Genomic DNA, 71,505 nt, shown 5'->3' with positions numbered 1-71,505 from the left:
GATACCTCTCCGTTTACACGGAGTGACAAATCCCAGTCTCGATTCGTGCCAACCCAACAGACACTTTCGGAGATACCTGTAGTGTACCTTTATAGCCACCCAGTTATGTTGTGACGTTTGGCACACCCAAAGCACTCCTACGGTATCCGGGAGTTGCACGATCTCATGGTCTAAGGAAATGATACTTGACATTAGAAAAGCTTTAGCATACGAACTACATGATCTTGTGCTAGGCTTAGGATTGGGTCTTGTCCATCACATCATTCTCCTAATGATGTGATCCCGTTATCAATGACATCCAATGTCCATGGTCAGGAAACCGTAACCATCTATTGATCAACGAGCTAGTCAACTAGAGGCTTACTAGGGACATGGTGTTGTCTATGTATCCACACATGTATCTGAGTTTCCTATCAATACAATTCTAGCATGGATAATAAACGATTATCATGAACAAGGAAATATAATAATAACTAATTTATTATTGCCTCTAGGGCATATTTCCAACATCATGTTCACCGTCCGCACTTGTGGGGGGAACCTCTTCTGTCCTCCGGTGTTCGGCTGCCGGCGCTCTTCCTCGTCATCGCTATGTGGCCCCTTATCTTTGTTTTCGGCGTTTAACTTGCTGGCCCGCTTGAATACCCAACAATCCCTATTGGTGTGGTTGGCTGGCTTGTCGGGGGTGTCGTGTATTTGACACGAGCGGTCGAGTATGCAGTCCAAACTGGATGGGCCCAGAGTGCTTCTTTTAAATGGCTTTTTCCGCTGACCGGGTTTAGAGCCTTTGAATCCGGCATTGACTGTCGTATCCTCGGTATTGTTGCTGTTAATGCGGCGCTTATGTTTGTTGCGTCTTGACCTGCCATTGTCGTCCTTGGTATCCGAAGTACCACGGTTCTTTGATATGTTATTGCTGCGAGCCAGCCAGCTGTCTTCTCCCGCACAAAAGCGGGTCATGAGTGTCGTGAGGGCTGCCATAGATTTCGGCTTTTCCTGTCTAAGGTGCCGGGCTAGCCACTCGTCGCGGATGTTGTGTTTAAAAGCTGCTAGGGCCTCTGCATCCGGACAGTCGACGATTTGATTTTTCTTTGTTAGGAATCGTGTCCAGAATTGCCTGGCCGATTCCTCTGGCTGCTGAATTATATGGCTCAGGTCATCGGCGTCTGGTGGTCGTACATAAGTGCCCTGAAAGTTGTTGAGGAATGCGGCTTCCAGATCTTCCCAACAGCCAATGGACTCTGCTGGCAAGCTGTTGAGCCAATGCCGAGCTGGTCCTTTAAGTTTGAGTGGGAGGTATTTGATTGCGTGTAGGTCATCACCGCGGGCCATGTGGATGTGCAGGAGGAAATCCTCGATCCATACCGCAGGATCTGTCGTGCCGTCGTATGATTCTATGTTTACGGGTTTGAAACCCTCTGGGATTTGATGATCCATTACTTCATCTGTGAAGCATAAGGGGTGTGCGACACCTCTCTACTGGGCTATATCGCGACACAGCTCCAATGAGTCTTGCCCGCTGTGTTCGGCCCGGCCGGATTTACTTTTACTGTATCCGGCGTGACGTTTATCGTCTCGCATAGTGGCGCGCCCTCGTGATCCGTAGATCGATCTTGCATGTTTTGCTTTGTCCTCCAATACGTCTCGCAGGTCTAGCGTATTTCCCCATGCCTTTTTATTTGAATGGTGTCGGGGTGCAGGCTGAGCTTTTGGCTGGAATGCCTCTCTATCGTGGCCACAAGGTGGCCGATCAGCCACGTCATACGCTTCTTCCTCCAATCGGGGTAGCAACCTGTATTTTGGGTAACTCTTGGAGGGACGTTCGATTTTATATTCCTCGGCCGTGAGGACTTCAGTCCATCTGTCAGCTAGCAGATCTTGATCAGCTTGAAGCTGCTGCTGCTTTTTCTTAAGGCTATTTGTCGTGGCTATAAGCCGGCGCTTGAAGCGCCCTTGTTCGACGGGATCCTCTGGTACGACGAATTTGTCATCGTCGAGGCTTGCCTCGTCTTCGGAGGGGGGCATGTAATTATCATCCTCCACCTCTCCATCTGCTGCTCTCTTTGGAGGGTTGGCCTCTCCATCCTCCTGTCCTAGATCATGCTGGAGGGGATTGTTGCCATCTTCGGCACTATCCGGAGTGTTATTATCTCCTGTGCCGGTATCACCACTTTTTCTTTGGCGGGACTTAGAGCGGCGCCGCTGACGTCGGCGCTTGGGTTGCTTCTTGGAGGGGTCATCCTCCATTGTCTCGTCGCCATTGCCTTCTTTGGGTGTGTCCACAATGTATATATCGTATGATGAGGTGGTTGTCCAGTGCCCTGTGGGCAGTGGTTCCTCTTCGTCTCCCGCATCGTCGTCCATACCGTCGATGCCTTCAGAGTCGAAGTCGAGCATGTCAATTAAGTCGTCGACAGTGGCTACTAAGTGGGTGGTGGGTGGGCAGTGAATTTCTTCGTCATCCGCATCCCAATCCTGCCGAACATAGTTCAGCCAGGATCCTCCTAACAAGGAGAGAGACCTTAATGAGTTTAGTATGTCGCCAAAGGGCGAGTGCTGAAAAATATCCGTGGAGGTAAACTCCATGATCGGCGCCCAATCGGATTCGCTAGGAGCGGGCGCAGGCGGTTCGGAGTCCGTGGCCGCAGAAGGATCCGGCAGTCTAACAACACGGCTCTCGTACAGGGTAAGGTCGATGTTCAGCTCGATCGCCGCTGAGGGTAAGGCCTCCGTGGTGGGGTCCATCCACCCATCCATGGACGGTGCAACTGGCTCCGAATTGAGGGTCGGAGCGGCTGCCGGTGCGACCTCCTAAACACTGCCTGATGGTAGAGCTAAATCGTACTCATCGTGACCGCGTGACGCACCAGGCAGAGGCTCGAATCCGTCGAAGATCAAGTCTCTATGGATATCGACCGTGTAGTTTAAGCTTCCAAACCTGACCTAGTGGCCAGGGGCGTAACTTTCGATCTGCTCCAGATGGCCAAGCAAGTTGGCCCATAGTGCGAAGCCGCCGAACACAAAGATCTGTCCGGGGAGAAAAGTCTCACCCTGGACTGCATCGCTATCGATGATAGAAGGAGCCATCAAGCCTAACGGCGACGACACAGAGGAACTCTCAATGAAAGCACCAATGTCGGTGTCAAAACCGGCGGATCTCGGGTAGGGGGTCCCGAACTGTGCGTCTAGGCGGATGGTAACAGTAGGCAGGGGACACGATGTTTTACCCAGGTTCGGGCCCTCTTGATGGAGGTAAAACCCTACGTCCTGCTTGATTTATTCTTGATGATATGGGTATCACAAGAGTTGATCTACCACAAGATCGGAGAGGCTAAACCCTAGAAGCTAGCCTATGGTATGATTGTATATTGTCCTACGGACTAAACCCTCCGGTTTATATAGACACCGGAGAGGGTTAGGGTTACACAAGGTCGGTTACAAAGGAGGAAATATCCATATCCATATTGCCTAGCTTGCCTTCCACGCCAAGTAGAGTCCCATCCGGACACGAGACGAAGTCTTCAATTTAGTATCTTCATAGTCCAATAGTCCGGGCGAAGGATAGAGTTCGGCTGTCCAGAGACCCCCTAATCCCGGACTCCCTCAGGGGGGGCCTAGAGGGATGGCCGGGGCAGCGGCGGACCGGCGGTGGGGAGTGTTTTCGGGGCGGGCAAGGCGGCGCACCGCCGGCCGCGGGCGGTGGGGGGCTGCTGTTTGGCCGGTGGTGGCCGGCGGCTCAGGGGGTGGAGGTTGAAGATGAACCGCGGGCCCTTGATTTTTTATCCAACGGCTGCAAAATCGACTGACCAGAGATGAAAAAGTCAGTCGACCGAGGTGTAGGCTCACCTTGCTAGTGCGCTCAGTTTTGACAACAAAATTCAGTTTCGACAGCAAAGTTCAGTTTCAACAGTTAAGTTTAGTTTCGACGGTTAAGTTCAGAGATGAGCGGCTGGTGTATTTTACATCTATCACTTTGTGGTTATGTATTTTATGTCATGTATTGGAGATGCTATTAGAATTCCACTCAGGTTAACGTTGTTCGTTGTCTCTCTTGTCCTGCTTTAGCCTCGGCGTCGTACAACTCACCGGAGCTACTCCAACAACGAAACCCTCCATCACAGCGGAGGAGTACCTCGGGCTCCATCTCCAGACGCCTAAGATCTTCTTCCCCTCCTCCGACAGCAAAGTCAGTCGGAGCATCCTCACCGGCCAACCCAATCACGCTGAGATCGACATGGCTTCACAAAAGAGGTTGTACACTTGTTGCATCTCTTTTTTACTCTACATGTTATATATATTGTCCACTGAGCACACGGATTTGTTCCTTTAGTGTCTCCTTGAAAGAAAAAACATAGGAATTTTAATTTTCACTTGTCCTCCTTTTCAAATTCCTATTCATGAAGCACAAGACTAAGAGATAGTAGCATAATAGCATTATAACCATACATTTTCTTGTGGTTTGACTTAATCTCACCATGCTTCTTTGCATCCTGTGATCTTCCAATTGTTGTGAATCAAACACCCAGATTGGCAGAAATCATGTGTTTTTAAATTCTCTGTTTTGCATGTGCATTCCTATTCTATTCCTGTCTATTTCCTATCCCTGCATTGTTGGAATCCTCCAATTCAAACGAGCCCTTACAGAATTACTTCTCTTACAGATAGTTGTCAAAGAAAACCTTGCGTGGTTTGTCCCGCTCCTGCTGCGCCGTCGTCCACCCTAGCTCAGCTGCTCTAATGACAGAAGGGTCCAGCACAGCAGGATCCGGCCTTCAGACTGTCTTTCGCTGCCTCGGATCTTCTTCCCCGCCGCTGGCAGCCATGAAAACTGCATTACCATCATCAACCAAGCAGATGACCTCGAGGACTACACGGGTCCGCAAGAGAGGTCACACTCTTTCGTGTCTGCTTACATTATGCATCGCTTAATATTACATGCTACTTTATCATCCTGTTCACCGATTAGACTCTGAGTCGGCTCCAAACTAATGGTCAAACTTGAGTTTTTAAATGGTTGTGGGGTACATATTGGGGCCACTATCAATAGTATCTATCTACTATCTGGTTAATCTCCGGTGTCTACTATGAGTTTCATGTTGGGTGGGAAACAAACAGTAAAGAAGCCATTATCTGTATTTTTTGACTGAAGCCATTATCTGCCTGCTATTATTGGTTTTGGGTCTATCCATAGGTTGCTACCATCACTCTGGATTTCTGCATGCACTCCTTACATAATCTCACTATGTTTTATTCCTATGCATGACAGTTATTGTAAACAATGGAACTGAACATGTAGAGCAAAAGAGACAAGCCTTGCGTGGCAATAAAATTTCATGCAGACGTCGCTCCATGGTAGGCGCAAAGGCAGCCCCCCCTCCACGCATTTCGGATTGTAATTGAGAGGAAGATATCTGTTCTGAGGGGGATTCAGAAGGAGAAGACAACTCCTATTTACCCCCTAAGGTCTTCGCTGTAACTTGGCATGCTGATGTTGGTTATATCATGCATATGGTGTCTTGCATTGCTTACTTTATACATCAAATATGTCATCTGCTTAGTTCAGACATCCTTTGTGTGAATGCCATCTGTTTAGTTTATTCATCGTTTGTGTGAATTATGCAACGCCATCTTGTTTAGCCAGGCATCATATATGTGAATTTTGCAATGCCATCCTGCTTAGCCAGTCATCTTATATGTAAATTATATCAGGCCATCCTTTTTTTGGTTACATATTACATTTGTCAACAATGTTAGTACATTCAACTGCTCTTCGTGTGCATCAGCCATTTGACACGGAGAAGGCAAATTCTGGAGTGAAAACAAGGTCTTTAGAGCAGACTATGCTATCTGACGAAGCGCATATCTCGCTGGTTATAGATAGCTCCTCAGAGGAGGATTCATAGACAAATGACCAGTCCTATCCCCCCCCCCGAGGTGTATGCTCTAACTTAGCAGGGTTATGTTGCTCATATCGTGCATATGGTGTCTCGCATTGCTATGTCATTTGATTAGTTTAGACATGCTTTGTGTGAATGCCACCTGTTCAGTGTCTAATTACCATATATGTGAATTATGCATTGCCATCTTGTTGCAAGACATTATATATGTGAATTATACAATGCTATCTTGTTGCAAAGGCATTATATATGTGAATTATGCAATGCCATGCTGTTTAGCCAATCATCATGTATGTGGATTATATCATGCTATCATTTTTTTGTATTACGTGTTCCATTTTTCGACAACGTTTGTATATTCAACTACTCTTCCTGTGCATCAGCCATTTGAAGTGGTGATGGAAGTATCTGGAGTGAAAACAAGGTATTCAGAGCAGACAATGCTACCTGCTGAAGCAGACATCTTGCTGGTTATAGAGAGCTCCTCAGAGGAGGATTCAGAGACTGATAACCAATCCTATTTCCCCCCTGAGGTCTATGCTCAAACTTGGCAGGGTTATATTACGCATGTCATGCATGTTGTCTTGCATTGCTTAGTTTTTACATCATATATGGATTGCCATCTACTTACTTGCTTACTATATAAATCATATATTTGAATTATATCATGCCATCATGTTTACATAGTACATACATGTCATCTATCTGAATTATGGGATGGCAACCCATTTAATAAAGACATCATATAGTTATATCATCTCATCATGTTTAGTGTTTACAGTCATCATATTTTGAATTATGGCATTCTATCCGTGAATGTATGTGAATTATGGCATGCCAACCTATTTAATAAACACATTATATAGTTATGTCATGTCATCCTATTTACATAGTCTCATATTTTGAACTATGTCTTTCCATCTTTTTTAGTTAGCCATCATAATGTGAAATTGTGTCATGCTATCATGTTTAGTTAGCCATCATATATGTGAAATTGAGTCATGCTATCATGTTTGGTTAGACAATATAAATATGAATTATTTCATGCCCTCTTTTATTCCCCACTATCCATTGCACCTGTCTATCATACAATGTCTATACTTTCAATTACTTTTCTTGTTTATCAACCATTTGAATTGGAGAGCGTGATGGCAGTATCTAAGGGAGTAACAACACGGTCTTCAGAAAAGATAGTGCTACCAGTTGATGCAGATAGAACCACGGTTGTACTTGCCCATGGACCAGATCCACCACACATAACCCAGACTCTCGCAGATTATACCCCTACCTAGTTGGATAGAGAACCAGCTACACCCCTTCTAACCCCAACCTCGGCAGATAGTAACCCAGTTCTAGTTGACACAGCACTGTCTCCACCACAGAGCACCCAAACACGAGCAGTTAGTAAGGGAACTTCAGTGCCCAAAGCACGAGGACCACCACTCCGAATCCCAACTCAACACTTAAAGGAGAAGAAGATTTGTTCTTAGGTCAGGTTCTGTAGCTATGGTTCATACTCCTTTGCTCTTGCATTACTGTATTTACTCATACCAACTATTTTCAAATCTGAAGGATGGAATTGAAACTCCAATGGCGCAACAGGTATGTTTTAAACCTGTTTCTTTAACTGGTTTGTTGTTGTAACCTGCTCTATGTTGATTTCGGTTTCAATTGAATAAACAGCTATGTTCTCATGTCATGCACATTACAAGTGTTGTTATTGCTCTATAGTTACCACACTTATATTCTGTCTATTCTGCTTTGTCTTGAACAAATATTATTTGAACTGTGTCTCTATCTTGATTTGGCAACAAAAACTAGAATGATATAGACCATAAAGTGACCATGGTACATAGATATATGTTTGTTTCATGTTGTTATCCTGTCCACTTTACTACTGAACTCATTTACCAAAATGAGTTTCATATACAACGTGGTAAACATGTGATGTGTCTGCTTGTTTCTCTTTTAGAATGCGGACAAAATATTGGAGAGCAGTACCGCATTATCCAATGGTAAAAGAAGTAATGCAGATAAGGTTGAGACATCCCTGTTGGTCTCCAAGAAAGCTGATAAAAACTATCTTGACGACAGTGAGGGAACCCAAAAGTCCTGTCTTGATGTAGTGTTCGAGTTACTGGCCACTACTGCTGGCACAAGCTCTTCGAACTCGCTGCCTGAATCAGTTTGTCGTCTTGAGTCTCAACTTCAAGTTGAAAGACATCGATCAGATGTGCTGCGACAGGAAGTTGAAGGACTAAGGAAGTCCCTGCAGAATTCAGATGCATATTTTCTAGTGCAACAGCAAGCTCTAGAGGATTTAAGCGCCGAACAAGAGAAAGTTAATAAGCTTGCTAAGCATCTTGCCAGCATTATGGGTACCCATTATATTGTTTCTTGAGATCTTCTGAAGTGGTTTCAGTTCTGGATTTGTTTTGCTGTGGCGTTTATTTGCGCTGGTCGCCAACTTTGGCAACCAGTGTATATGATATGCTGTTTTGTTCCCTATATTTGCACTGGTGGCGAACTTTGATGCCCAGTGGATGTAATATGTGTAATAGCCGTGATAGCCTAGCGTTAGTTGCTTGCTTATTTATTTCCTTGTTGTCTTGTTTATTTGTTTGCTTGTAGTCATTGCAGTTCTTTTTCCGCGGTTAGCTAGTGGCTGCAATAACCTATTTTTTAAAACTAGGCCACAATAACCATGGGCTAATATTTACTGTAGTGACACTGGGCCTCCTACTGGCCGTAGAAACAATGGGCCTTCTACGGGCCGTAGAAACAATGGGCCTTCTGCGGGTCGTATCATCAATGGGCCTTATACGGGCCGTATGATCGATTGGCCAAACATGGGCCAAACAGACCGCATTATGGCCGTAAACGGGCTAGAGTTGGAATTGTCCGTTCATGGGCCGACCATAACGGGCCATCGTTAATAGGCCGTATTTGATGATGCTATGAAAACGGCCCAACGTATTAACGGACCACAAACGGGCCGACTGTAACCACGGGCTGAATTTGGCCCACAAGCAGAAAATGACAGTGACGGGTCGTAAGTAAACAAATGCTGGAAATGAGCCCAAGAATAAATGGGCTCTGAGAAGGCCGAAAGATAACATGGGTTGGAAACAGCCCAACGGAATAACGGGCCGTTAATGGGTATAAAGTGATACACTGTATTACGGGCCAGTTTCACCACGGGCCGTTAACGGGTGTAAAGTGATACACTATTCATTACAGGCCAGTTTCACCACGGACCGTTAATAGTCCAAGAGTTACATAGGGCCTCATATGGGCCGAAAGACGTCATGGGCCATACATGGGCCAGAAGTGAAAACAAGCTGGAATCATATTGGGTGGCCCAGATGACGCTACTGGGCCTAATTCGGATAGGGCGTAACGGGCCTTGGGTAGCGGGCTGTAAATGGGCTATATGCGAACAGGCCGTTAACAGGCTTTACATGGGCCGGCCCGCCACCTTTTGACCAAGTCAAACGGGCCGGCCTTTTCATAAGAATGGGCCTTTGTTGGGCCGTGCCACGTGTCGACGTATCATAGGCGCCTTCTGTCCAATGAGTGGATGACATCTGTCCCAACGATGAGCCGACACATGTTTCCTCCAGCCAATGATGATTTTACACGTGGAAAATCCCCATTGGTCGGGGCTGTTAACAGGTTATCGGATCCAAAACCGACCCGATATCTTAACGTCGTTCCGTTACAGTGGATGCCACGTGTCGGTCACCCTTGACGAAAGCACTTCTGTGACGCGCGATTTATCGTCATGGAAGTGGACACTTCCGTGATGATAATTTTGGTAATGTCATGGAACACTTCTACGATAGCACAGGTATGACTATCTTGATTCTTTCATAAAATCGTCATGGATGTACATGCATGACAGAAAATGCGGCCTACTGTGACAAACATGTATCATCACGGAAGTGTATTTTTTTGTAGTGCTCGAGACCCCAGCCTTCGTCGTCAATGTAGAGCTTGCCGCGACGACTCTTGGTCATCTGGCCCACAACGTATCCCTTGAGCCCTTCGAAGCTGTCCTTCAAGAACTCAAATCCACCGTGCGCTGGCCCCACGGTGGGCGCCAACTGTCGTGGAATTGTCACGGCAGATGTCCTAGAAGAAGGACTTAGTCGTAGGGCCATCGCAACTAGGAAGCTTAAAGGGGTTAATCGGGACAAAGGACACGAGAGGTTTTATACTAGTTCGACCCCTTCGATGAAGGTAAAAGCCTATGTCTAGTTGTGTTGATATTGCTGGGGGTTTCGATCACCAAGAGGCTAGTTCGCCGGCTTGGTTATCGATCTCTTGTTTCTTGCTCTAAGCCGCCATCGGGTCGTCCCCTTATATACACGGGTTAACGCCTGGCGGCCTACAGAGTCCCGGCCGGCTCATAAAGCGTGTCCGGCTCGGTGACTTATTTTACATGTCTTTCCTTACAAGTCTTTCTTTACATATGGCGTTTTATAACATTGGGCCTTAAGCCGCCTCTGGGCTTATGCCTTCTATAATCCTTAATAAACTATCACCTTGAATGTTTATTGGGCCTCCCTTGTGACCCGTTATTGGGACTGACCCTGCCCCTCCTGGGCGGGTCATAACTAATAGCTATATCCCCAACAACTCTCTTATCTGATCATGAGAAACTTTCTTATGAATTTCTTCAAAGAAAGCAAGATCTTGAGCAGCTAAGGGTGAGTTATGAAGATCTTCAGAAGGAATGTTATTCATTGCTTGCTCAACGGATCAGTTCCACTCAGGTTGAATTCATTCCACCATGTTTGAAATGCATTGAACGAGAATCTGCTAATTCTTCACCTGAAAGTTCAAATGCTTCTATTACTGCAAATTCTTCAACTGTCTCTGCTATCACAAATTCCTCATCTGAGGATACCACTAGTATCACTAACAATGCAGGGTTGAAGGAATTGTATGTGACAGGCATGTACAAAAGCCTCAAAGGGCATCAAGCTCTTTGTGATGTGCTTAAAAAGCAGATCCTCAATAGGAACCCTAGGAAAGAGGGTATTACCTTTGAGAGGAAACTCAATGCTGATGGGACCTACTGGAAACCTGAGCAGTATCTCAAAACCTCATGGGTTGCTGCAAAAGCACCTCCCGTAGATCCATCCACTTTATTTGGCTTTACATGTGAATCTTCATATTCTTCTGATGAGTCATTTGACTCCAACTATAAACTGTTCAAAAATTAGAATGGTGAAGTATTTGCTCGATATGTTGGAACTAACTGTAGGAATGGTCCCCCTATGAAGAAAATCTGGGTTCCCAAAAGGTGCCTTGAAAGTCTTCAGGTGAATGTCATCATGACACCACCTGTGAAGAATAGGAACCCTAAACCAAATTCTTCATATGGACCAAAGTCTTCATATGGATCCAAGTCCTCATATGGACCAAATTCCTCACATATCAAATTCCTCATATGGATCCAGATCCTCATATGAACATCATCGTGCTAACACTTCTGTTTCACAGGGAAAGCCTAAGGGCTATGAATATGTGCATTATTCTTCAAATCACTATGTTCATAAGTCCTCGAAGAATTTCTCTGCTTATTCATATGCTTACTCTAACCCCTCTTATGTGAAATGAAGTGGACTGGCTTCTATGCCACCTTTCTCTTATGGAGCTCGCAGAATGATGAATTCTTTGCCACCCCTCCAGATGTGGGTGGTGAAGAAAAAGAACTAATCTCTTATGCAGGGTCAGGTCTCCAGATGAACTTAAACGTCTAAAGAATTTGCTGGAGACCTGAATATGCTTGAAAGGACGCAAGCTAATCACGAATAAATGAATTTTCATTTCTCACGTCCTCCTACTGCTATATATACTGTATTGTTTGATGAAATTGATCTAATGAATTTGGTGTCATATTCTTCACTGATGAAGTATATGAGTTCATAAGATGCACTAATTCATCTGCAGGATGATCAACCCAAAGCCACTGAGTGGGTCCTCAACAGTGGATGTACAAATCACATGACCGGTGACAAGAACCTATTGATGGACACTGCTTTATCTCCATCGCATCTGAAGCATATCACCTACACTGAAAAAGGCAAAAGCAAGGTATTGGGTCTGAACTAAATATGTGAGGGAGTCCTGGATTAGGGGGTCCTCAGATGGTCGGGCTATGTGACATGGGCCAGACTAATGGGCCGTGAAGATACAAGATAGAAGGCCTTCCCCGTGTCTGGACGGGACTCCCCTTTGCGTGGATGGCAAGCTTGGTGTTCAGATATGAAGATTCCTTTCTTTGTAAACCGGCTTTGTACAACCCTAGGCCCCTCCGGTGTCTATATAAATCGAAGGGTTTAGTCCATAGAGGCGATCATAATCATATAGGCTAGACATCTAGGGTTTTAGCCATTACGATCTCGAGGTAGATCAACTCTTGTAACCCCTATACTCATCAAAGTCAATCAAGAAGGAAGTAGGGTATTACCTCCATTAAGAGTGCCCAAACCTGGGTAAACATCGTGTCCCTTGTCTCCTGTTACCTTCGATCCACACACGCACAGTTCGGGACCCCCTACCCGAGATCGGCCAGTTTTGACACCGACATTGGTGCTTTCATTGAGAGTTCCTCTGTGCCGTCAATAGAAGGATCGATGGTTCGCCTTGTCATCAATGACAAAATCACCTCTAGAAGGGCCCTAGCTCCTGGGCAGATCCTCCAGCTTGGCAGTTTTTCCATGGGCGCCTGCTCGGCCGTTAAGCCAAAGCCGATCCCCCAAACCACCAAAAATCATCTCCGCATTGGCCTCGGACACTCCAATAAGATGGATCCGGCAGATGTTTCGTCTTTGAACGAACTGCTAGATCGCATCGCCGCCCTAGGGGTCGCGCAGACTACGATCGGATCGGGCTTGAACCCGATCAGAGGGAAATTAAGTCTCCGCCGATCACCCATCTGGTTGCGGTTGTGGAGGAGCAAGCCAACGATAACTCTCCCCCTATGCTGAGAACAAGCTATGTTCAGATTTCCGAGCCCTGCGAGCCCGATACCCATCTTTGGGAAGAGACTCCCTATCTTCCAAACATAGAACAAGGCGTCGAGCCTAAAAACCCCCAAGACACTTTGGATCCTGGGCTAGTGACCTCAGAAATTCTTAAAACTCCGGATCCCACAGTGAGTCAGGGTTCAGATTTAAACCCACCCACCCACCACAAGCAATATTCCCCAAGCAATTTCGGTCCTCCGAACATATGCGACCTAATGTATGTGCGACAGCAACCCTAGGAAACAGTCCATCACTTTTGTGCCAGATTCCTCCTTGTTAAAAACAAGATCAAAGATTGCTGCGACGACGACGCGGTTTTAGTATTTTGCCGCAACTGTACGGACGAGGGTATCCTTAATGCCCTCAACCGATGCCGCATACTGCACTTTGTAGATTTGGCACACATAGTACATAAATATTGAGCCAAGGAAAGCGCCTGGAAAGCCCAGATAGCTCGGTGGGAACCGCCTGCCTTTAAGCCACCCACGGACGGGCAAAAAGGATGCACCCTCACGGGGCACCTGATCATTACTCTACGGACAAGAAAATTAAACCCTCAACGGGACACAGAACTGTACTTGATGAATGGCTCGACACGCCCTGTCGGATACACATGATGCCGAATTCCGAACCAACTCACAGCCTTCGGGCATGTTGGGTGCTCCGGCAGGTAGCCAAGAGCGGTGAAGCTATCCTCACCAATACGATCTCCGAGAAGTACCGCCCAGCAAGACCCAACGACTAGACACCACACTGCTAGCTCAAAAAGAAGGAAAAAAACAAAAGCAAGAAGAGGGAACCAAAACACAACAACGAGAACACTAGCGAGAGGACAAGAAACACACACCTCTTCAAGAGAGGGCGGTGGCCGAGGCCACCTATGTATGAGTCAAGAGGTATGGTGCCACGAAGATTTTAACCTTGGGCCCATGACCAAAACTCGTCTTTGAAGCATAAGTACCATCAAAATGGCTAATGTGAAAGAATTGATCAATTTATGCATAATGGGGGGAGGGAGAGTTCATTGAGAGAACAACACTCCCCCTATGTCCATGCCTACACCTAAACAAGACAACAAGTTGAGTATGGTGGGGTGTGCAAGGGTTCAAGTCACATTGCTCGAATCAATGATATTTATCTCATGCCTTAACTCGCGAAATCTTGCTTCATCCAAAGGCTTTGTGAAAATATATGCAAGGTTATCATGAGTGTTGACATAGTTGAGCTCGATCTCCCCTCGCCTAATGTGATCCCGGATGAAGTGATACCGAATCTCAATATGCTTTGTCTTAAAATGTTGAACTGGGTTGAGAGAAATCTTGATGGCACTTTCATTGTCACACCAAAGAGGCACTTTGTCACAAATGACACCGTAATCCTTTAAAGTTTGCCTCATCAAAAGAAGTTGTGCACAACAACTACCGGCGGCCACGTACTCCGCCTCGATGGACGAGAGAGACACATAACTTTGCTTCTTGGAATACCAACACACCAAAGAGCAACCAAGAAATTGGCATCCTCCGGAAGTGTACTTCCTATCCACTTTGTCTCCCGCCGAATCGAAGTTCGAATAACCTACAAGCTTGAAGTTTTCTCCTCTTGGGTACCATAAGCCAAAGTTTGGGGTATGAGCCAAATATCGAAAGATTCGCTTGACTGCCACAAAGTGGCTTTCCTTAGGTGCGGCTTGAAACCATGCACAAATTCCCACACTCAACATGATATCTGGTCTAGATGCACAAAGGTAAAGCAAGGAGCCAATCATGGAGCGATATACCTTTTGATCCACCGCTTTACCATTGGGATCTAAGTCAAGTTGGCATTTGACAGGCATTGGAGTGGAACCCGGCTTGACATCATTGAGCTTGAATCTCTTGAGCATGTCTTGAGTGTATTTGGATTGGTTGATGAAGGTTCCTTCTCTCCGTTGCTTGACTTCGAACCCGAGAAAGAACTTCAATTCTCCCATCATGGACATCTTAAACTTGGAGGTCATGAGTGCGGCAAATTCCTCATTGAAAGCTTTGTTAGGGGAACCAAAGATAATATCATCAACATATAGTTGACACACAAACGACTCCCCTTTGACCTTCTTGGTAAAAAGAGTGGGGTCGATTTTCCCAATTTCAAAACCGCGATCTTGCAACAACTCGGTAGGTGGTCATACCACGCACGTGGGGCTTGCTTAAGGCCATAGAGTGCCTTATCGAGTTGGTACACATGATCGGGAAAATAGGGATCCTCGAACCCGGGGGGTGCTTGACATACATCAATTCATTAATGGGACCATTAAGAAAAGCACTCTTCACATCCATTTGTTGCAACTTAAAGTTATGATGAGAAGCATAAGCAATCAACATGCAAATGGATTAAAGGCGAGCAACGGGAGCAAAGGTTTCACCGTAGTCGATACCCGCAACTTGGGAGTAGCCTTGTGCTACCAACCGGGCCTTGTTGCGAATGATAATTCCATGAGCGTCTTGCTTGTTCTTGAATATCCACTTGGTTCCAATGACATTGTGGTTCCCCATTGGCCTTGGAACCAACCTCCACACCTTGTTGTACTCGAAGTTGTTGAGTTCTTCATGCATGGCATTGAGCCAACCCAGATCTTCGAGCGCCTCATAGATCTTTTGGGGTTCAACACAAGAGACAAACATGTGATGTTCGCAATAGTTTGCCAATTGTCTACGAGTGCTTGCCCCCTTTCGAATGCTTCCAAGCACATTTGTCATGAGATGGCCCTTGGTTGAGAGCTTGGAAACGATCTTGGCGGCACGATGCTCCAATTCCTCCTTAGGGGTGAGTTGAGGAGCGGTGACTTGATCATCTTGGGCGTCGTCTTGAGCTTGTTCTTGATCTTGAGCTTGCTCTTGATCTTGAACTTGCTGGGAGGAGAGAACTTGACCTTGGGCATCACTTGGTGATTCAACACCGTCTTGAGATTGATCTTGCCCTTGGTCTTGTTCATGATGTTGAGGGCCTTCACTTTGTTCTTCGGAAGCGTGTGGGCCTTGGGTTGGTGATGGCTCCACTTGAGTGGAGCATTGTCCTTCTCCTTCGGCCACACGGGGTTCCTCAATGGGTAGGATAAAGCCAACTCCCATTCTTCTTATGGCTTGGGGAGGAATTTCATCACCTACATCACAAGTGCCACTTTGCTCCACTTGGGAGCCGTTATTCTCATCAAACTCCACGTTACACGTCTCCTCAATGAGTCCCATGGACTTATTGAGGACACGGTAAGCATGAGAGTTGGTAGCATAATCAACAAATATGCCCTCATGAGCTCTAGCCTCAAACTTAGACAAACGAACACCTTTCTTGAGAATTAAACACTTACACCCGAACACCCGGAAGTACTTGAGGTTGGGCATGTTACTGGTGAGTATCTCACAAGGAGTCTTGTTCAAGCCCTTGCGGAGGTAGAGCCGATTGGATGCATGACAAGTGGTGTTGATGGCTTCGGCCCAAAAGTTGTATGGAGACTTGAACTCCGCCATCATGGTCCTTGCCGCATCCATCAACGTCCGGTTCTTCCTCTCCGCTACGCCATTTTGTTGAGGGGTGTATGGTGCGGAATATTGATGCTTGATCCCCTCATCACTAAGGAACTCATCCAAGGTGTATTTCTTGAACTCGGTGCCATTGTCGCTTCTTATTGTCAAGATCTTTGCATTGTGTTGTCGTTGGGCTTCATTTGCAAAGTCAATGACGGTTTGTTGGGTCTTGCTCTTCCTCTTAAAGAAGTATATCCAAGTGTATCTTGAATAGTCATCCACAATCACCAAGCAATACTTTCTACCCCCAAGACTATCAAAGGATGGAGGCCCAAAGAGATCCAAGTGAAGGAGCTCCAAAGGCCTCTTCGAGTAGATGATAGTCATGGGAGGGTGAGCCTTTTCATGAAGCTTTCCTTCGATACAAGCACTGCAAGCATGATCTTTAGCAAAACTAACATTTGCTAGTCCACGTACATGGTCCCCCTTGAGAAGACTTTGAAAATATCTCATATTGACATGGGCTAAACGGCGATGCCAAAGCCATCCCATGTCAACTTTAGCCATTAGGCATGTCACGGTCTTAGTGGGTCGCTCCGAAAAGTTAATCACATCGATACCGTTCTCGACATGCCCAACAAAGTCTACTTTAAGATTCTTGCTCCACAAGAGGGCCACGGTATCAACATCAAAGAAAGTGGCAAAGCCCATGAGTGCAAGTTGACGAACGGAAAGTAAATTGTATGCAAGGGACTCAACAAGCATGACCTTCTCGATCGTGAGATCATGAGAAATGACAACCTTGCCAAGCCCCAATACCTTGGAGGACGAGGCATCACCCCACTCGACATTGGTGGGCATAGATGGAATCTTGTGAACATCCACCACCAAATCCTTGCTTCCGGACATATGATTAGTGGCTCCACTATCGAGCAACCATGATCCCCCACCGGAAGCAAACACCTACAAGAGATCAATGCTTGGTTTTAGTTACCCATTTAGTGATGGGTCCTTTGATGTTAGTAACAAGGGTCTTAGGAACCCAAATAGACCATTCAATGTACTCATAAGGAGAGCCAACAAATTTGGCATAAACATGTCCATCACTAGCACGACACAACACATAAGAAGGGTTAAAGTCGCCGGCTTGGTTGGGAAGGGAAGTGTTGCCCTTCTTGGCATCACCACCCTTCACGGTGTTCTTCTTCTTCTCCTTAGTAGCACCCTCTCCCTCCTTCACAAAGGTTTGCTTGAGAGGGGGAGGTCGTTTGGCCTTGTCATTCTTCTTCTTGTTCTTAGACTTGGGTGCGTACCCAATCCCTTCCTTGGCCACAACTCCCTTTTGATTGCTCAAAAGGTCGTTGAGGTTTTTCTCGCCTTGTATGCAAGAAACAAGGCCTTTCTCAAGTCGCTCCTTCAACTTAGTATTCTCCTCAACAAGATGCACATGCTCACAACATGGGTTAGTAGCATTTGCATTATCAATTAACACCATATGAGGAAATGTGGATTTCTCCTTGGTTAGCTTTACTTGAAGTTGATCATGAGACTCTTTGAGGCTAGCATGAGTACCCTTCAAGACCTTGTGATCCTTGCCAAGTCGGCCAAACTCCTCTTTGAGTCTAGCAAGATCAACCCCAAGCTTGGCCTTCTCAGAGTTTAGCACACGAGAAACAACAATAGCATGATCAAGATCTTTCTTTAACTTAGTGTGATCATCATTGTGTGACTCCTCAAGAGCCAAATGGAGACCACGCTCTTTCCCAAGAGCATTGGAAAGATCCAAAATCTCATCGGCATAGTCACGACTACGCCCCTCCATCTTAGAGATGGCATCTTCATGAGCCTCGATCATGTCATTGGCTTCACCAAGTTGTTCCAAGAGAGCAACGAAGTGCTTCTTGGATCTACCCTTGAGTTTGCCCATAAAGGACTCAAACTCATTCTCCTCCACATTAGATCCATCATGTCCATCAATGCAATCCGTCAAGGAAGGATTATTAATGATGGTAGTTTTGATGTTGGGGGTTACCTTGTTGGTGGCTTTAGCCATGAGGCACTTGTCGGTGATGCTCTCATTGGGTGAATCGAAGAGTGACACTCGTGGAGTTGTCGCAATGGCAACGGAGGCCATGGCAACCAACCCACCATCCTCCTCATCATCATCGTCCTCATTGTACTCTTCTTGTACCACCAACGCCTTGGGAGGAATCTTCTTGGTGAAGTTGATCTTGTTTGGGAAAGACTTGGCTTTGTCCTTTCGGATGAGCTTGCCACCATTGTCTTCCCTCTTATCATACGGGCACTCCACAACAAAATGGCTCACATTGCCACAATTATAGCAAGTCCTCACACGTTTCTTGCCCTTCGTGCCACTTGAGTTGTTCTTGTTGAAGTTGGGCCTTGAGTTTTTCTTGCTCCAAAATTGCCATGAAGCAAGAGCCATGTGTTCATGATAGGCATACTTTGTATCTTCGAGGTTGCTCTCCTCTTCTTCTTCTTCGTCCTCTTCTTCCACAGTAACCTTGGCTTTTAATGCAAGGTTGGGCTTCTTTGCTCTTTGAGAACGTAGCACCTCATTGTCGGCGATCTTGTCCAAGATGCTCATGGCCACAAACTCATCCAACACTTCACTTGAGGACAAGGTGTGGAAGTCCGGCCTTTGACGAATGACAGAGGACATGGTCTTGTGGTAAGGAATCATTGCCTTTAGGAATTTGCGCTTGATCCAATTGTCATCTGTGTCCTTGCTCCCATGATCTTGGAGTGAGACCGCGAGTTTGGTTACTCTCCGATAAAGCTCACGAGGTTCTTCATCTTCTTTCATTGCAAACTCATCGGCTTCATCTTGCACCACTTCATAGTTGGAGCGTTGAATGCTTGCGCTTCCCTTGGAGAGGGGAACAACTTGATGCCATGTATCTTTGGCCATGGCGAAGGGCTGGAGATGAGGAAGATCTTTGGGTGGAACTAGATCTTGGATGATGAAGAGAGCATTCTCGTTGAATTGATTATCCACGGCTTCTCTAGGAGTGAAGTTGCTTCGGTCATGCGGATAGAAACCTTCTTCAATGATTCTCCAAAGATTAGTGTTCACATGATTTAAATGACGCTTAAAGCGATAGACCCAAGAATCAAAGTCCTCATTTTTCACAATCTTGGGGGGAGGACTGGCATGATTCAAATGAGTGGAAGGAATTGGTCCACCATAAACAAGTGGAGGTTCCACATGGGCAAAGATGTCGGTGCCATTTTTACCACTAGAAGAAAGAACTTGATCACTAGTAGCTTCCCCCTTGTTGGAGTTAGCATCCGTCACCTTGTTAGTGGGGTCACCCACTCTCAACGGTGCAGTGGATAGTTTAAGCCCTTCTATGAATTTATTAAACATGCTTTCAACCTCGATCATCATGGAGGTTTTCAATGTGTCCAAGGCCACATTTAATTCCTCACGAGAGACCGTGGTTCCCCCATCGGCCGTAGACGAGATTGGATTCACACCGGAGTGCTTCTCCGCACCGTCTATAGTGTCAACCATACTCTTTGGATGGCAAAGTCCTTAGTAAAGAGACGAGGCTCTGATACCAATTGAAAGGATCGATATAGTTGACTAGAGGGGGGTGAATAGGCAACTAACAATTTTTAACTTTTCTTTACCAATTTAACTTTGCATCAAAGTAGGTTGTCTAGATATGCAACGAGGTGAGCAACCTATATGATGCAACAACAAAAAGTACACAAGCAAGCTAAGGATACAACACAAAAATCTTGCACAAGTAAAGGCACGAGATAACCAAGAGTGGAGCCGGTGAAGATGAGGATGTGTTACCGAAGTTCCTTACTTTTGAGGGGAAGTACGTCTCCATTGGAGCGGTGTGGAGGCACGATGCTCCCCAAGAATCCACTAGGGCCACCGTATTCTCCTCACGCCCTCACACGATGCGAGATGCCGTGATTCCACTATTGGTGCCCTTGGAGGCGGCGACCGGACCTTTACAAACAAGGTTGGGGCTCTCTCCACAACCGAATTGGAGGCTCCCAACGAAACCATGGAGCTTCACCACAATGGAATATGGCTCCTGGGTGACCTCAACCATCTAGGGTGCTCAAACACCCAAGAGTAACAAGATCCGTAATGGATGAGTGGGGGAATAAAATTTCTCTTGGTGGAAGTGTAGATCTGGGCCTTCTCAACCAATCCCTAGAAAATCAACAAGTTTGATTGGGTAGGGAGAGAGATCGGGCGAACATGAGCTTTGGAGCAACAATGGAGCTTGGGGGAAAAGAGGTAGGTCAACTTGGAGAAGAAGACCTCCTTTTATAAGGGGGAAAGACAAACCAACCGTTATCCTTGCTCAGCCCCGCACAGGGCGGTACTACCGTAGGGGTGGACGTTCCACCTCACGGTATTGCCGCGCAGAAGGACGGGAGCAGGAAGCAGAGCAGGACCTGGACCCAGGGCGGTACTACCGCAGTGGTAAGAACGGTACTACCGCCCCTACTGCCGCAACTAGTGCCGCAAAACCCGACACGAAAGGAGAAACCTCGAGTCGAGGCAGTAGGAGCACGGAGCCGCAACGGTACTACGGCTAAGAGCTCCAAGCGGTACTACCGCTCGGGTTCGTGGTACTGTCACTTGTAGCTCTCGAGCGGTACTACCGTTGGGGTTCGCGGTACTACCGCTGGGATCAGACCACAGGGAGAAGGCAGCAAGGGAGCCTTTAATGAAACGGAAAAGCTCAGAGGGTGCACAAGGGATGTGTACGTGTTGATTCCGCCCTAGCCTAACCAATGCGGGGCCCCTCTTAATACGGCTTTCCTACGACTCAAAACCACCGAAAAGAAACGTAGACAAACGTCGTCTTCAATAGTCTTCGAGGGGGACACAAACCGTCTTGTGCCTAGTGATGAAACATCTGAAATACTGAAGGCACACGATTAGTCCGCAAAAGCATTGTCATCAATCATCAAAACACCTTAGGGATAAATATGCCCTTACACTTAAGTCCTATGGTGGTCTGATACTTTTTCTCTGTTGTTCTGCATGCTATTTCCTCAAGTATGTTGATGCACTCATGCTGAATTACATCAGTCACCATATTTCATCATGCATTTCAAATTCTTCATACCATATGTTAAATGCGTGTATGAATTACAAGATATAGGGGGGTATCTCCATGATTCTACTCTACAATCTGCATTTGCTATTCATAGCAAATTCCTCAAATATGCACATCTTCAGGGAGAGTTCTTCTATATCTTGCAATAAAATTCCTCAATATCAGTATTTACAGTTCATATGTTTATCCCCGTTGAAAACTTAACCTATATTGTCATCAATCGCCACAAAGGGGGAGATTGTAAGTGCATCTAGTGCCCCTTAGTGATTTTGGTGTATTGAAGACTTATAGGCTAAGGGACTAATGAGTTTGCGAGTGTACACAGGTCTATAAGTCTATGAGGAGTTTGATATTTAAGATGAAAGTCGACCCTTAAAAATGAATGTCTTCAGCTGAAGACTTTGGTTTTCTAAAGACTATGAAAGTGAAGAAATTGGTGTGACCGTGAAGACTTGACATCCATGCAAGGATTATGAAGCGTGAAGACTTTTGTTTTTGTAGTTTCATTTTCTCTTTCTTAAGTCATAGGAAACATCGTACTGTTAAAGGGGGTCGAGGTAAAACTAATGAAAAGTTTCCAAGTGATGCCCATCTCAAAATCCTATGTCGGCGTTCTGGGAACGGGGGTGCGCCGGAATTCGTCTTCCACCACCCCGTTCTCCTCCGACCATCGCGTCCATGTCTGACGCTCGTCGGGCCCGCGCCGAGCGCCGGGCCGCTCTCGCTTCCCGCGTCGCCCAGACGGCTCCTGTCGGCGGGCGTCCTCGCCGTTCCCCATCACCTGCCGTCAACGCTGCCACCGGCCCGGCGGGGAACGAGCAGCAAGCGTCGTCTCAGCATCCGTCCGTGCGGCAAGACGGCCGCACCGCTACTCCCTCGCTCACCCCAGCTGGTTCTTCGTCCCGCGCGCTCCGCGCACCCATGGAGGCTCGAGCTGTGCTCATCACGGCAAACGAGCTCCTGTGCTACCGTCCCGTCGACGATGTCTACGAAGAATGGCTCGACCGCGTCGCCGAGCTCGTCCGCGCCGCAGGGGGCTCTCCTGCGCCGTCCGTTCCGCTGCACCGCACCCCGCCCCGCACGGGCGACGAAGCTCCGGGGGCGCCCCAGCCGCCTCCTCCTCAAGAAGGCACCATGGCTCCAAGGCGCGTGGCCCCTGGGCGGAACCCGCTCTGTCAGGTGCCAGCGCGGCAAGAGCAGAACTGCCAAGAAGTCCCTCGCCCGCAAGAAGCTGCCCGGGCGCTCCCTGCTCCAGCACGTCGCGACCATGCTCCTGCTCCCGCACGTCAAGACCCCGCGCTGCTCCCAGCTGCAGCACGTGGGGACATGCAAGACCAAGCTCTCCGCCACCCAAGGCCTCCCGTGGCCACAGCAGGCTGCCGTGCCTTCACCACCGAGCTACGCAGCGTCGCGTGGCCCGGCAAGTTCAAGCCAGACCTGCCTCCTCGTTACGACGGCACGGCCGACCCTGCGGAGTTCCTCCAGCTCTATGAGCTGGGCATCGAAGCTGCCAACGGAGATGAGAAGGTCATGGCGAACTGGTTTCCCATGGCACTCAAGGACAGGGCCCGCACCTGGCTCCTGAACCTGGCTCCAGGCACGATCTCCTCCTGGGATGAGATGCGCACCCGCTTCATCGCCAACTTCCAAGGTACTCGCGACCGGCCACCCGCCGTGAGCGACATGCGCCGCATCAAGCAACAACCCGGAGAGACCCTTCAGAAGTATATCCAGCACTTCAACAACGCACGCCTCAAGATTCCCAAGGTGACCGAGGAGGCCATCATCTCAGCCTTCTTCGACGGCGTGCGCGATGTCAAGATGAAGGAGGAGCTGGCGATGCATGAAGACCTGTGCACTTCCTTGGAGTTGTTCAACTTGGCAACCAAGTGCGCCAGGGCTGAGGAAGGGCGTCTCTCCCTCCTCGAGCTACCTGCCGCGGACCCAGAAGAGAAGAAGCCCAAGGCCAAGGATGTGAAGCGCAAGGGGGCTACCGTGCTCGCGGCAGAACCAGACACCAAGCGGGGCAGAGATCAGCCCGAATCTTCCAAGGGCAGTCGGTACTGTGTGTACCACGACCTCCACACCCACAACACCAACGAATGTCAAGAGCTCCGAGCCATGTGAGAAGGAAGGATCGGCCGTCACCCCGACCACGGTGACCGGGGCTACGGTCGAGGAGGAGGAAGGAACGCAGGACACTGGGAAGACTGCTGCCCGCGCCAAGGGTGGCGCGATCGACCTTGCGAGGATTGCTGGCAAGACCCGCCTCGCGAGGGAGACTGGAGGGATCAGCCTCGCGAGGATCGCCCTCAAGGCAACGCAGGCCTCCCTCCGCTGCCGCCGCAGCCAAGGAGAAACGAGGACCGCCATCAGGACGAGGGGGCTGGGGGCTTCCAGGAGCCGCGCGCGATCGCCTGCATCCTGGGCGGGGCTCAAGCCCCAGCCTCTCAACGCATCTTCAAGCAGTTCGCCCGCGAAGTGAATGCAGTCCTCCCCAAGCTCGAAGCCACGCGCCCTCTCAGGTGGTCGGCGTGCGCCATCACGTTCAGCTCAGCAGATCAGCTCAAGTGTGCGGCCACAGCCGGAGTCCTCCCGATGCTTTGTTCCCCAATCATCAGCAACGTGGTGGTCACCAGGACCCTCATCGATGGCGGGGCAGGGCTCAACGTCCTGTCCGTGGAAACATTCAACAATCTCCAAGTGCCCTACAACCAGCTTCAGCCGACCAAGCCTTTCTCCGGAGTCACCAATGGCTTCACGGTCCCGATTGGGCAGGTCCGCCTCCCTGTCACCTTCGGGGCACGCGACAACTACCGCACCGAGCTCATCGACTTCGACGTCGCTCACATTCGCCTATCATACAACGCCATCCTTGGGTACCCAGCACTGGCCAAGTTCATGGCCATAACTCACCACGGCTACAACGTCCTCAAGATGCCAGGAAGTGGCGGAGTCATCACGGTGCCCTGTGAAGAGAAGGACGCGGTGTGTTCCCTAGAACGAGCCTTTCAGGCCGCATCACTGGAAGACCCGGATCGCGGAAGCAGGAGGCTTCCCGAGACCGCCCCCAAGAAGCAGGAGGGCAAAACTGAGCACAACGAACCAACCAGGGGCACGAAAATAGAAATCCCTAAAAAATTGATGAGCAAAGAATGTAATCATATAACATGTCACTACTCTAAAGGCGAAGTACTTCAAAATATAGGGTGGGGGTGTATAAGTCCTGACAGAAAGTTCCAATGGATACATTCATTAGTTTCCATTTTGAGTCGCCGAGATGTCGATTGAAAGTGCTTATCGACTAGAGGGGTGTGAATGGGAGATTTTTATGAAAATCTTCGAAACAGGTATTGTCTTCGAAGATACAGAAGCAAAACATGTGTGAAGCAATACATGACACAAGTAAAGCTATTGTGCGGGTGCAAATGAATGAGAAGCTAAAGACATGAGAACAAAAGCTAGTAGGCAAAGTAGGTAGCGGTATATGTAGAATAGGCAGAAAACCTCAAGTACTATGAATTGGAAGACAGAATCATGATGAATGTCTCCAAACAAAGTCTTCACACAGAGGAGCAAGCAAAGGATACATAATACAAGAATGGAAGTAAAGTAGTCAATATATAGAACTGGTTGCTCGGTGAAGACACGTGATTTGTTTGACCATTTCCAGTTGTTGTGACAATTGTACATCTGCTGGTTGAAGAGGCTGAGATTTAACTCAGAAGACCAAATATTCACCTTATTCTCCTTGAGCTAAGGTCACTTAGACCTCGCCCAATTTTGAAACCTTCATAAACTTGTTCCCGGTAATCCACAATGGCTCTTGGATGCTCAGATCATGACGCCTAACCGTCTGGAAGATCACAGTCTTCCAATTGTAATAAGTCTTTGGTTCACTCAGAATGAATGCCTTTGGCGATTATCACTTTGGGCTTTGAGTGTTTGAGGTTTTTCCTCACAAGAATTCTCTCTCAGATGCTTCGGAGGTGGGTTGGTCTAAAATGACAGAATTCATGTAATAACTCGAAGTAGCCACCAACTTATGGTGGAGGCGGAGGCTATTTATAGCGTGGGTAGCAACCCAACATGATATGGTCGAAATGACCTTGCGTTAATGGCCAATCGACACATGTACCAACGGTCAGATTTCAAAAACATGCATCAACTTTACTTGAGTTACAAGCAAAGCTGACTGAACCAACTCGAAAGAGATTTTCTATCAAAATCTTCATTGGAAGACATAGGATTTTAGATTGAGCATCACGTCAGTTTCTGACTTCATATCGCCTCGATCCCACTTAATTGTACGGTGGTTCCTATGAGTCAGGAAAGAGGAAAATGAAACTACCAAAAGAACAAAGTCTTCGTGTCCCATAATCTTCAAGCTAAGTCTTGGTGAGCCACCAAAGTCTTCAATGTCTTCATGCATTTTTAGGGTCGTCTGCGATGGCTAAAACAAATCTCCATGGACTTCTATCTGTGTTATCATATGTACACTCACAAACACATTAGTCTCTTAACCAAGTTTGTCATCAATACTCCAAACCAACAAAGGGGTGGCACTAGATGCACTTACATCGATAAAAGCCACTTTATTCACACTAGTGCAATACAATGAGTGTAGTTTTAATTTGTCTTAGTCCACATGTTGAATTACCGGTAAAAATCATCTTAGTCAGATGAGTGTAATAGTTTTGGTCCATGTTTTTTTGTTTCTGGTATGCCTTGTCAAGTAGTTGTTAAAATCATTACATTCATTAGAGTACATATCACGAACCTAGTATCATTTTTTGCACGAGCGTATCATGTAGCCAGTAAACCCATTTCATTCACACAAGGACAAACATCAATGATCTGTTTTGTGGTTGTACCTATGTCGCACGGGGTTTATTACCTCTGTGTAGAGTAGGACTCCATGTATGGGCTCATGGTGAGGTAGATGAAGTAAAGTTCTACATTCTTTGTTCTCTACGCAACTAATCCCTTGCCTCCTTATATCCTCTTTTCAGTAACCATCACTCTGCCCCACCCACACATTATTTGATGATTGTAACAATAACTACAATAGAAATCAAGAAGCAGCCACTGGCTGTATGTTTTGTGAGATGGTTCTCATCAATCCATCAAGGATAAAGCCATTGGTTTGATTCCAAATGTCTCAAGGTCAACTATTCTTTCATTGGAGGCAAGGTCCCCGTGCGCCAACCCCCACAAAGCTTACACTCTATAGCTTCAAAAACTAACTCATCTTAGAACATTTTTGGTAAAACTTCTCTTAACTTTGAGTATCAATTATAAAGAGTCGTCACATAAAAAATTGATGCTAAAATCTACCACGAAATCTAATTTCATAATGTATATTTATTCTGGATGGAAGCAATATATTTACAAAAAATAATGATAAAAAGTAATGGGAGATCATGCCACTATCATAAATGAGTGTTTTGGCATAGAGAGTAGCATACACCTCTACAAAGTATGAATGGATATGTTCCCTAGTTTGATTTATTTTGTTGCAATGGTCACGTTGTTGGCACAAACCACTTTTCTCATGTAGACATAATAGTATCATTATACCTTTTTTTGAACTAGGATCCCTTTTCCATTAATCATAATTGAAATACATCATGATCCGGAGTTTATAGGAAATGGGAAAGAGAGGGAAGCGAGTACAAACACTCCCAGGAAAACCACAAGCGGAAAAGAGGGGGAAGCGAGTTCAAACACTGCCAGGAGACCCACAAGCGGGAAAGAGAGGGAAGCAAGTACAAACACTCCCCGGACAACCACAAGCGGGAAAGAGGGGGAAGCGAGTTCAAACACTGCCAGGAGACCCACAAGCGGGAAAGAGAGGGAAGCGAGTTCAAACATTGCAAGGAAACCTACTAAACACACTATGATTGTAGTTTCATTTGTTTTCACTCCATACGGGTTGATGCTAAAAGCCACTTTATTTGCACACACATCATTCACCCGAGCCAGTAATATCACTCTAGTTTCCTTCATTGTCGTTTCCTTCTCGAGTAGCCATTATTTCGTCCACACGAGTACAAAACCATCGGTGTAACTTCATTTTTTGTTGTTGCATTCACGCAAAAGAAATATATTTCATTGACACAAATACAGCAACGATGATCGACGGTTGTACAATGTGTGGACTAATGGGTGGATGGATGGAGCAAAATGCCCGCCAGAGTAGTTTAAATCGGGGCAAAACGACATGTAAATAGCATCAAGCCCGTCGAAGGAGTTTAAATCAGGGCACAATGACATATAAATAGCATCAAGCTTGTCAGAGAAATTCAAATAAGGGGAAAATGACACATAAATAGCATCAAGCCCGCCGAAGGAGTTCAAATCAGGGAAAAACGAAATATACATAGCATCAAGCCCGCCCGAGGAGTTGAAATCAAGGGAAAACGACATATAAATAACATCAAACCCGTCGGAGGAGTTCAAATAAGGGAAAAACAACATATAAATAGCATCAAGCTCGCTAGAGGAGTTCAAATCAGGGGGAAACGACATATAAACATCATCAAGCCCGCCGAAGGAGTTCAAATCATGGGGAAACGGCATATAAATGGCATCAATCTAGTTTCATTGATTCCGCTCCATCCGGCGAGTTGATGGTAAAAGCCGCTTTATCCGCGCGCGCACACACAGATCATTCAGTTTCCTTCATTGTTGTTTCCTTCCGGAGTAGCCATTATTTCGTCCACACGAGTACAAAATCATCGGTGTAACTTCAATTTCTTCTTTGAATCCCACGCAAAAGAAGAAATTATTTCATTCGCACAAATACAACATCAATGATGGACGGTTGTGATGGGATCGCTACCACAAATGGGCGGATGGATGGAGCAAAATGCTCGATGGATGCCCCCAAATCTGCCGCTAAACCTATTGCAAAAATTATTGCCTGATCATTTCCTCCTTAAAACCACAGGCCCTATAAAACTCCCAAAGCCCTCCCCCCTTTCTCTTCCCCAGGAGACCCACCCCTCCCCCCACATCTTGTCTTTCTTTCCCTTTGCCACTTCCCAAGACACACGCCGGTACAGAGGAGAGAGGAGCGGCGCCTTCTCCTCCATTGGCGCATCTTTATCTAGGCCACAGCCCGGGAAAGGAGCAGCAGCCACCATTTTTTAGACCCCAAGAGCAAGGACCGAGCCCTGTGCTAGTACCACCAAACGCTCCCCCCCAAGCGAGAGCGGCGGCGGCGGAGGACGAGTCGAGGAGGAGGCCGGCCGGCCGGCGTTTCCCAGGCGATCTCGAGATGGGCATCCTCTGCTTCGGCGCCTCCTCCACCCTGCTCTGCGGCGAGGACAGCAACAGCGTCCTCGGCCTGGGCGGCTGCGGCGGCGGCGGCGGCGACGGCGAGGTGGCGGGGGCGGGCCGCGGCCTGGGCTTCCTGGACGTCGGCGCCGTCTTCCCGGTCGACAGCGACGAGGTCATGCGGGCGCTGGTGGAGAAGGAGGTGGATCATCGGCCCAAGGGCGGCTACGTGGAGCGGCTGGGGCACGGCGGATTCGAGTCCTCCTGGAGGAAGGACGCCATGGATTGGATTTGCAAGGTACGGTGAGAAACAAAAAGGAAAATCTCTGGGATTTACTGCTCCTCGCAATCAGTTTCCTTTTCCGTGATGGATTAATTGGTTCTAGGTAGGTTGTTGCATGCCTGCACTGTGCGTTTGACTCTCGTGTAAATCCAGTCTTGGCCGTGCGTCCTTGCATCTTGTGGGCTTCCATGCCAATTCGATCGCCATCACCAGATAGCAATGAGCCAGCTGCTTCCCCCTTTCCTCGATCCGGACAAGCTTGTTTTAAGTGGAACCTGTCCATTGCTCATCCTGTGTCTTCTCTCGTGTGTGCTGCAGGTCCATTCCCACTACAATTTTGGACCACTGACCCTTTGCCTCTCGGTGAACTACATGGATAGGTTCCTCTCCTCCTTTGATCTCCCAGTAAGAATCTCAACTTCTGCATTGCTAACAGCTGTGCAAGCTGATCTGTTGCTGATGATTGCGTTTCTTGTTCTTGTTTGTTTGTTGATGCTGTAGCATGACAAGTCCTGGATGCAACAGTTAATGTCAGTTGCTTGCCTGTCTCTTGCTGTCAAGATGGAGGAGACCGTGGCCCCTCTTCCCGTGGACCTTCAGGTGAAGGAGAAGTTACAACATTGTAAAATCGATAATCGTTCGATGATCCCTCGATAAATTTTGCTAAAATGGGATGAATGTACGACAGGTTTGCGATGAGTACTATGCCTTTGAACCAAGGAACATCAAGAGGATGGAGCTCATTGTGATGGAGACCCTGAAATGGAGGATGCACTCTGTGACCCCATTCTCTTTCCTGTGCTACTTCTTGGACAAGTTCAATGAAGGGAAGCCACCCAGTTACATGCTGGTCTCACGGTGTGCCGAGCTCATAGTCGCCACTGTGAAAGGTTCGGCCATGGTGCTCGATGAGTTAACCAAAAGTTTTACCTACATTGCCAATGGCAATATCTGGTGATGATTTACTAACTAGAGCATTCCTGTGATGTGCATTTACAGACTATAGATTCTTATCATTCAGACCTTCTGAGATCGCTGCCGCAGTGGTTCTATGGGCGCTCGCTGAGAATCAGGTCATCGGCTTCAGCAGTGCCCTTGCAGCATCTGAAATCCCTGTAAATAAGGTGATTATCTTCTCAAGTTATGGAACACGCAAGCCGATGCACCATTGCAATTGCACTGTTTCTGAAATGTGATCACATCTACAGGAGATGATTGCGGGATGCTATGCGCTGTTGGTGAAGAAGAGAGGGAACTTCAGCGCGAGCCTTTCAGCGCCGCTGAGCCCGATCGGGGTGCTGGATGTGCCATGCTTCAGCTTCAGGAATGATGACACAACACCAGGGTCATCACCCTCGAACAACAACAGTAACAGCAACGATCAGGCCTCCACTCCAGCTTCCAAGAGGAGAAGGCTAAGCGCATCGCCGATCTGATGCGCGTACATATATAGCTTGGTGCTGCTCTCGGCTTGTTCATTGAGTCATCGTCGATCTTTCTTACCCCGAAAGCCCATCCATCGATCATCATGGAAACGAAGTTGTGGTGCAACAGTAATTATCGAGCATTGTGACGGTTAGAGGAATGCGGGCAGCAACAATAAGCTTCTTGAACTCTGAAAGAAGAGAGGAGGGTGTGTGCTGATGGGAGGGGGGGAGTCAATTTTCCTCTTCACAATTTTGTCTCCCCTTCTTCATTTTAGGTATTTATTATTTATTTCCCCCCTTTCCCTTCTCCGAGGGATTTTCGATGACATCTTTGTGGATATGAGAGACTGAAGATATGAGAAAATCAACAAAAATGGATTTTCGTTTTGTTTCTTTATTCGTTCGCCATATGAAAAAAGCCTGTTGTTGGTGTGAGGAAATATGTTCTTGTTTCAAGTTTTTTTTCCCTGCATTGCATTCCAGTGCTCAAAAGGGCAGTGCTGCTGCTGATTCATCAATGCATTCCTCTTACTGGGGTTACAGCTTGTCCGTGTGGCTATTGTTAGGAATATGCAACTTGTATTTCCATGAGGCCATAGGCCGATATATATATACATGTACAGGTGTGGAACATATGCAGGAAACCCCTCATACAACGAGATAAATACAAAGGGGTACATGACTTATATTATAACTCTAACACCCCCCCCTCAAACTCATGGTGGATGAACAACACTGAGTTTGGAGAGATAAAAGCCATGTTGTGCTCTAGTCTGAGCCTTTGTCAGGAAATCCGCCAACTGTAACTCGGAAGGCACATACTGAAGAGCAATAACCTGATCCTGCACAGCAGCGCGCACATAGAAAGCATCAACACCAATATGCTTGGTGAGCTCATGCTTCACAGGATCGCGTGCAATGCTGATAGCACCTGTACTGTCAGATAGAAGCAGAGTCGGTGTAGTGACAGAAACACCAAAATCCTGAAGTAACCACCGTAACCAAGTCACCTCTGCCGTCAAAAGAGCCATTGCTCGCAACTCAGCCTCGGCACTCGAACGGGAAACTGCAAGTTGTTTCTTCGTCTTCCAGGCAATAAGAGAACCACCAAGAAAAACACAGTAAGCAGAAAGTGAACGGCGATCGGAAGGATCACTAGCCCACGTAGCATCCGAATAGGCCTGGAGCTGTAAAGAACTGGAGCGAGGAAAGAATAGACGGTGAGAGATCGTGCCTCGAAGATATCGAAGAACACGAAGGAGATGACTATAGTGAACCGAGGTGGGGGCAGAGACAAACTGACTCAGAATATGAACCGGATAAGAGATGTCCGGACGAGTGACAGCTAGATAGACAAGACTGCCAACAAGATGACGATAACGCGTCGGATCAGGAAGAGGATCACCATCAGTAGCACGGAGGTGAACATTGAGCTCCATAGGAGTCTCAACAACGCGCTCGTCAGTAAGAGCAGCACGAGCAAGAAGATCCTGGATATACTTTTCCTGGGATATAAAAAAGCCATCAGAGGTAGAAGAGACTTCAATCCCAAGAAAGTAGCGAAGAGGTCCAAGATCAGACATAAGAAACTGCTCACTAAGACGGGCCTTTACAAAGGCAATATACTCGGGGTCATCCCCCGTGATGATCATGTCATCAACATAAAGAAGAAGAAGAGTCCGACCACGAGGAGAAAGGTGAATAAACAATGCGGGATCATGAGCACTTGCTAAAAAACCAGCAGCAGTGATCACAGAGGCAAAGCGCTCAAACCAGGCGCGGGGGGCTTGCTTAAGGCCATAGAGAGAGCGACGAAGACGACATACCATGCCATCAGGAACAGAATACCCAGGTGGTGGCTGCATGTACACCTCCTCACGCAGCTCACCATTAAAAAAGGCATTCTTAACATCAAGCTGAGATATAGACCAGTGGCGTGCAGAGGCAACGGCAAGAAGGGTACGAACAGTGGTCATATGAGCCACAGAAGCAAAAGTCTCATCATAATCACGACCATGCTCCTGCTGAAAACCACGAGCCACAAGACGAGCTTTGTGACGCTCAAGAGAACCATCAGAGCGAGTCTTAACCTTGTAGACCCACTTACAAGTGATCGGGCGGACTTCGGGAGGAAGAGAAACAAGATCCCAAGTACCAGTACGTTCAAGAGCAGCAATCTCCTCTGCCATCGCAAACTGCCATTCAGGATGAACAACAGCCTGGCGGTAAGAAGTCGGCTCAAGAACAGCAGCACCAGCGGTGGGAAATCCAAAGCGATCAACAGGCGGACGAGGACGAGAACGCAAGCCATAAGTAGGCTGAGAGGAAGATGACAACCCATCCACAGAGGCATCAACTGGTCGTGGACGACGAGTGTAATGCTGAGGAAGAGATGGAATAATAGAAGGAGGAATCGGCAAGGTAGAATCAGGGGGTGACGACGATGAAGTCACCGGAGATGAAGGTGTAGAATCCGGTGACAAACTGGGAGAGGAAGTCACTGGAGATGAAGGTGGAGAATCCGGCGACATGCTAGGCGAGGAGACCGGGGAGGATGGTGGCTGCAAGTCAACAAGATGTGGAGAAGGAGAGGAAGTGGAACGGAGAGGTACAGTGTCGGCGGGGGTGATAGGTGAGTCAGGAAAAGTGAGGAAAGAGATATCCTGCACTGAAAAAGTCGAGGAAGATGGGCGTGGGTAGAAGGGACGAGACTCTTCAAAAGTCACATCTCGAGAGATACGCATCCGACGACCAATAGGATCCCAACAACGATAGCCCTTATGCTCATCACTGTAGCCTAAGAAAACACACTCAACAGACTGAGCGGTCAGTTTGGTGCGTTCGCGAGGGGCAAGAAGAACATAGCAAACACAACCAAACAAGCGAAGCATCGAATAATCGGGAGAACGATCAAAAAGTCGCTCGAAAGGAACACCACCCTGTAGAACAGTGGAAGGCTGTAGATTGATAAGATAGGTGGATGTGGAGACGGCCTCAGCCCAAAAATGAGGCGGGAGAGAGGCAGCAATCATCAATGCACAAGCCGTCTCAAGAAGATGTCGATGCTTTCGCTCAGCCACACCATTCTGAGCATGAGCACCAGGACAAGAGAATTGAGAGAGAGTCCCGTGCTCAACAAGAACACCACGCAACATCTTAGAGATATACTCGCCAGCGGAGTCAGCACGAAAAACATGAATGGGTGAAGAGAACTGAGTATGAACCATGGCAGCAAAACGCTTATAAATAGACAACACCTCAGAACGAGAAGTCATGAAATAAAGCCATGTGTAACGAGAGAAATCATCTATGAAAATAATATAGTATTTATGACCACCTTTCGAAGCGAAAGGGGCCGGACCCCATACATCAGAATGGACTAAATCGAAAGGACGCTTAGACACTGACTCACTATGTGAATATGGTAACTGAATCTGCTTGCCAAGACGACAACCCTGACACTCTAAAGAGACATCTCCTGAGACAGACCCCAGAAGGCCTCGACGAACTAAAGAAGACAACCGAGAACCACACAGATGACCAAGTCGATGATGCCACTGCTGGAAGGAACCAGTGACGGAGGCAACAGAAGCGGAAGAACTGGCGATGGTGGTGGCAGCAGAAGGAACATGAAGCCAGTCCAACTCCCAAAGACCCTGAGAATCACGGTGGCGAGGGCCAGCCCCAACCAGAGTGTGCGTGTGACGGTCCTGGACAGAACAAGAGTCAACGTCGAGGATGACGCGACAACCAGAATCCGTAAGTTGACCAGCAGAAAACAAATTCATGGTAAGTCGAGGAACATGAGCAACATCAGGAACAGAATAAGAAGGAGTAGTAAGATTGCCTCTACTAGCAACAGAAAGTGGAGTACCATCAACAGTGAAGACATGAATAGGAGAATCCAGTGATCGAAGAGAGGACAAAGTGGAGGAATGAGAAGACATATGAAAAGAAGCTCCATAGTCCAGAACCCATGGGGATGTACCTGACTGTGTAGAGGGTGATTGCTCAGTGCAGGAAGCATCAGTCACAGAACCGGCAGTACCCGTCGAGGAAGAACCTGAAGCCGCGAGCAGACGCTTAAGTCTCAGAATATCCTGCTCAGTCAAAGCAATGGCTGAAGCTGTCGAGGTAGACGACGAAGTCCCTGAAGATGATGATCGAGCCTTGCGCAGGTGTTTCTTCTTTGTGTAGCACTGAGACTCAAGATGACCATCATTGTTGCAATAGGCGCAGTGTGGACGGGGGCGACCTGAGCCTCCAGAAGGAGTGGGCAAGAGCGGCGGAGCACTAGAGCGAGAAGTGGTCGATGGAGCACGAGTAGCAAGCACAGAGGGAACCTCCAGCAAACCAGCACCACGTAAGCGAGTCTCCTCTGCACGAATCTCAGAAAGCGCCTCCATGAGAGAAATACGGCCACGAGCAAACAACTGAGCACGCCGGGGCTCAAACTCCTTACGGAGCCGAGACAAGAACTCATAGACGCGATGAAACTCCAAATTGGCCTGGACAGCCTGGCAACAGGGGCAGGTACGACACCCAGCACTACGGAGAGAATCAAGCTGACGCCAGATAGCAGAACTCTGTGCATAGAAGTCATCAACAGTAGAGTCACCCTGCTGAAGAGCATGCTCCTGACGGATCACAGAGAGGTATAGGGCATCACCAAAGGGCTGATAGCGCTCACGAAGACGGGTCCACATCTCAAAGACAGTAGAAAGACCCAGAAATTCAGAAGCAAACTGAGGCAGAATACTAGCAGTGAGAACAGCTGCAGCACGAGCATCATCATCAAGCCACTGGGTGTAAGCAGACAGAGCACCATGATACAACTGAAGAGCCTCCTCATAAGCCAAAACCCTCTCATCATAAGCACGATCAGCAGCCTCATCAGCAACCTTAGCCGCATCCTTGGCGGCCTGATTAGCATCCGTAGGAAGAACCGATGGAGTTGGCGGAGTAGGGGCCACCGGAGGAACTGGACGTGGCGGACAGCAGACCTCGCCAGAAAGAACACCCCAAAGACGAATGCCACGCATGTGAATGCGCATGAAGCCAGTGAACTCGGTGTAGTTAGTACCATCAAAGATCACCGGACAGCGAGGGACAGCAACAAAACCCGATGCAGCAGACATTTTTTTTAGATCCGATGAAAACAACCAGATCAGGATCAGGCGCTGGCTATGGAGCAGCTTTCGAGTGGGAGAGCAGCGCTGCTGGGAGATCGAGGCCGGCGGATCAGGCGCTGGCTATGGAGCAGCTTCGAGTGGGAGAGAGAGGCGGGCGGGGGCGAGCGAGGCGAGGCCACCAGCGACCTGAGCGGGCCGGCGCCGGATCGGGCGTCCGCTGGAGAGGACGCGAGCGACGGGCGTCCGCGGGAGAGGGAGCGCTGGGAGATCGAGGCCGGCCCGTCGATCGGGACCTGGCTACAGGATCTTGGCAGCTGGCTCGGTCACGAGCGGAACCAGTTGGCTGGAAGCGACGGGCGTCCGTGGGAGATCGATGGAGTCCGATCGGGAGAGGAGGGAGATCGCCCCCTGCGGCCGGCTGCTTCGATCTGGCTAGGCACTCTGCTTCGATCGAGAGCGGCAGCAAAGAGCTGGAGAGGAGGGATCGATCTGGAGAGGAGGGATCGAACGCACGAGTTGCAGCGTGCGAAAAAATTAACCTAGCTCTAATACCATGTTAGGAATATGCAACTTGTATTCCCATGAAGCCATAGGCCGATATATATATACATGTACAGGTGTGGAACATATGCAGGAAACCCCTCATACAACGAGATAAATACAAAGGGATACATGACTTATATTATAACTCTAACAGCTATTCCTTCCATGCCACATATTTGTATGAGGAGCACCAATCATAGGTACAAATCCTGGTATGGCTTCCCACATATAAAACAAATCAGTATTTTTTTTGTGAGATGGAGGAGAGAGCAGGGGACAAACAGATGGGGTCCCCAAACTGCACTCCCCATTTTTTCCATTAGTGGTATGGTAAATATGTTAATCAAGTGTGGTTTAGCTCATAAACTAATGGTGGAACCATGCCATTTCCATGGCCCTGTCTGTGTTTTGTTTTCTTGGTGGAGTTGTTTATCCCCTTTTCTCCAATCAAACAGTGCAAACAGATTGCAAGATTCAAGCATACCTACCTCATGGGGCTATGAGATCTGAACATTTTCCTCTTCAGGAGCACCTTGGAGCCTCACAAAAAGCTATTTAAATATAGAACAGGTAGGGTTCATGTGCTCTTCTTAACCAGCATGGCTCATGGCAGTGCCAAAGTGATTATTCTTTCTTCTGGAACTCATCACCACATTATCTTTTAACATCAGGATTTGTGGGCGATAATCTCACTTTCACTAATCATTTTTTTTCTTTGAATGAAAGTGGTGGTCTGGCAGGGCATGATTGATTGAATGAGTGTTCAATAAATTCACCTAAAAGAGCCGGTAAAAAGCCTGCGATGAAAACTTATTGGGTCAAGGAGTCGAGGCTGCAGCCATGCCAGTTGCCAACTGCTGCTTTTTACAGGCAAAGCAAAGGGTGGGGGTGGCCCTCGCATCATGCCTGGTAGGGTCTCTGCACTGTGGGTCCATGTAAACATTTGACAGAACCTACCCCAACTGAGCAAACAGAATTGAATTTTATGAACCAGAGCAAGAACCTTCAATTTTGCCACAGTACCTAAAACCTTTTTGTGTTTTGTCTAGCGAGTATTTCAGGTAGAGAGAGAATTACGAGATCCTCTGTGGAATTTAATTAACACGTCAAATTTTTACCCGCAAAAAAAAAAACACGTCAAATTTCAGGTCAATTTGCTCAGACATGGAACTACATTTTGGTTGATTTGCAGGCTAGATCAGGAGAGGTTATTAGCATTAAAATTGGCAATCTACGAAGAATCTCAGATTCTCACTACGTACGTATAACGGATAGGAGAAAGACACAGCTCACGTGCAGAGAGACGTGGCGAGTAGTGGTAATTGTTTCTTAAATAATGCAGTGGAAATGTCAAAGTTGAGAAAAGGGCAACAAAAATATAAACTAATATACCTCGCCAATCTACACACATAGGCAGGTTAAGGGCCTGTTTGGTTCCAAATAAGTCGCCAACTTATAAGGTCCTGTTTGGTTCATAAGTTCTAGGACTTTTTTTTAGTCCCAACTTATAAGTCCTAAGTCTCTAAAAAGTCCGTACATGTTTGGTTCTTGGGACTTATAAGTCTCTATAAGACTATATTACAACTATAAGTCCCTATAAGTCTCTCCTTGAGAGTCTTATTTCATAAGTCTCAAATACCCACTTTAAGTCCCTTTTGTTTGGTTTAGATGAGACTTATAGGGACTTATTTAAGTCCCTAGACCAATAAGTCCCTGGAAACAAACACCCTCTAAATTGAAAAGTGAAAAAAAAACTTATTTTGCCAAATAGACCCAACTTATAAGCCACCTCAACTTATAAGTCATAAGTTGCTCCATCCCAACTTAAAACTTATAAGTCACCCTCTTTTACGTGGGTCCCATTGTCTTTACATAAAAAAACAAGATGAGAAGATGTGATTATGTGACTTATAAGTCAGGTGACAACCAAACAGGCGTGACTTAAAAGTCATTGGTTTTAAGTCACCTGACTTATAAGTCGGGTGACTTATTGGAACCAAATAGGCCCTAATTATTTTTTAACACGTTATAGACACAGACGCTCATACATACTCATATACACTCACCTCTGTGAACACATACACGCACATCTATAAGCACCTCCGAAAGACTAAGACGACACATTATTTCAAGATTAACGAAGTCACCACAGACACCTTCGTAGTCAACGGAACGTTTCCTCCCTCTAAACGCACATCGTCGAAAGGATTGAAATAAATCCAAAAGCAAATCCAGTAAACTTGAACCCTGATAGGCAGTGATACCACTGTCCTCGTAACCATTCAAGCACATATTAATTACATAGTTTTCTAACCAAGCACATATTAATACACATCATCGTAAGATTGACGAAGTCGCCACAGATACCTTTGTAGTCAAGGGGAACGTCTCCTCCCACTCAACGCACATCATTGGAAGGACTAAAATAAATCCAGAAGCGCATCTAATGTTAAGTCTAGGATTTAAACCCTGATGACATGGGATTCTACTGTCCTTGTAACCATCCAAACACATGTTAATTACTTATGTTTCTAACCAAGTTACAGTCACTTGCATGGACTTCATGCATAATGTACTCTCCCTACTAACACTGTATCTTCACATCAAAATATGGTGTGACTTCGTGCGAGGTGAAAAGGGTTAATTAGAGCCATCGGATTCCAAGAAAATCCGTCGGAATTGTCTTGGGCGGTATATGTCCACATGCTCACACCAGCACACATGATCAAAAGAGATGGCCGTTCTGTACGTTTTGTCCCGGCGTAATCTTCTTCGCACATTATCCTATCATGTGACTGATCGGGATCCCTGCGTCCGCCAGAAATGATATGCGTAAAAAATTGCCAATCGAAGTTTTTGCTGTCTGACAGCAGAACAAGAACATCACAGTTACTGTCCTGCAGACCCGTAACCCATTTATTAGCGTCCGCTAATTAACGATCGATCGATGTGACACACACGATCAGCACATTATAATTTTAAAAGTAATTTTTGTTGCAAGGCGGCAGTTGGCTTGGACCGATTTGAAAGTGGATGGAACATCGAGAGTGACGCGTATATGGTTTGTTGAGATCTGGCGCCAAATTAGTCGCCCAGCTGCTGCTGCAGCTATAGTGTTTTAACGTGCGCGTTTGATTAATCCGTTGTAGTGCCATTGGATTCTCATCTTTCTCTCCATTGATCTAAAATAACAGGAGGAAAGAAAATCCATTTTGGTCGCCCCTAGGATCCTCTCGATCGATCACCATCGAGCAATGGATTATGGATGGATACAAGATAGGGAAAAGAACAAGGAGGAGGAGGAGGAGGAGGCCGGGGTACGACATGCGTCGATCGATCGATCTCTCCCTTCTTTGACAATTCCGTAGCGCACGGGTGCTAGTAATTCCAAATCCAGATTGCCGCCGTGTGTATCTTTTTCCTGTTTGAGGTTCAGATTCACCAAGTTCAGTTTTACATGCATGCATGGTACAGTAGTAGTAGTAGATATATGTGCATGTTACCCTAAAAAAGAAGATATATATGCATGTCCTCCACTCCACTCCACTCCACCATGCTGCTTCCAAGGAGGACGTACAATAGAAATCGAGCGTGCGTGCGTGCACGGTGCACCCTTTGCGTGCGTTCGCCGTGGCATGCACCGTCCGTGGTGGCGCGCGGCAACGGGCAGAAATCATGTTTGGGCGCGCGCGCAGACGAAGGAAATGCATGGGCTGCGCGCGGCGGTGGCCGGCTGGCGCGAGGTGGAGGACAGATCGATGGATCGGAGGAGGCCGGGGCGGCCGCGCACGGGCGGACAGGCAGGCGCGCGCCTTGTCGTTTGCCACGGCGTTCCATGGATGGATGGGCCGAGGCCGGTCGACCGACGAGCAAAGACGCCGTCTGTCTGGCTCCACCGCCTTGGACGCACCCGTCTGGCTCCGCGCGTAGCGTATATCGTTGGCTTGCAGTCAGTCAGCGACAGGGACGTGTCTAGGCCGGACGCAACGCACGGGCGAGCGCGTCCAAGCGCCAAAAGCTGTCTATCACGCCACCACCGAGCTACCAGTACGCATGATTCCATCGCTTCCGTTCCTAATGCCTCCGTCAGAGGACAACGCCGCTTCGTCGATCAATCCTCCTTGCAACCGACAAAGGCAGCCGTTCTGATTATCAGCTGATCCGGTCCTCAGTCCGAGAGAGATACTCGCGATGAGCGATGAACTACTATAATAAACTAAACTAAACCGAACCCGTGGCAGGACAGGCAATAAGACAGACATATGTTGCTTTGTACTCCAAGTGCCGCAGTAGTGGTTCTAATCTTATTACGCTTGAATCACAGAGGCGAGATATTAAACTCCTTGTCAATCTTTCTCCACTATTCATTTTCAGAGACAGTGCTGAGAGTGGATCCAAAGGGGAGGCGGGCGAGGACTGTGGCAGTGACGGGTAGTTTTCCGTGCCACCTTTCCCCGTTGGCCCTGCCGCCTGCCTTGCCTGCTGCCCTCCTGTTCTGAACTTGTGATGACGCCGCAACAGAGGGGCGGCAGCTAGCGTAGCATAGCCATAGCACAGCGCAGCTGTAGCAGCCGCAGCAGCACTGTGCCTGTGCGCGCGCGACAAGGGAAGAGGACACGCATATCGTGGAACGACTGATCGTGGATGCGTGTGAGATCCACGTCCACGCAAGGAGAGGTGTTGGCCGGGTTTATTACTCGTGATGCGGTGGTTGACGCAGCAACAACCCACCGTGCCGGGGCGCTTGGGCCACGTTGCTGCCCCGGCTGGTCTCAGTTCAGTTCATCAGGGTGAAGGAGAAAATGAGATGGAGCCGGCCGATGGGCGCACGCATGTAATGTAGGCTCGTGAGGAGCTTGTAATGCGACGCAACAACCCAGCACAGCCTAGCCATAGCGTAACGTGAGGGCCTGCTTCTGCTTGCTTGGGCTACCAGCAAAGAGCTGGACGCTGCCTGGGAGGACGCGGCCCTTTGCTGCGGGTTCGGGGGGCCAGGCAGGCGGATTCATTGCTCGTGACTCGTGATGAGGTCCATGCAGGTCGAGCTCGCTGCTAGTAGCTGTTGTAGATCGGTCGGTTTGTTTCCCCTGCACTGCAGCGTCGGACTCTGATTTGAGGGGTCGCCATGCCATGTGCCCGCTTTGTTGTTGTTGTGAGACGTCGAGATCGAGTCTCGGCGCGTGAGGAGTTATGGCTCGTGAGGATCCTAATATGGTGCAGCTACCAAACGTACTCCTACACCTACTAGCCGGTTGACACTTTGACCGAGCGAGCGAGCACCGCAGCTTGGTGCCCGGTGCTGGGGCCATGCAATGCAATGCAGATAGGAATGGAGTAGATCATTTGCTGGGCGGGCTCGATCGACATTCATTTGCACTTGTTCGCTGAGCGCCGGCGTGGGCAGACCAAGAGAAGACTAGATAGACTTCATGCATCTCTGCACGGCTCTGACAGAGCACGCAGAACGGGTTGGATTGCGGCTAACTTGTTGTTTTTCCCGTTGCGACATAAATATACACAGTGTGTATAGCAAAGAGTAACCAGCTGCCCGAGCTGTGTGTGTGATTAGCTGCTGTCGATCTCTGGTAGTACGTACGCAGCGCTGGGCTGGGCTGCTGCAGGCAGGCAGACAGACAGGGATCACCACCACCGATCAGATTCAGATATACTCCTAATACATGATCCAGACAGACAGAAATCCAGAACAGCCATGCATGCATGCATGCATGTAATGTACGCCTAACTATAGCTAGCTACAAGCCCGTGACGAGAATAACGCGACGCAGCTGCCTGCGCCCATGGATGGATCCAGTCCGTTGGACGGGCTCGGCTTCCTTCCGCATTCATTCATGCTAGGGTACATACTCCATGCACACGCACATGCTCGCCCGACCGTACGCCCGTCGAATCATTAAACCCCCTGCTTGCCATGAGATGAGTTCGATGGATCGGTCGATCGACGCACACGACCGCACCATTTTCTTATTTGAATTTCAAGTTCCGACATAGACGTTGTGGCGCTTTTAATTTGCTTACGAGGGCACACGCGGAGCACGCACGTCGTGGACGGAGCGCATCGGGTGCTCGTGACGGGCGTAATGCGGCGCAGCGACCCGGCCGGCCGGTGAGGGGGGGCGGGCGAACGTCGAGCTGGCTAGATTTTGAGGGGCCCGGGTCCGCGCGGGTGTGGGCCTGTGGGGGCCGTGTTGTATGTACTATACCGCGGCCTGGGGTGGTGCTGGGTGGGGGGTGGGGCAACAGGAGCACGCTGACCTAGTGACCTGCGCGACTGTGCCGGCCCGGGTGCAGTGACATGGCCTGGTCCCGCTGGAGGCAGAGTAAAACGCCTTGGGAGGTTGTGAGCCCACTCCATCTGCTCGTCAGCAGCAGCGGTGCACACACACATCTCAAAAAAAAAAAGCAGCAGCGGTGGAGCCTTGGTGGAGCCAGGATGACTGACTTAAAAAAAGTACATAAATGATTTTCTTTTTGGAAATATCTTGTGCGCATTTTTTTTTCATTTCATAAAAACGCAAGTACGCAACTCTCTTGAAGTGGAACAACACCCTGATTTCACTTTTTTTTGTAATGCTAAGGCAGTCAAAAGCAGCCCAAAATGCGTCGGACGAGATGAACTTCAGCGAAATCTTGTGCTTCTTTGCATGCCAAAGCCTCCAACATCATTGGGTCTGAAATGTAGTGGAACTTCACAGTCGATGACCCGATATAAATGGCTTGTTCGCCGTGGCATATGACACCCACGGCATCATCTCCACCTTTTTGCAAATATTGCACCGCCAACATTCAACTTTGAGTATCATAGACGAGGTGCCGTCCGGCCTTGTTGATGATGGATAGCTACCCTAGTCCCTCTCCTTTGGACTTTCACTATCACACAATGAATGGTTATGAGGAAACCGATTTATAAAAAGATGTGTGGAGAGTGAAGAGTGGAAGTCGCCCTTATGTATCGCCTTCATTTCATGATATCTGGCGCATGGTTGAGGGAGCTCACCTCTAGCCGTTCTTGTATAGGCCAGCCCGCTGCAATGCTAGTTTTCTCCCTGTGATTATCACTCAAGTGGAGCTAGCTTGCAGTTTTTTTTCCTTTTAATTTTCTCTTTTCTAACACTAATTAACATTCCAACAGATTTACTTAACTTATTTTTTTCAAAATGACCATCACGCATTAAAAAAATATCTGCAAAACTTAAATTTTGTTAATGGCATTTTAGAAATTTCACGAGATCAAAAATATGATCATGACATCTAAAAAATTTCATGAAATTTCTAAAATCAACCATCCTATTTTACAAAAATAATCATCAAATATGTTCAAATTTAGAAAAATATACACATTTTTTAAAAGATGTTCATGGTAGGCAAGAAAAATTTCACTCACTAAAATTAAAAGGTTGACATTTTAAGTGAATTTCAAAACTAAAGAGGAGAAGGAAAATGAAAAAAAGAATAGAAAATAAAAATAAAAAATATATAGGAAATACAGGAAAAACCAAATGAAACCTTCCAAAAATCGAGAGCTGCTCTGTATCACTCGAAATGGGCCTGCCCATCGAGCGAGTTCATGTCTTCTTTTATCATTTCATTTCTTATCAGTCAGTTTAAAAACCACTGTGACTACAAAAGAGCTGTGAATTGCAAAAAAAATCATACGTATTTAACAAAAAAATTAATTCAGAACATTTTACTTTTTTAGAAATTCTTCGTCGATTTGAAAAAATATGATTTTTTTTATTTTTATGAATTAAAAATGCTAGTGGATTCAAAGAATGTTTGGGGATGTGATATGTTTTTCATGACTTCTAATATTTCACAGATTCAAATATTGTTCGTGGATTTGGAAAATTGTTTATGAATAAAAATTTCTTACAATTTCTTTTGGAGAATTAAAAAAATATTCGTGACTCCAGAGACCATTCCTGGATCTGAAAAATTGTTCTTAAAAAATGTTTGTGGATTTCAAAACATGTTCATGAATTCAAATAAAGTTGACGAATTCATAGAAAGTATAGGAATTTGAAAAATGTTTGTCAATCCAAAAACAATTTTTAGATTTGATAAAAATGTTCATGAACAAGTTTTAAAAATAATAAAAATTATTAAATTTTGTGATCATGTTTTTTCAAACTGGGAAACAAGTTTGGAATTCTGAACACTCTTTGGAAACAAGAGTATTTTTTGAGAAATGTGTGAAATTTTCAAAGCCCCCTTTTTTAAACAAACCATTTACTAAAGTTCAAACAAAATTTGAAATTTATGAAATTTTTTCAAAAAACACATGGACATATTTTTGAAAAACCAGAACTTTTTTAAAAAAGGAACAATTTTTAAAGTTTTTTCAAATTATGATTTTAAAATATGAAAAAAATAAAAAATAAGGAAAAATAGAAAGAAACCTAAATAACAAGGAAACAAAAAACAGATTTTGGTTCCTGAAACCGGTCGTCGATCTGCTCGCTTCGCTTGTTCTTTTATGGGCCGATCCATCTTCTTAACGTAATGTGGGCGATGGGAGCCCGAATGATTGGTATGAGTGATCCATAACATTCATGCCAAACAATGTGTGAAAGGTTCCCAAAACCAATCCTCCCCACCCGACATAGAAGTTTCCCAAAACCATGGTTGGGCCGCCCCGCCCAATGAGCGATGTGGGCAAGCATTCCATTGATCTGGCAATAGGCGATATATTTCTCTCGGGCACAATTGAAATACTAGAAGAAAAATAAACCGGGAAGGGACTACATGCATTTGAACTTCAATGATTTTTTCAAAAGAAGTAACATTGCTGAGTCTGAAATGCAGTGAAACTTGATGGTCGTTGATCCCCTATAAATGGCATGTTCGTCATGGCATATGACACCCATGTCATCATCTCCACCTTTTGCAAATACTGCACCGTCAACATTCAACTTTGAGTATCCAACATGAAGTGTCATTTGACCTCGCTAACGAGGAATGGCTACCCTAGTCCCTCTCCTTTGGACTTTCACTGTCACACAATGAATGTTATCTAGAAACCGATTTTATAAAAAAAATGCATAGAGAGTGGAGAGTGGAACTCGCCCTTTTTGTATCGCCTTGATTTTAATGATATCTTTTTTAGACATATATGGCGCATGGTTGAGGGAGCGTCAAGTGCTCGCCTCTCCTTGTGATTATAACTAAGTGCAGTAGCTAGCTTGCAATTTTTTTCCTTTTTAATTTCTCTTTCCTAACACGTTTTGTATTCCAACAAATTTACTTTACTTATTTTTTTTTCAAAAAATATCTGTAGAACTTAAATTTTGTTAATGGCATCATAAAAAATTCACGTGATAAAAAAAATGGTCTTGATAGTTAAAAAATGTTCATGAAATTTATAAATATGATCATGTTTACAAAAAAAATCATAAAAAAAGATCTTTATACCATTTAGAAAAATGTTCATGAACACAAATTTTTAAAAGATGTTCATGGCTGGGAAGAAAAAGTTCATACACTAAAATTAAGATGTTTTGACATTTTTGTGAATTTGAAAACTAAAAATGAGAAGGCCAATTAAAGATAAATAGAAAATAACAAACTATGTAAAAAACACAGTAAAAACCAAGTTTGAAAAAATGTTTGAGACTCCAAAGATCGTTCGAGGATTTGAAAATTTGTTCATAAAAAATGTTCATGAATTCAAATAATGTTGACGAATTAAGAGAACGTTCAGGAATTTGAAAAATGTTTGTGGATCCAATAAAGATTTGTAGATTTGATAAAAATGTTCAAGAATAATTTATTTAAAATAATAACAGTTTCTTATTTTGATGACCAATTCTTTGAAATTGGGAAATTCATAACACTGTTTGGAAAACCCGAACATTTTTAGATAAATGTAAACAATTTTGAAATCCTGGACTGGTTGTTTGAAACAAACCATGTACTAAAGTTCGCACAAATTTTGAAGGCATTGGACATTTTAAAAAAACATGGACATTTTTTTGGAAAACCAGAACATATTTGAAAAGGTAACAATTTATGATATTGCAAACATTTTTCGAAATTATGAATTAGAAAGTCAGAAGAAAAGAAGGAAAAACAGAAAGAAACCCCAAAAACCAGGGAACAAAAAAAACAGTTCAGGTTCCTAAAACCGATCGTGTGCTCGCTTCATTTGATCTCTGATGGGCCGGTCCATCTTCCTAGTGTAGTGTGGGCGATGGGAGCCTGAATGATTGCCATGAGTGACCCTTAGCATTTTGTGAAACAATGCACAAAATGTTCCCCAAACTAGTCCCCACTCGACCTAGAGGTTTGCCAAAACCATTGTTGGGCCGACCCACCCGACGAGCGACATGGGCGAGGGTTCCATTGGTCTCGCAACAGGCGTTATATTTCTCTTGCGCACAATTGAACTGCTGGAAGAAAATAAATTGGCAAGGGATTACATGCATTTGAACTTCAATGAGTTTTTCAGAAGAAATAAAAATTTGAAGCTCAAAGCATAGATTGGTCACTCGGTACCACTCCTTGGTCATGGACTGCTGAGCCTAGCTCAAATGGTGAGGTTCTTTGTGATGCAACTAATCCACTAAAGAATTCAAGTCTTATAGTTAACACTAGTGCTCATATTTTTCTAGATTTATTCCAGTTTTTTCGTTGATGTTTGTGCAGTGGGGGGAGACGTTCTCATCGGCTACAAAGACGTCTGTGGTGACTTCGACAATTTTAGATGATGCACTGGTTCTGTCTCTTGAACGTGCTCATAGAGATAGGGTGTGCGTGCTTGTGCACATGAAATTTTTAAGTGTATGTGCGTATATACGAGCGTTTCAGTTTGTACGGTGTAAAAAGACCCAAAGAAGCACCCGCAAAAAAAACCAAAGAAGAGTACGACTTGAATAGGCCCAGCATGCTCCACGCCCCGGAAGGCCATCTTCACGCAAGGCCGCTAGCCCACCATTGTCAACCGAGGCCGAGCCAACTGCCAACATACGGCCATGGCCCTCCCGACAAACATGTCACAGGTCACAAGTCACAACCCACGCGCGCAACCAGCTCTTTTGCCGACCCGCGCCGCCGCCGCCGCCGCGCCAACAGTCCGCCATGACGAGGAAGCACGCGGGCACCGGCGTCCTCCGCGCCCTCGTCGCCGTCGCGGCCTCCGTCGCGTCCGCCTCGTCCCGGACGCCCCCGAGGCGCGCCGCGCCCTACCTCGCCGTCCTCCTCCGCCGGGGCCGCGCCGAGGCCGCGGCGCGCCTTAACCGCCACCTCCGCCTGCTGCCTCTCCCGGAGTCCCCCGCCCTCCTCTCGGCGCTCCCCTCCGTCCGCGACGCCGTCTCCTACAACACCGTCCTCGCCGCGCTCTGCCGCCAGGGCTGCCTCGACGCCGCGCTCTTCCTCCTCCGCGTCATGTCGCACGAGCCCCGCCTCGCCTGCCGCCCCAACGCCATCTCCTACACCACCCTCATGCGCGCGCTCTGCGCCGACCGTCGCGCGGGCCAGGCCGTCGGGCTGCTTCGGTCCATGCAGGACTGCGGTGTCCGCCCCGACGTGGTCACCTACGGCACGCTCATCCGTGGGCTGTGCGACGCCGCGGACGTTGACAAGGCCGTGGAGCTGCTGAATGAGATGTGCGAGAGTGGTATCGAGCCCAACGTGGTTGTGTACAGTTCTTTACTCCATGGGTACTGCAAGACCGGGAGGTGGGAAAGCGTAGGCAAGGTGTTCGAAGAAATGTCTGACAAGGGTATTGAGCCCGATGTTGTGATGTACACTAGTTTGATCGATAGCCTGTGTAGACACGGGAAGGTAACAAAGGCAGCGCGGGTGATGGAAATGATGGCGGAGCGGGGGTTGGAGCCAAACGTGGTGACCTACAATGTGCTGATCAATTCCATGTGCAAGGAAGGGTCTGTGAGGGAGGCGCTCGATTTGCGGATGAATATGCTGGAGAAGGGCGTGCAACCAGATGTTGTGACATATAACACACTCATCACAGGGCTATCTAGTGTGCTTGAGATGGATGAGGCGATGGCGTTGCTAGAGGAGATGATGCAAGGTGAAACTAAAGTTAGGCCTGACTTGATGACATTCAACTCGGTTATACATGGACTTTGTAAGATTGGTTGGATGCGGCAAGCGTTTGAGGTCCGTGCCATGATGGCTGAGAATGGATGCAGGTGTAACTTGGTGACATTTAACCTGCTAATTGGTGGACTCCTTAGAGTCCACAAGGTAAAGAAGGCCATGAAGCTGAAGGATGAGATGGCTAGTTCTGGACTGCAGCCTGATTCGTTCACCTATAGCATATTGATAAATGGCTTCTGTAAAATGCGGCAAGTTGAACGTGCGGAAAGCCTCTTGTCTGAAATGAGACGTCAAGGGATGGAGCCTGAGCCAGTTCACTATATTCCTTTGCTTAAAGCTATGTGTGATCAAGGCATGATGGGCCAGGCTAGGGATTTGTTCAATGAAATGGATATGAACTGCAAATTAGATGCTGCTGCATATAGCACTATGATCCATGGTGCTTTCAAATCAGGGGAGAAGAAAATTGCAGAAGAGTTTCTTAAAGATATGATTGATGAGGGGCTGATTCCTGATGCTGTGACATATTCTATCCCAATCAACATGTTTGCAAAATCTGGAGACCTGGCAGCGGCGGAGCGGGTGCTTAAACAGATGAAAGCAAGTGGCTTTGTGCCTGACGTTGCTGTATTTGATTCACTGATCCAAGGTTATGGAGCTGAAGGCGACACCGAGAAGGTTCTTGAGTTAACTCGTGAAATGACAGCCAAGGGTGTAGCACTTGATCCTAAAATTATTTCAACTATTGTCACTTCTCTTGGGGCAAGCATTGAAGGGCAAGAGTTATTGCAGAGCTTGCCTGGTTTTGATAAAGAAATATCAAAAGGCGATGCCATTTCGCCCCATGATGTAATGAATATGCTACAAAAACAATGCACCAAACCTGAATCCCCTGCTCCTTGCTGAGCTCTGATCCCAATTCAGGTGCTTGCGTGTATGTTGCCTTCATATTTGAAATCTAATATATGTTCGGTTAGTCTAAATCTGCTAAATGTCTTTGATATTTTCGTCCATTGCTGGAGTATGGGTGTTAGTATATTACTTTCAGCTGGCCGATATCCTAAATTATGAGAAATAACCATATTATAGTCATTGCATGTTATGTACCTATTACCCTCATGATTAATGCAGGATTGCTTAATCTGCTCTTCTCTTCTCAATGTACCAGTGCAGTCTATATCATCCAAGGCAAAGCTGAAAGCAATGACATGTGAGAGTAAACGTACATACTCAAATGATCAAATCTTGCTCACACACACTTATTTGTCAGACTCTTGGTTAAGTGGCATCTTCAAATTTCACGTGGTACGACAATTCAGCATCCTTAAAGAGTTGCGGATATTTTGACATGTAGTGGTATGTATCTTCAGATAAACTAAACAGTTGGAGTGTTGACATCAAAGATGGGATGTTCATAAATCCAGCAAGGAGAAATGCCATCTTCACTAGGTTTTAAGATGAGCATGTCCACGACAAAGATGGTTTATAAGGGGCTAACCGCCAAAGCTTGTAGGGGCTTTTCACAGGTTCCAAAACCCGCTGAGGTAGCCTGAACCAAACAACACAGCTGCTCCATTTACCAGGTTTGGTATGGGTTTCAAACCAAACCTGTCGGGCTGTCTATACTGATACACTACCAGGGTGGTATGGTTGCGGCGCACCAGACACTTTGAGCCTGAGTTGCGTGGTGGAGTTGTCGATGGCAGTATGGCACCATCTCTCATCAAAGCCCAAAACCTGCTGCTGTGTTTCCTTGACATGCCACTACCTCCGAGCAAGAGTTTTTCTACCAGCGATGACGAACGGATCAAGAACCATTCCTGCAATCCTGCTTACATGCCAGTCGCTCTGCAGCCAATGTTCCAAAGGTCTTATCCTTGCTGGCAGAGTTAGAGGTGGCCGGTGGGCATCTGTATTGCCAAGGCCTAGTATGGTAATGCTAGTCTCTTTTAGTTCTCCTTCTCTTTGACGAACCAATTTTGTTGTATTTTCATGTACTATATGTGTAGCTTCCTGTCCGGATAAAAAATTGTGATCTAACCTTGTTCCCACTGTCAATTTCTTTTATTGTAATATATTGTTACACTGCAGTACTATTCTTTTGGTTCACATTTTTGTTAAGAAGATAAATGTTCAAAATTTATTTTTTTAGATTACACACATTCAAAATTACTAGCTATGTAGATTGCCTCCTCATTAGTCATTAATATGCCAGAGCTGGATGCAACAAACTCTTAGCTTAAAGTTGTTATTAATACTTTAATACTAGTGTTGCTGAAACAGCCGCAGTGACAGGACGTACTATGTGTAAACTCAGGCTTTGGCAGTTTGGAGAAGACATTGCTTTGGTTACCTATCAAGGCTTGAATATGCGTTTGGTCACCGATCAGCTCGAATACCATGTCTTGTTTATGGACAGAGTTTTGCTCTGTTCTTAGAAAAACTACAAAGGATTAATCCATTTAATTTCTGCGGCCAATTTTCAAGTGTGTTCTTTGTCCTGTTAGGGTTGTAGTGGGAAAGTGAGAGCATCATCTGTTATGTGCTTCCCAAAGTTGCGCTTGTGTTAGTCGGACAGTTCTTTTGGTGGTAGGTTTATACATTTGAGACAAAAGTCTGCTAGTGCGATGCCATACGCTCCGTTATTTCAGGAACATCTTGTTTAAATACTGACTTTGAAGCTTATCGTTTCCCTGAGTAAAATTCTTTGCGCGTCGTCAGAAATTGATTGGATCATTGTGCTCCTTATTTGGTAATTGTATCGAGGGGCGATGATTTCCTCCCTATGCTGGCTTTGGTCTAATGATCTTTGGTACCTTTCAAACATGTAATTACAGCTTTGTGCTGTTTCCCTTGTTTACCTCGTTTTTCTTTCATTTGATCTTTGTGTCTGTCGAATTGCTGTTACTCTCTGTGTCTGTTGGTCTTGAAAAGGAGGCTCATCAGTAGTCAGATAATTCGATCATACAACTAACCTTTGCATTAACTAGTATTTTCCTGGCCGGTGGGCATCTTTATGGCCAAGGCCTAGTATGGGTAATGCTCATCGCTTTTTAGTCCCACTTCTCTTTGATCAACTGATTTGGTGTATTCTCATGTATATTTTGCAGTACTATTCGTATGGTTCACATTTTCTGTTAAGAAGATAACATCTCCAGAATTACTCGCTATGTAGATTACCTCCTCATTAGTCATTATTAACAATAAGTTTGGAGAAGACAGTGCGTTTGGTTACCTATCAGGCTTGAATATTCGTTTCGTAAACGATCAGCTTGAATATCATGCCTTGTTTACTGCCAGAGTTTTGCTGAGTTAGAATCCATTTAGTTTCTGCTATATATTTTTAGGTGTCTTCTTTGCCCTGTGAGGGCTTGCAGTGGGAAAGTGAGGTCATCATTTGTTATGCTCTTTGCAAGTTCCAGTTATTATGTTAGCCAGGCAGTTCTTTTGGTGGTAGGTTTATACCCCCAAAAAGGTTCAGCTAGTATGATGCCATGCGCTCTGTTATTTCATGAATATCTTGTTTAAATGTTCACCTGTTGGGGCTTATTATCCCCCCCCCCCCCCCCCCCTAATTAAGTTAAAATTATTCGTGTGAATCGTCAGAAATTGTTTGGATCATTGTGCTGCTTGTTTGGTAAAGTAATTGTGTGGAGGGATGATCATTATTTCCTCATGGTACGATCTGTACCTTTGAAGCATTAACTTTCTGCTGATTTCGTTCTACGAAACATTAACTTTCTGCTGATTTCGTTCTACGAAACATTAACTTTCTGCTGGTTTCCTTCCACCTCACGGAAATTGTTTGGATCATTGTGCTGCTTGGTTGGCAATGGTAAGCTAATTTTGTCGAGGGATGATCATTTCCTCCCTGTGGCCGGCCGCGGTACGCCGGCAAAGGCATCGAGCCCAAAACTTGATGTGTGCAGGCTCGCCAAGAAAGAGGGAGAGCCGAAGTTTGGGGCTGACCCCTAAGCCAGCCCCATTACCTTTTTTTTTTGTTTTCTCTAGTGGCGTGTCAGTAGTCAGCTGCATTTCAACTGGCAAAAGACGAGGAAAAACTAGCTGTGTGTGTGTGTGTGCAGGTTGGGGCTGTTTGCCGCGCGCCATCAGCGGACAACGGGCAGTAGTTTGCGGCAGCCGACCGCAACGGCACGACACGGGCGGTTGCGGTCACGCTGTGTCGACGCGGCAAATGGGAGCGCGTCGGTTACTCGTGCCAGTTGGACGCTCGCTCCCACCATTATAGCCTCACGCGCTTGATTGCGTCGCCGTGTCGCCGTCAACTCTGCCGCTGCTCTCCCTCGTTTCTGATCTCCCCCCGTCCCCGCTTCCTCCTCCTCCTCCCTACCGATCGCCCATGGATTCCAAGCCCGAAGCCCCGCCGTCGGAGGGCGCGGCGTACCCGCGCATGTCCCCGGAGGACCTCGCGCCGCCGCCGCCGCCGGTCGTGGCGCCCGCGGGCTCCAACCCCTACGTGCTGTCCTCGCCCTCCTCCGGGCCGCCCGCCAAGAGTCAGTCACCTACCACTACCTATCTCCTCGCCTCCTGCTCTCTGCTGCTCAAGCTCCTGTTCCGAGACTGGATCCGACATGGTTAGTGTTTGCGCTGATGTTTTTGGGGAATTGATTGCTGCAGGCACCAAGGAGAATCTGAGGGAGATGTTCGGCTCGGTGGGGAAGAGGTTCAGCGAGGCCGCGCGCAAGACCGAGGGCATCGCCGGTGATGTCTGGCAGCACTGTGAGTGCCCCGATTCCCCAACACAACATCATATACCGCACAAGATGATGAACCACATCGTCCAACGGATTAGACATCTTTCAGTTCAGTAATTCTCCATACATGCTGACCCATGAACCTGTGTGGTGTGGACTTGTGCAGTGAAAACCGGGCCTAGCATTACGGATGCTGCAATGGGGAGGATCGCTCAGGTATCCAAGGTCATATCGGAAGGAGGGTACGACAAGATATTCCAGCAGACGTTCGAGTGCTTGCCTGATGAGAAGCTCAAGAAGGCGTACGCGTGCTACCTCTCGACCTCTCATGGTCCGATAATGGGCGTCTTGTACGTCTCCACCGCCAAGCTTGCATTCTGTAGCGACAGCCCCGTGGCATATGTCACTGAGGATAATAAGACCGAGTCCGCCATTTACAAGGTATGTACCCGTCGTGATGTGCAGTAGTTCTTATAATTTCTTTAAAAAGTTATTGTATGGTCTAGAAACGAAATTTTTTCATATCTGTACCACTACATACTTATACTTATCCTTGAAGAGAAAGCACAACATTGCATCACAACAGAGCATGTGATCTGCAGTGGTTTGCTATTAAACAAGACACTGAAACATCGCTTATTTTATTGCTCCTCCGGGTCGTGCAAACCGAAAGGAATCATGTTCAATTGTTCATACTGCAGCTGATCATATTCATATTTGCATGTTTTCGCAGATAGTTGTACCTGTACCTCACCTGAGATCAGTCACTCCTACCGCAAGTCAACAGAACCCTGCGGAGAGGTACATCCAGGTCGTTTCTGTCGATAACCATGACTTCTGGTTCATGGGCTTCGTGAACTATGACAGCGCTGTGAAGTGTCTCCAGGATGCTGCTCGTGGTGGCGCCTAGACATCACTTCCCCGTCGCATGCATCCCTTGTGATGGCCCATGTTGATGTCTATAGACCATTCTTGTGTATTTTGGTTCAAATTTCTGGCTTAAATAAGCAGTGCGTTCATGTATCAGTATTCAGTAGTCTGGATACTTTTCTGGCCCAAGTGTGTTGTAAATATCCGAGGAATCGTAAGCTTTGCTTGTGTTGTTTGCTGCCCTCATTCTTGCACTGCAAATTATGTGTATTCTGAGCCAAAGATGCTCCTGCCAGTGCCTTGATAACTTGAGGTTAGTGCATGCTTCAACACACTATCGATATATGTCTATGCTGAATGCGGCATGCTTCAACACACTCCGAGTGATTTTGAGTTTAAAATCTACCGAGAAAAATCCCAGAGCGAAAGAAATAGATAGTGATTTAGCATCACTCGAATCTAAGTCCAGTACGCTCCGCATATTACTCTTGAGAGCTGCGAACTCTCTAGAAGGTTAGGTGTCAAGTTCTTCAGTGACCAAGGGTGATTGTGCTTCACAAAGAAGAAGTCTATAAAGGTTCGGAGATCACCTCAAGTATCTACCATGAGTTCAGTGACCAAGAGTGATTGTGCTTCATGAAGAAGAAGTCTATGAAGGTGTAACGTCCTCGATGCGGCTATATCTCCCACGTGTCGAAGCACGACTTAGAGGCATAACCGCATTGAAAGCAATGTCACAAGTGAGGTAATATTCATACAACCCATGTAATACATAAGGGAAAGAGATACATAGTTGACTTACAATCGCCACTTCACACCATACATGAATAAAGCATCACATCATCCAGATACAATCAAGGTCCGACTACGGAACCAAAATAAAAAAAGACTACCCCAAATGCTACACAGATCCCCGATCGACCCCAACTGGGCTCCACTACTGATCAACTAGGACGAAACAACAAAAAAGGACAAGATCTTCATCGAGCTCCTCCTTGAGCTTGGTTGCGTCACCTGTACGTTATCATCGGCACCTGCAAACTGGTTTTGGAATTATCTGTGAGTCACGGGGACTCAGCAATCTCACACCCTCGCGATCAAGACTATTTAAGCTTATAGGAAGGATAATAGGTATGAAGTGGAGCTGCAACAAGCGACTAGCATATATGGTGGCTAACATACGCAAATGAGAGCGAGAAGAGAAGGCAAAAGCACGGTCGATGAACTATGATCAAGAAGTGATCCTAGAACAACCTACGTCAAGCATAACTCCAACACCGTGTTCACTTCCCGGACTTCGCCGAGAAGAGACCATCACGGCTACACACGCGGTTGATGTATTTTAATTAATATCAACTTCAGGTTTTCTACAACCGGACATTAACAAATTCCCATCTGCCCATAACCGCGGGCACGGCTCTCGAAAGTTCAAATCCCTGCAGGGGTGTCCCAACTTAGCCCATCACAAACTCTCACGGTTAACGAAGGATATTCCTTCTTCCAAGACAATCCGATCAGACTCGGCATCCCAGTTACAAGACATCCTCGACAATGGTAAAAACAAGTCCAGCAACACCGCCTGAATGTGCCGACAAATCCCGATAGGAGCTACACATATCTCGTTCTCAGGGCACACTCAGATTGTCCAAACTTCCGGTAGGCCAGCCCAGAGTTTCCCTCGGTGGCCACCGGCGGCTGACGAGGTGGACCAACACTCAGAGGAGCACTGGTCCGGGGGTTTAAATAAAGATGACCCTTGAGTCTGCAGAACCCAAGGGAAAGAAAAGGCTAGGTGGCGAATGGTAAAACCAATGTTGGGCATTGCTGGAAGAGTTTTATTCAAGGCGAACTGTCAAGGGGTTCCCATTATGACCCAACCGTGTAAGGAATGCAAAATCCGGGAACATAACACCGATATGACGGAAACTAGGGCGGCAAGAGTGGAACAAAACACCAGGCATAAGGCCGAGCCTTCCACCCTTTACCAAGTATATAGATACATTAATTAAATAAGAGATATTGTGATATCCCAACAAAATATCCATGTTCCAACAAGGAACAACTCCAATCTTCACCTGCAACTAGCAACGCTATAAGAGAGGCTGAGCAAAGTGGTAACATAGCCAAACAACGGTTTGCTAGGACAAGGTGGGTTAGAGTCTTGGTTTAACAAAATGGGAGGCATGATAAGCAAGTGGTAGGTATCGCAGCATAGGCATAGCAAAAGAGCGAGCAACTAGAAAGCAAAGATAGAAGTGATTTCGAGGGTATGGTCATCTTGCCCGCAAAATTCTCAAAGTTGACTTGATCCTCGTAAGCGAACTCAACGGGCTCCTCGTTCACGAACTCGTCTCCCGGCTCTACCCAAACAAGGACAACAAGCAAAAGGAGCACAATCAACCACGTGCAATGCTCAAACAACATGATGCAAACATGGTATGATATGCGGGATGCGAATATGTGATGCATATGCAAGATTTGCAAAGGAATGATTGAACCTGACCTCAACTTGGAAATCCAAGAGTGCCACTGGAAAGGTGAGGTGATTTCGGTTGAAATCGATATAAAGATCACCAGAATCGGATGCACGGTTTGGAAATGACAAGCAAAACAAATAGGCACCGGTCTGCGATAATCATCAAGTAACCATCTAAATGCATCAAGATAAATATGCTACAGCACTCAAACATGGCAAAAAAATACATGGCAGGGATCCACACATGAAGCTTGACAAAAGATGAACACTGAGCTACGGCTAATTCACTCAATAGCAGGTTCAAACAAGCATGGCAAAAGTGCAAAAGATAACATGTTACAGACTTAGTGAAATTAACATGTCAGGAATTTATCATCAGGAAGCAATCTTTAGAGCATGATAACTACATGCTACAGGAACATATCATGGAAAAGCAAGGCATGGCATGAAGCTACTCTAAGCATATAACAAAAGTCCCTTAGTGACCTTGATCCAAAATGGATCAGAAAATACAATAGCAAGCATGTGAACATAGCAAAAACATAAACAGATTCAGACTTAGTGAAAAACTGGAGCATGCAAAACAGATTAACAAGTAGGCATGTTTACGCGCTCGATGCACTCACTACGAGGCATTGCATGACAAACTAAGCATAAACCCATCAAGAAGACATGGCATCGGAGCTAGACATGGCAAGAACAACAATATAGCATGCACGGATCAACAACAACAAGCTTGGCAAAATTGCTAAACATGTTAACAATCTGCCAGGAGCATTTTATAGCAAAAGTAGAGCTCGATTGACTCAAGCTAGGGTGCTCCATAATTGCAAACAAAGACATGGATGGATAGAGCACCACAATATTAACAAAACATCCTTACTGATCATCCTCAAAAGAGGCACGGATCACTAGGAAACAACATGAACATATGTCATAACAACAAAATCAGGACAAGGACTTAGTGAAATTCTAAGTCCCTGAAATCAGCATTAACGATTACGCTACTTTGCATGCTTGTGCTAGTCACCACAAAGATCACAAAAATACATGGCATACACCCCTGTAAAGATGACATGGCATTCTACAAAACACATGTAGAGCTCAGGATCATAGCATGCACACATTAATCATGGCAAAAATGACAAAAGTGCATTTGCTGAAACAGATCTGACATAATCATCACATAGCCCTCTTCCAATAGCATTTCGGGCATCAAGATGAGCTCAAATGAAAATGATGCAATAAGATGAAATGATGTACTCGTCGAGACGAACATTTTGATATGCTACATGCACGAATCAGAGCAACAGATGCAGAGTTATGGCATGATGAACAAGGGCACATGAATCTGGAAACTTCGGGGACTTAGTGAAATTTTACCTCCGCGAAAAGTCAACACGGGATCGAGCAGAGCGGGACGGCGCGGTGCGGGATGGATCCGACCGTTTGGTTGGAGGGATGGGTGGATCTCGTCCATCCCGACGAAATCTCGCCGGAGTTGGCCGGAGTTGCGCCGGAGACGGAGAAGGAGGCCGGAGGAGGGAGCTACTGGTGGCCGGAGGAGCTTGATCCGGCGGTGCGGCGAAGGATCCCAGCGAGGTCCGAACTCCGGTGAGGTCCGGAGGACACGAATGGCGAGGCGGCGCAGGAGCTACCGGAGGAAGGCGGCGCGGTGCGGCGGCCATGGCGCGGGAGGCGGTGCGGCGAAGGCATGGCGGCGTCGGGTGGCACAGGCGGCGGGGACACGGCTGGAGGTGCGCCGGGCTTCGGCGGCGGCGCGAACCGCGGCGGGGCAGGCGAAGCAAGAGAGGGTGGCGTCGGCGGTTGGTGCGGCGAGGCTCGCCGCCGGCGGGCGGCTCGGGGCGCCGGCGGAGTTCGTGGCGGCAGCGCGGCTTTGGGCAGCCGGGGCGAGCGGCGGCGGAGAGAGAGCCTGGTGCGGCCCGGTTCGGCCCCGGGGCAGGCCGGATCTGGGCCCCGGGAGGATGGCGGCGAAGTGGGCGCAGGGGAGGTGAGGTGGCGGCTCGGGATAGGCTGGCGGCGGCGGTGGGGTGACGTGGCGTGACGCCACTGGCCGGAGTGAGGTGGAGGGCAGACATGTCCGTCGGTGAGTGATTTGTCCGGCGGCGCGGAGAGGAGCGGATCTAGGGTTCATCCGCGAATTTCGGGAGGGGAGCACATATTTATAGGTAGAGGGAGCTAGGAAGCTCCAAATGAGGTGCGGTTTTCGGCCACGCGATCGTTATTGAACGACCGAGATGATAAAAGGGGTTTAGGTGGGTTTTTGGGCCATATTGGAAGGGTGTTGGGCTGCAACACACACGAGGCCTTAACGGTCCATCGGTTAACCGTTGGAGTATCAAACGAAGTCCAAATGGTACGAAACTTGACAGGCGGTCTACCGGTAGTAAACCAAGGCCGCATGACAATTCTCGGTCCAATCCAAGAACGTTTAACACCCGCACACGAAAAGAGGTAGAAAGGGACATCGGGTGACATAGGAGCGCCGGATTGGAAAACAGACAACGGGGAAAATGCTCGAATGCATGAGACGAACATGTATGCAAATGAAATGCACATGATGACATGCTATGGAATGCATGACACGCAAGCAATGACAAGGCAACATGGCGAATAACTGGAGGACACCTGGCACATCGGTCTCGGGGCGCTACAACACTCCACCACTACGAGAGGATCTCGTCCCGAGATCTTGAATGGCACCGAAGGGAAAACGGAAGAGAAAGAGAAGAGGTAAAACTAAGTTGCTCCTTTGACAAACGAGTGAAACCAAAGAACCTTGCAAAGGTTAAGCCATTTTCGAGAAAAGAATACAACGGATATGAATGAAGAAACTTGAGAGAATTTAGATGCAAGTGAACGAAAAAATCACGAGTTGATTAGAGGATATTTGAATGATGCACCGGTAAGATTTGGCGAACGAGAGCTGAAAGCTGAAATGAATAATCCTGAATTGATGGCCTCCGGATAACAAACTGAAAAGACTCCTGAATTGCTCCGGATGGGTGAAAAGAATTTTCGCGATCAAAACAATTATGAGAGGATGGCCTTGAACTAGAACCACGAATCTCTGAGAGAATGGATAAGATATGGAGGTAAAACTCTTCTTCGGTCTTCAAACACAAAGAATGATGATGAGAAACAACACCATAAATTGTTGAGGCACTCCAGAATTAAAATTGGAAAGGTTGAACCAATGATGAAAAGAATTTTAAAGATCTTGGAGAAAAACATGTGACTGACGACAGTTCATTCTTACATCAAACTTTGGAGAGAATTTGAGAATAACTCCGGGAGAATAAGAAGAGTCAGGTAAGATCCTGGGAAAAGACCTATGGGTTAGGGCCCACTCAAAAGAAACACTGTTGAACGATTTAAAAGAGAGAATGCACCGGTTGAATTAAAAGGCTTGAATGAGATAACATCCTTGAAATAGCTTGAATGAAAGCAGAGTGGAAACACGAATCTTCGAGATATCTTCAGCACTCCGGAACAAATGAATAACGAAAAGTTAATGATTGAGAGGTGCACCAACAAGAGAAGACATTTAAAACGAGGAAAGGATATGATCAACAAAGCTTGAATTGGATCCACCGAAGAAGAAAAAGAACGAATAAAGATGAATTTGAGGCTCCGTTAGTATCCTCCTGAGAATCACCGGATAAGAACATTGAAAGAAAAGAATGGAGAGACTTCCCATCAATAAGATGGATACTTGATTAAGACATCGGATTCCTTGACGAAAAGGGGTGGGCGGGCGGGAAAAACAAAGGCAACTTGGAGACGGATGAAACAAACAATGTTGATGAAAAACTGATAATTGATCTTGCGAATGTTGAAGTGATTGGATCCACTTGAGGAGAGACACACCGGTTGACAAGAAATTGAAATGACAAACTCGATGATCAAGAAGGATTAGTATTCACATAGAAATATGAGAACACCGCTTAGGAAAGGTATGCAATCAACATTTGACTTCGAAGCAACTCGAATACCACAACTCAAAACAAAACAAAGGATTGGCTTGCAGAATAAGCCAGAACAAACATATGATAGAGATTTCGTCCGAAGTTTTCGTGGTGGGGCCTACACGGGCTCGATCGTACATCACCATCATGTACAAGGCAGTGCACATGACATACGAAGCGTCCCCGAGTCGGCATAGCCAAGGACTCTTTAAGACACAATGAGACCACTGTAAAACCAACCATGGATAGGCGGACCACTAGATGCCGAACCCCAATTTCATATCATACACCTGTCGGAAAGATATCCTAGGAGCTACTTGAATTCCCACTTATAAACTCCCGAAATTTTCCGGTTATGCAATCAGGTGTTGGGGATACAGGGGAAGCATAATATCTCACCCAAAAGTAATAAATCCTACATCCAGCTGTATCCATCCTTCAACACATAACCAAGAAACCTTCGGAAATCGTTTACCTCAACCTTCGAAAAGCATCCGTTATACGAGTTATGGCAATACTCCCAAACTCCCGCCCCAGTACTGGGTGGCGTCGAGGTTATCTCACCAACAACTGCATAAAAGAGATTTTCGATGTCAGCGAACTCAGGTATTCCAGAACTGCAACGATAAAATTGTGACGACAACACCTCGGAGCTCAACTCCCCGGGACACTGCCACAACCCCTAAATGTCAGGAGGCACCAAGAACAATGTTCTCGTCACAGAACCATCGGAACGATTCCAAGATACCCGCGTGATCCTAAATTTTTTTTAGTGAAATTTGAGAAGAGAAGAGTCAAAACTCTACGTCAGGATGCCTCACCAGAGCGACGAAGGGACTGAGGAGTAAAAAGAATTCCTACTCTCCGATATATATAATCCTAAATGACTCAAAACATTTTTCTAGACTCAACAATGCCAGCGATTCGATCAAGCAGGGGGCTCCTAAGTCGGGGAAGGCTCTGATTACCAACTTGTAACGCCCTCGATGCGGCTATATCTCCCACGTGTCGAAGCACGACTTAGAGGCATAACTGCATTGAAAGCAATGTCGCAAGTGAGGTAATCTTCACACAACCCATGTAATACATAAGGGAAAGAGATACATAGTTGGCTTACAATCGCCACTTCACACCATACATGAATAAAGCATTACATCATCCAGATACAATCAAGGTCCAACTACGGAACCAAAATAAAAGAAGACTACCCCAAATGCTACACAGATCCCCGATCTACCCCAACTGGGCTCCACTACTGATCAACTAGGACGAAACAACACAAAAGGACAAGATCTTCATCGAGCTCCTCCTCGGTTAAACGTTGGAGTATCAAACGAAGTCCAAATGGCACGGAACTTGACAGGCGGTCTACTGGTAGTAAACCAAGGCCGCATGACAGGTCTCGGTCCAATCCGAGAACGTTTAACACCCACACACGAAAAGAGGTAGAAAGGGACACCGGGTGACATAGGAGCGCCGGATTGGAAAACGGACAACGGGGAAAATGCTCAGATGCATGAGACGAACATGTATGCAAATGAAATGCACATGATGACATGATATGGAATGCATGACACGCAAGCAATGACAAGGCAACACGGTGAATAACTGGAGGACACCTGGCACATCGGTCTCGGGGCGCTACAGAAGGTTCGAAGATCACCTCAAGTATCTACCACGAGTGATCGACGGATTGTTCTTCACGAAGAAGAAGTCTACAAATGTTCCAAAGTCTTAAATAAAGTGAAACATTGTGTAATGGATTATATGAATGAAACTCTTTTAGCACCTTACACGGCCGAGGAAGTGAGGTGGTGACTTAAAAGGCCCCGGGGCCGGATGGGCCACATGCCATTTTCTATAAAAAGTTCTAGCCTATTTAGGCGAGGACTTGATTAGAGAAGTGCTTCAGGCAGTAAATAGTGGTGTAATACCGGAGGGATGGAATCAGACCACTATTGTTCTTATACCCAAAATTGACAATCCAGAGAAGGTAACTCCGTTTCACCCAATAGGTCTTTGCACCGTTGTCTATAAGGTAATATCTAAAATGTTGGCAGCAAGACTGAAACTGTTATTGCCTAATATAATTAGTGAGATGCAGAGTGCCTTTGTCCCCGACCGGATTATCACTTATTGAACTGATGCGCTAGCCAAGTTTCTCAAAAGTTCAAACTAATGAAGAGAGGTGGGCAATATATTTCAACATTCCTCCTCACGTCTAGGCCGTGGACGTACAAGAAGACCTTAGACATGGGATTGAGATTACATCGCAACTATTTTTATATTAAATAGTGTGTTGACTAGGATTTGATCCCGAGACCTTGTGACTCTGATACCATATTGAATTCATGCTCCAGCCAGTTGCTCCAAAAGTCCGAACTATGGGAGAGGATCGGACATTATACTCCAACATCACTGATAATGTAATTGTTGCATATGAGTGTTTACACACAGTGAAGAAAAGAAAGACAGGAAAAGTGGGCACATGCGCGATAAAACCGGATATGCATAAGGCGTACGATAGAGTTCAATGAGTCTTTTTGAAAGCAATCCTAGGGAAGCTTGGTTTTGATCAGAGATGGATTCAGCTGGTCATAGAGTGCGCCACTTCCATTGAATACAAAGTGAGGTTTAATTCTAATGAAACTTTACCATTCTCCCTAACAAGAGGTCTTAGGTAGGGGGGGTCCCCTATATCCCTATCTATTTCTGCTATGTGCGGAAGGCCTATCTGTGCCCCATGAGGAGGCGGCTGGTAATTTAAAGGGTGTTCAGGTCTGTCGTGACTCTCCCAGAATTTCTCATTTATTGTTCGCTAATGATTCACTTATATTGATGAAAGCAGATCAGTTAAATGCCCAGACGTTGAGAACGATCTTGGATGAGTATTGTTCGGCCTCCGAACAATTGGTAAGCAAGGCCAAATGTTCTATCTTTTTAGTCCCAATACTGATGTGGAGGTTAAAGCTGAGATATGTCAAATACTGCATATTATGACGGAATCACTGTGGGATAAATATTTGGGGCTTCCCTCTATGATTGGTGTTGATCGGTTTAATTGCTTCAAACGCTTAATAGAGAGGATCCAGAAATTGGTGAATGGATGGAAAGAGATAACCCTCTCCTTTGGAGGTAAGGAGGCCTTACTGAAAGAGGTGGCCCAAGCCATTCTTACATACGCGATGAGTGTGTTTAAATTCCCAAAGAAAATTTGTAAGGGGATCACTGATGCAATGTCACAGTATTGGTGGGGTGACGAGGATGACCAACGCATGATGCATTAGTTTGTATGGTGGAAAATGTGTGTGCCAAAGGAGCAAGGTGGTATGGGTTTCTGTGACGTTCACAGTTTTAATTTTGGCGATGTTGGCAAAACAGTGTTGTAGGTTGATTGAGAACAATGAGTCATTGTGTGCCAGAGTGTTGAGAGCTAGATATTACCCCAATGGGGATATTCTTAACCGTGAATTAAGAAGGGTCATCGTATGTATGGCAGAGTATATGGACAGGGATCCAAACCTTCAAGAAGGGCTGCATGTGGAGAGTAGGAGATGGTGCAAAACTAGTTATTTAGAGTGATTGTTGGATCCCAAGCAGTGCATCAAAGAAAGTGGTGACAGTAAGGGGTAATCAAGTATTGTTAAGAGTGAATGATCTTATAGACCCTGTTACGAGGGAGTGGAATAAACAACTAACCTGGGACACCTTTTGGCATATTGATGCAGAGCGTATTCTGTAGATTCCGCAATCAGGTAATGGAGGATTTACATTGCATGTCATCTTAAGAAAAGCGGAATTTTCTCAGTACGTTCGGCATACTATAAAGAATGGGAGGATACATACAATGATAGCACTAGTATGAGTCACCATGGTGCTTCTCGGTTGCACCCGGTATGGAGGAAAATTTGGAGTCTAAAACTGCCGGAAAATATTAAGATCTTTCTATGGAGATGTCTACATAATGTTATTCCCTATTTTTGCGTTCTTGCAAACCGTCACATTGGTAGTATTTCTCAATGCCCAATTTGCAAAGCGGGAGCAGAAGATATCAATCATGCGTTGTTTAACTGCGTGAGAGCAAAGGCAGTTTGGGATGCACTTGGGATTGAGAGGATTGTACCGGATGCTTCACTTGTTGATCGCTCGGGTTCCGTTGTGCTGGAATTTCTTTTGTGTGTTCAATCGATGCAACACAATTATGAGGACTCGATAGAGCTTCTGAAGTTGATAGCTACACGAGCTGGTTTGTGTGGTGGCAGCGTAGACAACAAGTTAGAGGGGAGAAAGTGCAGACGCCATTGCCATCAACGCTGGCCATCCATGCATTGGCTCTTAACTTTACACGAGCGGCGGCGAAACAAACTACTACACCTAGACAGAACACATGGCCCATTGTTTTGGCAGCGCAACAAGTTCTAAATGTTGATTCTTCTTTTATTGAGGATCTGCATTCGGGGTCATGTGGGGCGATAGTTAGAGACCACAGAGGTAATTTCATTGCTGCTTCTACTATGGCAACATTACTTGAAGGGTTAAAGTTACTTCAAAGCATGGGGTGCAATAATGTCTTGGTGAGGATGGATAATTCTGTTGTGGTCGATGCTATACATCTGAATGATGGACATTTTATGGTGGCGGCTTCAGTTTTAGATAATTGTAGAGAGTTATTACGAGAGTTCGGGAAGGTTACTATTGAGCACTGTAATAGAGAATCAATTGTAGTTGCTCATGAGCTAGCGCAGTGGGGGCGTGCAAACACCCCTTCCTTATGGGTGGATGCTAGAAATATGCCCTAGAGGCAATAATAAAGTTGTTATTTATATTTCCTTATACCATGATAAATGTTTATTATTCATGCTAGAATTGTATTAACCGGAAACTTAGTACATGTGTGAATACATAGACAAACAAATTGTCCCTAGTATGCCTCTACTTGACTAGCTCGTTAATCAAAGATGGTTAAGTTTCCTAGCCATAGACATGTGTTGTCATTTGATGAACGAGATCACATCATTATAGAATGATGTGATGGACAAGACCCATCCGTTAGCTTAGCACTATGATCGTTTAGTTTATTGCTATTGCTTTCTTCATGACTTATACACGTTCCTATGACTATGAGACTATGCAACTCCCGAATATCGGAGGAACACTTAGTGTGCTATCAAACATCATAATGTAACTAGGTGATTATAAAGATGCTCTCCAATGGTGTTTGTTGAGTTGGCATAGATCAAGGTTATGATTTGTCACTCCGATTGTCGGAGAGGTATCTCTGGGCCCGCTCGGTAATGCACATCACTATCAGCCTTGCAAGCAATGTGACTAATGAGTTAGTTGCGGGATGATGCATTACGAAACGAGTAAAGAGACTTGCCGGTAACGAGATTGAACTAGGTATGATGATACCGACGATCGAATCTCGGGTAAGTAACATACCGATGACAAAGGGAACAACGTATGTTGTTATGCGGTTTGACCGATAAAGATCTTCATAGAATATGTAGGAGCCAATATGAGCATCCAGGTTCCGCTATTGGTTATTGACCGAAGATGTGTCTCGGTCATGTCTAAATAGTTCTTGAACCCGTAGGGTCCGCACGCTTAACGTTCGATGACGATTTGTATTATGAGTTATGTGATTTGATGACCGAAGTTTGTTCGGAGTCCCGGATGAAATCACGGACGTGACGAGGAGTCTCTAAATGGCCGAGACGTAAATATCGATATATTGGAAGGCAATATTTGGACATCGGAAAGATTCTGAGTGGTTCGGGTATTTTTCGGAGTACCAGAGAGTTACGGGAATTCGCCGAGGGAAGTATTGTGCCTTCATGGGCCTTAGTGGAAAGGGGAGAAGGGCCACAAGGGGAGGCCGCGCACCCCCTCATGGGCTGGTCCGAATTGGACTAGGGAGGGGGCGACACCCCCATGTAAACAGAAAAAGGATAGAAGGTGTACCCAAGCATAATATGATTGGATCATGTTTATTGCAATACGGTTATTCATTTAAGTCAAAGAATAATTGTTATTTTGTTTACATGAATAATACCTTCTGAGGTCATACACCCAAGGTGAATGGTTTACTGAATCTCGATCGTAGTGATACACACATTTATGATATTGATGCCAAAAGATGCAAAGTTGATAATGATAGTGCAAAATACTAGTGGCACTGCCATTTAGGTCATATTGGCGTAAAGCGCATGAAGAAACACCATGCTGATGGGCTTTTGGAATCACTTGATTATGAATCACTTGATGCTTGCGAACCATGCCTCATGGGCAAGATGACTAAGACTCCGTTCTCTGGAACAATGGAGCGAGCAACAGACTTATTAGAAATAATACATACTGATGTATGCGATCCAATAAGTGTTGAGGCTCGCAGCGGGTATTGTTATTTTCTAACCTTCACAGATGATTTGAGCAGATATGAGTATATCTACTTAATGAAACACAAGTCTGAAATCTTTGAAAAGTTCAAAGAATTTCAGAGTGAAGTGGAGAATCATCGTAACAAGAAAATAAAGTTTATGTGATCTGACCGCAGAGACGAAATATTTAAGTTATGAGTTTGGCCTTCAGTTGAAACAATGTTGAATAGTTTCGCAACTCATGCCACCTGGAACACCATGAAGGAAATATGCCCTAGAGGCAATAATAAAGTTATTATTTATTCCTTATATCATGATAAATGTTAATTATTCATGCTAGAATTGTATTAGCCGGAAACTTAGTACATGTGTGAATACATAGACAAACAGAGTGTCACTAGTATACCTCTACTTGACTAGCTCATTGAATCAAAGATGGTTAAGTTTCCTAGCCATAGACATGAGTTGTCATTTGATTAACGGGATCACATCATTAGAGAATGATGTGATTGACTTGACCCATTCCGTTAGCTTAGCATGATGATCGTTTAGTTTGTTGCTACTGCTTTCTTCATGACTTATACATGTTCCTTTGACTATGAGATCATGCAACTCCCGAATACCGGGGGAACACTTTGTGTGCTACCAAACATCACAACATAACTGGGTGATTATAAAGGTGCTCTACAGGTGTCTCCGATGGTACTTGTTGAGTTGGCATAGACCGAGATTAGGATTTGTCACTCCGATTGTTGAAGAGGTATCTCTGGGCCCTCTCGGTAATGCACATCACTATAAGCCTTGCAAGCAATGTGACTATTGAGTTAGTTGCGGGATAATGCATTACAAAACGAGTAAAGAGACTTGCCAGTAACGAGATTGAACTAGGTATTGAGATACCGATGATCGAATCTCGGGCAAGTAACATACCGATGACAAAGGGAACAACATATACTGTTATGCGGTTTGACCGATAAAGATCTTTGTAGAATATGTAGGAGCCAATACGAGCATCCAGGTTCCGCTATTGGTTATTGACCGGAGATGAGTCTCGGTCATGTCTACATAGTTATCGAACCCGTAGGGTCCGCATGCTTAACGTTCGGTGACGATCAGTATTATGAGTTTATGTGTTTTGATGTACCGAAGGTTGTTCGGAGTCCTAGATGAGATCAGGGACATGACGAGGAGTCTCAAAATGTTCGAGACGTAAAGATCGATATATTGGAAGGCTATATTCAGACATCGGAAAGGTTCTGAGTGGTTCGGGTATTTATCGGAGTACCAGAGAGTTACAGGAATTCGCCGGGGAGTATATGGGCCTTATTGGGCTTTAGGGGAAAGAGAGAGGGGCTGCCTAGGGTAGGCTGCATGCCCCCAAGGCCTAGTCCGAATTGGACTAGGGGGAGGGGTGGCGCCCCCTCCTTCCTTCTCTCCTACTCCTACTACATGGAAGGGGGGGGGGAATCCTACTCCCGGTGGGAGTAGGACTCCCCAGGGCGCGCCATAGTAGAGGGCCAGCCCTCCCCCTCCTCCACTCCTTTATATACGGGGGAGGGGGCACCCCATGGACACACAAGTTGATCATTGCTCTCTTAGCCGTGTGCGGTGCCCCCCTCCACCATAATCTACCTCAGTCATATCATAGCGGTGCTTAGGCGAAGCCCTGTTCCGGTAGCATCATCATCACTGTCATCACGCCGTCATGTTGATGAAGCTCTCCCTCGGCACTCTGCTGGATCATGAGTTCGTGGGACGTCACCGACCCGAACGTGTGCAGATCGCAGAGGTGTCGTACTTTCGGTACTAGGATCGTTCGATCGTGAAGACATACGACTACATCAACTACGTTGTCATAACGCTTCCGCTTACGGTCTACGAGGGTACGTGGACAACACTCTTCCCCTCTCGTTGCTATGCATCACCATGATCTTGCGTGTGCGTAGGAAATTTTTGAAATTACTGCGTTCCCCAACAGTGGTATCAGAGCTAGGTTTATGTGTAGATGTTATATGCATGAGTAGAACACAAAGGAGTTGTGGGTGTGGGTATATACATATTGCTTGCCGTCACTAGTTAATTCTTGATTTAGCGGCATTGTTGGATGAAACGGCCTAGACCGACATTACGCGTACGCTTACGCGAGACTGGTTCTACCGACGTGCTTCGCACATAGGTGGCCAGTGGGTATATGTTTCTCCAACTTTAGTTGAATCATATTCAATGAACAGGGTTCTTTCTGAAGATCAAAAAGCAATCACTATACCGCGTTGTGGTTTTTTGATGCGTAGGTAAGAACGGTTCTTGCTCAGCCCGTAGCAGCCACGTAAAACTTGCAACAACAAAGTAGAGGACGTCTAACTTGTTTTTGCATGGCATGTTGTGATGTGATATGGTCAAGACATGATGCTAAATTTTATTGTATGAGATAATCATGTTTTGTAATATAGTTATCGGCAACTGGCAGGAGCCATATGGTTGTCGCTTTATTGTATGAAATGCAATCGCCATGTAATTACTTTACTTTATCACTAAGCGGTAGCGATAGTCGTAGAGGCAATAGTTGGAGAGACGACAATGATGCTTCGATGGAGATCAAGGTGTCAAGCCGGTGACGATGGTGATCATGATGGTGCTTTGGAGATGGAGATCAAAGGCACAAGATGATGATGGCCATATCATATCACTTATATTGATTGCATGTGATGTTTATCCTTTATGCATCTTATTTTGCTTAGTTCGACGGTAGCGTTATAAGATGATCTCTCACTAAATTTCAAGGTACAAGTGTTCTCCCTAAGTTTGCACCGCTGCGAAAGTTCGTCGTGCTGAGACACCACGTGATGATCGGGTGTGATAAGCTCTATGTTCACATACAATGGGTGCAAGCCAGTTTTGCACACGCAGAATACTTGGGTTAAACTTGATGAGCCTAGCGTATGCAGATATGGCCTCGGAACACTGGAGACCGAAAGGTCGAGCGTGAATCATATAGTAGATATGATCAACATAGTGATGTTCACCATTGAAAACTACTCCATCTCACGTGATGATCGGACATGGTTTAGTTGATATGGATCACGTGATCACTTAGATGACTAGAGGGATGTCTATCTAAGTGGGAGTTATTAAGTAATATGATTAATTGAACTTTAATTTATCATGAACTTAGTCCTGATAGTATTTGCATATCTATGTTGTAGATCAATTGCTCGCGTATAGCTTCCCCGTTTTATTTATGATATGTTCCTAGAGAAAACTATAATGAAAGATGATAGTAGCAATGATGTGGATTGGATCCGTGATCTGAGGATTATCCCCGTTGCCGCACAGAAGAATTATGTCCTTGATGCACCGCTAGATGACGGACCTATTGCAAGAGCAGATACAGACGTTATGAACATTTGGCAAAGCTCGGTATGATGACTACTTGATAGTTTAGTGCACCATGCTTTACGGCTTAGAACCGGGACTTCAAAAACGTTTTGAACGCCACGAAACATATAAGATGTCCCAAGAGTTGAAACTAGTATTTCAGACTCATGCCCATGTCAAGAGGTATGAGACCTCTGAGAGCACTTTGCCTACAAGATGGAGGAGAATACCTCAACCAATGAGCATGTGCTCAGATTGTCTGGGTACTACATAATCAAGTGGGAGTTAATCTTCCAGATAAGATAGTAATTGACAAAGTTCTCTAGTCACTATCAGCAAGTTACTAGAACTTCGTGATGTACTATAATATGCAAGGGATGACGAAAGTAATTCTCGAGCTCTTCGCAATGCTGAAATCAGTGAAGGTAGAAATCAAGAAAGAGCATCAAGTGTTGATGGTTGACAAGACCACTAGTTTCAAGAAAAGGGCAAAGGGATAGAAAGGGAACTTCAATAAGAATGACAAGCAAGTTGTTACTCCCGTGAAGAAGCCCAAAGCTAGACCCAAGCTTGGAACTGAGTGCTTCTACTGCAAAGGAAATGGTCACTGGAAGTGGAACTGCCCTAGATACTTGGCGGATAAGAAGGATGGAAAAGTCAACAAAATTATATTTGATATACATGTTATTGATGTGTACTTTACTAGTGTTTATAGCAATCCCTCAGTATTTGATACTGATTCAGTTGCTAAGAGTAGTAACTTGAAACGAGAGTTGCATAATAAACAGAGACTAGATAAGGGCGATGTGATGATGTGTGTTGGAAGTGATTCCAAGGTTGATAAGATCACCATCACACACTCCCTTTACCTTCGGGATTAGTGTTGAACCTAAAATAAATGTTATTTGGTGTTTGCATTGAGCATGAATATGATTGGATCATGTTTATTGCAATATGGTTATTCATTTAAATCAAAGAATAATTGTTGTTCTATTTACATGAACAAAACCTTCTATGGTCGTACACTCAATATAAATGGTTTATTGAATCTCGATTGTAGTGATACACATATTCATAATATTGAAGCCAAAAGATGCAAAGTTAATAATGATAGTACAACTTATTTGTGGCACTGTCGTTTAGGTCATATTGGTGTAAAGTGCATGAAGAAACTCCATACTGATGGGCTTTTTGAATCACTTGATTATGAATCATTTGATGCTTGCGAACCATGCCTCATGGGCAAGATGACTAAAATTCCGTTCTCTGGAACAATGGAGCAAGCAACTGACTTATTGGAAATAATACATACTGATGTATGCAATCCAATGAGTGTTGAGGCTTGCGGCGGGTATCGTTATTTTCTGATCTTCACAGATGATTTGAGCAGATATGGGTA

At 46.2% G+C, this 71,505-nt stretch overlaps 4 protein-coding genes across 7 annotated transcripts; 3 read left to right on the top strand and 1 right to left on the bottom strand.

Annotated features, from left to right (window-relative positions):
• Positions 1 to 28,539: 28,539 nt before the first annotated feature.
• LOC125541240 (cyclin-D2-2) lies at positions 28,540 to 30,945 on the top strand. The gene is made up of 6 exons (XM_048704697.2): positions 28,540 to 29,136; positions 29,440 to 29,526; positions 29,623 to 29,721; positions 29,810 to 30,011; positions 30,121 to 30,245; positions 30,330 to 30,945. Exons 1-6 carry the CDS (start codon positions 28,840 to 28,842, stop codon positions 30,555 to 30,557), a joined length of 1,038 nt encoding a protein of 345 aa, XP_048560654.1. The 5' UTR covers positions 28,540 to 28,839; the 3' UTR covers positions 30,558 to 30,945.
• Positions 30,946 to 31,449: 504 nt separating this feature from the next.
• Positions 31,450 to 35,686, bottom strand: LOC147984236 (uncharacterized). The gene is made up of 2 exons (XM_087541019.1): positions 34,537 to 35,686; positions 31,450 to 31,484 (listed from the first exon to the last, which is right to left on the bottom strand). Exons 1-2 carry the CDS (start codon positions 35,684 to 35,686, stop codon positions 31,450 to 31,452), a joined length of 1,185 nt encoding a protein of 394 aa, XP_087397145.1.
• Positions 35,687 to 47,225: 11,539 nt separating this feature from the next.
• LOC125536238 (uncharacterized) lies at positions 47,226 to 50,344 on the top strand. Of its 3 annotated transcripts, none has more exons than XM_048699423.2 (2): positions 47,226 to 49,225; positions 49,475 to 50,344. In XM_048699423.2, the coding sequence occupies exon 1, from the start codon at positions 47,318 to 47,320 to the stop codon at positions 49,205 to 49,207; it is 1,890 nt and encodes a 629-aa protein (XP_048555380.2). In that variant the 5' UTR covers positions 47,226 to 47,317; the 3' UTR covers positions 49,208 to 49,225; positions 49,475 to 50,344. The 3 variants fall into 3 exon arrangements, with proteins under 3 accessions (XP_048555380.2, XP_048555378.2, XP_048555379.2); XM_048699421.2 differs by having other exon boundaries at positions 49,470 to 50,344; XM_048699422.2 differs by having other exon boundaries at positions 47,226 to 49,235; positions 49,470 to 50,344.
• A 2,191-nt stretch (positions 50,345 to 52,535) lies between these two features.
• Positions 52,536 to 54,132, top strand: LOC125536239 (GEM-like protein 1). 2 transcript variants are annotated; one of them, XM_048699424.2, is made up of 5 exons: positions 52,536 to 52,815; positions 52,940 to 53,041; positions 53,183 to 53,457; positions 53,750 to 53,962; positions 54,002 to 54,132. In XM_048699424.2, the coding sequence occupies exons 1-4, from the start codon at positions 52,662 to 52,664 to the stop codon at positions 53,924 to 53,926; spliced, it is 708 nt and encodes a 235-aa protein (XP_048555381.1). In that variant the 5' UTR covers positions 52,536 to 52,661; the 3' UTR covers positions 53,927 to 53,962; positions 54,002 to 54,132. The 2 variants fall into 2 exon arrangements, with proteins under 2 accessions (XP_048555381.1, XP_087399566.1); XM_087543440.1 differs by having other exon boundaries at positions 52,537 to 52,815; positions 53,750 to 54,132.
• Positions 54,133 to 71,505: the final 17,373 nt, after the last annotated feature.

The sequence above is a fragment of the Triticum urartu genome, chromosome 2A (genome assembly GCF_056163025.1).
Source record: "Triticum urartu cultivar PI428250 chromosome 2A, HENAU_Tu73, whole genome shotgun sequence".
Taxonomy (NCBI): domain Eukaryota; kingdom Viridiplantae; phylum Streptophyta; class Magnoliopsida; order Poales; family Poaceae; genus Triticum; species Triticum urartu.
The sequence above is the reverse complement of the archived record's forward strand: the minus strand, read 5'-3'. Positions and strand labels throughout refer to the sequence as shown.

Excerpts from the sequence above, each read along its gene's own strand:
- LOC147984236 (XM_087541019.1), bottom strand. The coding sequence starts at position 35,686 with ATGTCTGCTGCATCGGGTTTTGTTGCTGTCCCTCGCTGTCCGGTGATC. Across the intron at positions 31,485-34,536 it reads ATCACCCTCTACACAGTCAG|TACAGGTGCTATCAGCATTG; the intron begins GTACATCCCCAT and ends TCTATCTGACAG.
- LOC125536239 (XM_048699424.2), top strand. The coding sequence starts at position 52,662 with ATGGATTCCAAGCCCGAAGCCCCGCCGTCGGAGGGCGCGGCGTACCCG. Across the intron at positions 53,042-53,182 it reads CGGTGATGTCTGGCAGCACT|TGAAAACCGGGCCTAGCATT; the intron begins GTGAGTGCCCCG and ends GGACTTGTGCAG. Across the intron at positions 53,458-53,749 it reads CCGAGTCCGCCATTTACAAG|ATAGTTGTACCTGTACCTCA; the intron begins GTATGTACCCGT and ends ATGTTTTCGCAG.
- LOC125541240 (XM_048704697.2), top strand. The coding sequence starts at position 28,840 with ATGGGCATCCTCTGCTTCGGCGCCTCCTCCACCCTGCTCTGCGGCGAG. Across the intron at positions 29,527-29,622 it reads TCTCCTCCTTTGATCTCCCA|CATGACAAGTCCTGGATGCA; the intron begins GTAAGAATCTCA and ends TTGATGCTGTAG. Across the intron at positions 30,012-30,120 it reads CATAGTCGCCACTGTGAAAG|ACTATAGATTCTTATCATTC; the intron begins GTTCGGCCATGG and ends GTGCATTTACAG.
- LOC125536238 (XM_048699423.2), top strand. The coding sequence starts at position 47,318 with ATGACGAGGAAGCACGCGGGCACCGGCGTCCTCCGCGCCCTCGTCGCC.